Below are 69,700 nucleotides of genomic sequence, written 5' to 3' on the forward strand. Positions count from 1 at the left end.
GCACCGATATTTGTTTTGTCACATATGAAAATAAAATTTCAATCTCAAATTAGACTAAGTGTTGTTTAAAAGGTAGCACAATGAGCTAGAAGTTGTCTATGCTAGATTTAGAAGATTTCTAAATATTGTGACGGATTCTGCAAAATAAGGTAGAGTATGTCATTTTTTTGACAATGACAAAGGATGTTAAAGTCAAGAGGTTCTTTGAGAACTTGGTGTAGTTCCGACAGAGTCAGAACTTTGAAGCTATATTGTGTGTGACAATATTAGTGACATATTTCAGACCACGGAATTAAGGTTCCACCAAAAGACCAAACATATTTAATGCCGATTCATTTGGAAATGAGTGATGCGTTGAGACGCAAATGAATTACAAAATACATACGTTTCTGAGCGTGTCAGATCCGTTGACTAAAACCTCTCCCGTGAGCAATACATGATAAAGCACTGGAAGGCCAAGGTGTTATATCTTTACAAATGTAAACTAGATTATTGACTCTAGTGCAAGTGGGAGACTGTTGGAGATATGCCCAAGAGACAATAATAAAATGGTTATTAGAATATATCTTTGTGTTTATGATAATGTTTACATACCATGCTATAATTGTATTAACCGAAACATTGATACATGTGTGTTATGTAAACAACAAGGAGTCCCTAGTATGCCTCTTAACTAGCTTGTTGATTAATAGATGATTAGTTTCATAAATCATGAACATTGGATGTTATTAATAACAAGGTTATATCATTGTATGAATGATGTAATGGACACACCCAATTAAGCGTAGCATAAGATCATGTCATTAAGTTATTTGCTATAAGCTTTCGATACATAGTTACCTAGTCCTTATGACCATGAGATCATGTAAATCACTTATACCGGAAAGGTGCTTTGATTACATCAAACGCCACTGCGTAAATGGGTGGTTATAAAGGTGGGATTAAGTATCCGGAAAGTATGAGTTGAGGCATATGGATCAACAGTGGGATTTGTCCATCCCGATGACGGATAGATATACTCTGGGCCCTCTCGGTGGAATGTCGTCTAATGTCTTGCAAGCATATGAATAAGTTCATAAGAGACCACATACCACGGTACGAGTAAAGAGTACTTGTCAGGAGATGAGGTTGAACAAGGTATAGAGTGATACCGATGATCAAACCTCGGACAAGTAAAATATCGCGTGACAAAGGGAATTGGTATCGTATGTGAATGGTTCATTCGATCACTAAAGTCATCGTTGAATATGTGGGAGCCATTATGGATCCCCAGATCCCGCTATTGGTTATTGGTCGGAGAGAAGTCTCAACCATGTCTACATAGTTCACGAACCGTAGGGTGACACACTTAAGGTTTGATGTCGTTTAAGTAGATATGGAATATGGAATGGAGTTCGAAGTTTTGTTCGGAGTCTCGGATGGGATCCAGGACATCACGAGGAGTTCCGGAATGGTCCGGAGAATAAGATTCATATATAGGAAGTCATTTTCTAGGTTTGAAAATGATCCGGTATTTTCTCTGGAAGGTTCTAGAAGAGTCCGGAAGAAATAAGGATGGAAGGTGGAGTCCCAGAGGGACTCCACCCACCTTGGCCGGCCAGCCTAAGGGAGGAGGAGTCCCAAGTGGACTCCCTGACATAGGCATCCCAAATGGGCCTGCCGAAGATAGTACCCGGGGTTTACTGAAGGCCCACTACCCGAAGAATAAGAAGATTCAGAAGCCCAAGATATTATTAAGGAAAGCTAGAGTTGTAATAGAAAGTCTTATTTGTAATTTTACGGGATGAGTTAGAAACCTTCCCGGACTTTGTAACTTGTACAGCACGAATCCCTCGGCTCCGCCTCCTATATAAGGGGGAGTCGAGGGACGTGGAAATCATCGAATTATTGTTTACAAACCCTAGTTTTCATAATCGTCGAGTACTTTTCGGCTGAAACCTTCGAGATCTACTTGCCCTCTACTTCCAACTAAACCCTAGCCTACAATCCATAGGCATTGACAAGTTGATACCTTGTCAATTGGCGCCGTCTGTGGGAACTAGAGGCGTAAGGATCTAATCTCGATGGCACGTTCAAGATCTTCGACATCATCAACCGCAAGCAACGCAATGGATCGAGGTAAACAGATCGCTGCTGGTCCTGTCGATTTTGTTCCTCACCCACCCACCCGTTTGGATGCATATGCGTATCTGGCGGAGCCCATGGAGATGACGTTCGGAAAGTTTCGCTTTCGCATCGAGAAGGAAGGATCGTATCGTGTTGAAATTCCGATTTCGTCGGGATCGTCGGCGGTCGATTCCGATTTTTCAAGCTATACATCATCAACCGAATCAGGAGAAGAAGAAACTTCGTCGTCATGCTACATCAGCACCAGGGCAAGAGAGAAATTCGCCAAGATCTTCAGCGACATGTCGTTTGAGTCATCTGCGGGCTCATATATAAGCGATGGCTCAAGCAGTGTCGACAGTTACGACTTCATCGACAAATCTACTACAGTGGGCAAGGTCTTCACCAATCTCAACGATGGTGTCACCAAACCCAACATAGATCTGAACACGAAATATCATCAGATTTATGTCATTGGAGAGCCAAGCAATGACCAAGAGGAAACATCTGAGGCTTTCGACGATCTGGGAAATCCATACGTCGATCCCTCCGATCTGCGACGAGGCTTGGGCAATAAATACGTCGGGCCACAGCCACGACACAGAGTTCGACTCCCGCAAGCAGCATGGGATAGAGCCGCGAGAGCTATGGACGGCTCAGAACCAATGGCCACCACAGCCACGCCAGAGGAATTACAAGCATATCAATATAGGCTCGCACGAGCTGCAAGAGAATTGGAAAAACAGACAGCTGAGTTAAACAGAAGAAAGGAGGCAGCTTCTGCATCCAGCAGGAGAAGGGCAGAGCTGAGTCGACAATCTAGAACTTCGGGTGATAGCCACAGGGAGGCTCGGAACAGAGCAAGATCAAGGTTACAACACATACCCGAAGCAGAAAGAGAGCACCTGGTCCAAAACCTCGACGTGTCCTTTATGTCGATAGATACAAGAGGAAACATCATCCCTAAGACACCAGAGGCTGGGTATATGGCGACACATGCTTTTATCCTCGCATCTAAACCACCTCCAGGGGATCCAAGGGAAACACTTTACAACATGGCGATAGCAGGAGTTGGAGCCATGGGGACGGTATTTGTATCAACACCTCCCGAAGGAACAGCAAGGCAAAATAGTCCACGACCTGCGGCAGCAACAGCAGCAGCTCCTGAAGGACCAAGTGGAGCAAGAGATATGGCAGCACAAGCAAGGGTCGACAGAGCGCGACAAAGCAGAAGAGAACATCGGCAGTCCCCAGAGTTAAACGACGAGGATATGTGCGGTTTGTCGTGCTTCACGAGGAGAGTGCGAAAAACTCGAGTACCTTCGGGATTCAAGTTGCCTGATAATTTCAAAAAATTCGACGGCCTTCAAGATCCAGAAGATTGGCTAGTTGATTATCTCGAGACGGTGAAACTCACAGGAGGAACCAGAGCAACAGCTATGCAAAGCATCCAGGTGCATTTGAGTGGAGCCGCACGGTCTTGGATAAAGAAACTCCCTCCAGGATCGATCGACAGTTGGGAAAGCTTCGAGGACGTGTTCGTCAAGAACTTCAGGTCCACGTGCAAAAAACCTGCGTCGTTAGAGGAGTTGAGAGCATGTCGACAAAAGCCAGACGAGCCAATGAGAAAATATATCCAAAGGTGGAACATCATCAAAAACTCGGCAGAAAATATATCTGACGAGAGAGCGATAGATGCGTTTGTCGCAGGAATCAGGCGTGGAGATTTTGTCGAGGACTTGGGAAGGACCAACCCAAAGACAGTATCCGCGTTAATGGAAATAGCAAATAGATGGGCAGATGAAGAAGATGCTGTCCACAACAAACGGCACAGGTCGCCAGAGGAGGACCGTGGTCGAAATTATCAACCGAGGCGACGATTTCCTCGGCAGTACCCGAACTATGATGCTCCAGGACAAATTTCGGCAGGTTTTCGGGCAAACACAGGAGGAAACAACAGAGATGATTATCAGAGAAGCAATGAGCAGCGAGGCGATAATAGAGACGATTCTCGAAACAACAGGCAAAATAGCGGGCCTAGGTTCCCGAGGCCTTTTGTGTCTCCTGAAGAGATGATGAATGGGCCGTGTCAGATGCACTATTTTTCGACAGCAACGGAAAAAGACAGTCAGGACATCTGCAGAAAGATTGTCGCAATTTCCAGGCAATGTTAAGGTGGGCAGAGCACGCTAACGCTCGGGCAGCACAGAGAAATCCTCGAGAACCCAGGAGCGAGATTCACTTGCCACCTCCTCCCGCGATTACAGAAGACAATCGACATCAGCTCAGAATAGCGGCAGCACCTCCACCACCACCTTACGTTGATCCTAACTCCAACGGAGCGGTGTCGATGATTCAGAAGGGAAGGCCATCCAATAGAGCTCAGAAAGTAATCTCACGACATGTGTTCATGGCAGAAAAAATGCCTCCACCAACATTCGAGTATCTTAATTGGTCAGGGCAAGATATTGGCTTCACCATAGCAGATCATCCGCAGCAAGTTCCTCGACCAGGGCAGTCAGCACTTATCTTACCAGCAGTTATTGCGGGATTTGATGTCTCTCGAGTGTTCATAGATGGCGGCAGCAGCTTAAACCTTATGTATGCAGATACATTGAGGAAGATGAACATATCCCTAGCAAACTTGAAGCCAACAGACACGAGGTTCCATGGTATCACACCGGAGAAACCAAGTTATCCATTGGGGAAGATCAATCTCGACGTTCAGTTTGGAACCCGAGAGAATTATAGAATCGAGAAGCTGGAATTTGAAGTTGTGGATTTTCCGTCGCAGTACCACGCTCTGTTGGGACGACCAGCATATGCTAGATTTATGGCGGTACCACACTATACATACCTGTTGTGGAGGATGCCTGGACCGAAGGGACCAATCACATCCAAAGGAAGCTTCGCCTTAGCCGATAAGTGCGATAAGGATTTTCATCGGATATCAGAAACTTTCGGGATGCAAGCTGAGTATTTGGCGTCAAGGAGTATGACTGACTACGACGTGCTGCCAGACGTTGGAAGGCCAAATAAAGAATCAACTTTCAATACCGAGAAAAATTCTAAGGAGGTACAGATTCACCCGACATACCCGAAAAAGACGACGTCCATCGCAAACGACATGGACCTCGCATAGGAAAGCGCGCTCGTCGAGTTCCTCCGTGAGAACTGGAAAATCTTCGCATGGTGTCCAGCTGACATGCCAGGAGTACCTGTGGAACTTGCCGAGCACCACCTAAACTTGGATCCACTAGCGAGACCAATCAAACAACCCTTGCGGCGTTTTTCGGAACCAAACCGCAAGGCCATGCTATCAGAAATCGATCGACTACGAGAAGCTGGTTTTATCAAGGAGTTGCACACAGAAGCCACATGGGTAGCAAATCCTGTGTTGGTGCCGAAGAAAAACACTAAGGTCCTTCGCATGTGCATCGACTTTACGTGTCTCAATAAACATTGTCCAAAGGATCACTTTCCCCTCCCGAGGATCGATCAAATTATCGACTCCACGGCTGGATGTGAACGTCTTTCCTTCCTGGACGCATATTCTGGTTATAACCAGATTAGATTGAAAGAAGAAGATGAAGTAAAGACAGCGTTCATCACACCTTATGGCGTGTTTTGCTACAGAACAATGCCCTTTGGTCTGAAAAACGCGGGAGCAACATATCAGAGGATGATGCGTATGTTTGGCGACACAGATTGGGAAAAACGTGCAAGTATACATCGACGATGTCGTCATAACGTCAAAAAAGGGGGCAACGCTGATCGAGGATCTCAAGGAAACCTTTGACAACCTCGACAAATTCTGCCTCAAGCTAAACCCGACGAAGTGTTCTTTTGCTGCCCAACAGGAGAACTTCTCGGGGTTTCTAGTTTCAGCAAGAGGGATTGAAGCAAATCCCGACAAAATACAAGCTATCGTAATAATGAGGAAGCCAACAAAGTTGAAAGAAATACAGCAGCTAATCTGGGCGAGTCGTAGCTTTGAGCAGATTCTGTCGCTGTGCCGGGAGAAAAAGCGTTACCATTTTACGCTCTGAGAAAGCAAGGAGAGAAATTCCAGTGGAACGAAGAGGCCGACAGAGCTTTCGAGGATTTGAAGCGCACAATCTCGACACCACCAATCTTGGTGGCACCGAAGGAAAAGGAACCTCTCCTGCTGTATATTGCAGCCACGCCCCAAGTGGTTAGCACGGTGCTAGTTGTTGAAAGAGAAGAAGAAGGAAAACTCCATGGAGTGCAAAGGCCAGTATATTTCATCAGTGAAGTTTTATCGCCTTCCAAACAACGGTACCCGCAGCACGTAAACTAGCATATGGAGTAATTGCAACGGCAAGGAAGTTGCGCCACTATTTTTCGGCACACCCGATAATAGTAGTCAACGAAGCACCTCTTTCAAATATACTGAACAATCCAGAAGCTACAGGGCGTGTCTCCCTTTGGGGAATAGAACTTTCCCCTCGGGACATCACGTATGAAAAAAGAAAGGCAATCAAGTCGCAAGTTCTGCCATATTTCATTGCAGAGTGGATGGAGCTACAAAACACGGGACCCCCAGATTTGTCGAGAACTTGGACCATGAACTTCGATGGGTCCAAGAGAGTAGAAGGAGCTGGCGCAGGAGTAGTACTTATATCACCTGAAGGCGACAAGTTGAAATACGTCCTTCGGATGACGTTCCCTAACGCATCCAACAATGAAGCAGAATATGAAGCCCTCATACACGGGATGAAGATGGCGAAAGCTTGCGGTGCAACTCGACTAAAAATCTTTGGCGACTCATAATTGGTGGCTCAACAAGTTATGAACCAATGTGACGCAGTCAATGATAGCATGATGGCATACAAGGAGGTGTACAATGAGCTTGAGAAGCTGTTTGATGGGTGTGAGGTAAATCACATCAGTAGATTGAGCAATGATGAAGCCGACGTTCTCGCAAACATCGGATCGCAGTGCCTCCCAATCCCGCCAGGAGTATTTTGGGAAGAAATGGTGGAGAGATCCACGAAGCCGAAAAAGGTGCAGAAAAAAGCAAAGGAAGGAAAAACTTCGGCGCCCCTCAAAGAAACCACGGAGGATGAAGAGGACCAAGAACTTGTGATGATGGTAGAAGTTCCTTGGATGCAAGCGTATATATCATATATCCTCAGGAAAGAAATACCCGACGATCCAGTTGAGGCCAGGCGAATTATTCGACGATCCAAAGCTTTCACAGTGATCAAGGGGGAGTTATACAAGCGAAGTATTTCAGGCGTTCTGCAAAGGTGTGTCACACCCGAGGAAGGAAGAATAATTCTGAAGGATGTACACGAAGGAATATGTGGCCACCACGCAAGTAGTCGAGCTATTACAACCAAAGTTTTTCGGGCAGGATTCTATTGGTTGACAGCAATCGAGGATGCCAAGGAAATAGTAAGAACTTGCGACGCGTGTCAAAGATTTTCCGCAAAACCTCACTCTCCAGCGGCGGAATTAACACCAATACCATTGTCGTGGCCCTTTGCCCAATGGGGACTTGATATGGTGGGCAAGTTGCACAAAGCTTCGCCAGGAGGATATGAGTACTTGCTGGTCGCTGTCGACAAATTCACCAAGTGGGTAGAAGCGAAGCCAATAAATTCACCAGATGCAGCGTCGGCAATAAAGTTTGTGAAAGGCCTCGTTTTTCGGTTTGGGGTGCCTCATAGCATTGTTACAGACAATGGTTCAAACTTCACATCCAAGGAATTCAAGGAATACTGCGCAGAAGTAGGCATTAAATTGCACTTTGCGTCAGTTGGGCACCCGTAAACTAACGGACAAGTCGAGAAAGCCAATGGTATCATCTGCAACGGCCTCAAAAAGCGCCTGCTAGGACCGCTTGAAAAAGCTCAACATACTTGGCCAGAGGAATTGCCAAGTGTTTTGTGGAGCATCCGAACAACACCAAATACGGTGACACAAGAAACTCCGTTTTTTCTCGTCCACGGAGCCGAAGCAGTACTACCAATTGAAATAGAGCATGATTCTCCAAGAGTAACAGAGTATGACGAAGAAACATCACAAAAATCTCGGGAGGATGATATGGACGCACTCGATGAAGCTCGCGATGAAGTACTTTCACGAGTCACCAAATACCAGCAAGACCTCAAAAACTACCACAGTCGACGGTTAAGACCAAGATCTTTTCAAGCTGGGGATTTGGTCTTGCGGTTAAATCAAAAAAGTACTGAGAAGCTCGAATCACCATGGTTGGGGCCTTACGTTGTCACGGAAGTCATCGACGGAGGCGCATACAGGATCAAGGACAAGAAGACAGGGGCTTCCGAGAAAAACCCCTGGAACGTAGCGCGCAGCTCAAAGTGTTCTACGCCTAGAGTTGAAATATAGTCCTTCTCTGTAAAAATACAATGTACTGAAACGCCCGCGAGTTTTCAGACACACTCTTTTCCTTTTCGGGGCACCGAGTGGGGCCGGAAAGGTTTTTAATGAGGCGGGCTCGCGGTGCTGCAATATAATAAAGATAGTGGAGATATACTTCTTATTCTTCGACACGCTCGGGGGCTCAACGCCTTCAAGTCTCAAAATACGTACAATATAGACAAACTAGACTTACCGAAATATTTCGCCTTGGTACACTAATACCTCGCCAAATATAAAAATCGGAAGCTAACAATTATAAATATAGTGTACACGTCAAAAATCTTATTGCTTTGGTCTAAGAACCTCGCAACAAAAATATAGAACTTCGACACTAAGATACTCGGGGGCTTGCAACCTATTTGATGAAAAAATAAAGATATCTTCTTACGGCAAGAGGAAAAATCTTCGAGATGGAAAACAAGTACAAACTCTAGCCGAAGGCTCTGGGGCTCCAACAATATAGAGCACTTTACAATATACAACAAATTTCTTCGGAAATAAAAAAGAAATCAAAAAAGATACAGACACAATGTTTTGCAACATGGTACAAATCAGTCAAAGCCTAAAATACTATCTATGGACAAGCCTCTAGTTGTTTTATGTTCAGCATAGGACCCCTTGACGAAGAATTCTGAGTCCATCCGAAGAAGCTCATCTATCATCGACTCGGCCACAGGAGTTACCATCTCATTGATTGTGTCAATATCATTTTTTCGCCGCGATTTCTTGGCCAGGCAATCAGCAACAATCTTCGTCAGGTCTAATTTTGGATGGCAAATATTTATCATAATCATGGCGAACCTTGCTCCAGCAGTCAATTGAGCTCGCACAAAATTATGAATGCGGGGAGCATCTCTGAATATCTCCAGCAATTCAGGAAGAGTTTTGGGAACTTCATTTCGAGGAAACAAAGTCTTGTAAACAAGGGTTAATGTTATCGTGCAAAAATTGAGAAATTCGCGCACTTGGCAAGCACGATCTTGGAACTCGACAATTTGTCGGGTTCGTTCAGGGGTGGCCCAGAATAAACAGCCATGGTTAAGGGAAAGATTGACAAGAAGATTTGTTCTCTCGTTTACTCTTCGATCTTCGGCGGCAGCATCAAGAACCGAGCCTATTAAGCGACAAGGCAAGAAATTTGAAGGGGGGCACAGCAAAATAAAGAGGAGGCATTGTGAGGTTGGAAAAACATACCTAACATATCTGTGCTAGCTTCCAACATTAGCTCGAGCATGCTATTTTCTCGGGTAGTAGCTTCCTTTGCTTCCAATACAGCAGTATCCTTGGCAGCCATAGCCTCTTTGGCTTGTTGGAGAGCAAGTTTTTCTTGTTCGGATGCTTTCCGAGATTGTTCCATCATTGCCAGAGTTTGTTTCTTCATGGATTGAAGTTGTTGTCGAAGTTCTTGCAAATCTTCCGACAATTGTTTGCTCGAAGAACCTTCAAGGGGGTCGTCATCAACTAGCATTTTCTTCGAGAAGGAAGAAGCAGGTGAAGCATCGGCAGAGCAAGGATTGGTCGAATAGTTATCAAATATTAACTGGAAAAGAAAGCGCCAGGATCAATGATAGTGCCAGAAGGAATTTCATTAATTTCTAGAAAAATTTACATAGACATTACAAAAGAAGTTTCTCCAAAAGGACTACCAGGATAATTGTCGCCACAGCTAAATTGACGACAAGGGCAAAAGAGACAGAGAAAGCAAAAAACAAAGAGGCATGCAACTAGACCTCCGGCCTCGATGAGCTAGGAGTTGAAGATGGCTTGATCCCGAGATAGGCCAGAATTTTCTTCGTATTGGGCTTGGCTGCCTTGATCAAAGACCGCAATTTTGTTTGCTCTATCTGCTCGGTGTCGCCAACCTTCATCCAGTCAATAGTTTGTTGGCTGTCAGCGACCAAGGCAACAAAGGTTTCTCGACGGCAATCTTCATGTTCTCCTGGCGCATTTTCAGCCCAAGGTCCTCTCGATGGATTGAAGCTCGGGCAAGGGCAAGGAAAGTCTTGGGCTCCTCTTTCTTCGGGAAGAAGTAGGGGAATAGCTTCGACAATCCTGCGTCAGCATTCACCACGCCTTCACGAATTTCGGATCCATGAAACTCCAAATAAGAAAGTGCGTCAAGGAGAGGATCATTTTCGGGATTCTCCAGATCAAACTCTTGGTTTGTTTGGCCTGCCACAGGAAATAAACGTTGGTCAAAAGCAAGAAAAAGCAAGTCCTATAAAAAATAGAAGGGATCGATAAAATTACCTTGGAAGCGCCGATTTTGCGAATTCAGGCGCTTGAGGATCCCCTTTTCACGAGTAGCCTGTGCGGCTTTATGCTCGTTTAAAGCAGTTTCAGTATCCTCAAGTCTCTTCTGCAGTTCCTCGACACTAGCAGCTTTTGCCTTGGCTTCATTAGCCTCTGCTTTGGCTTCGCTAGCAACAAGTTCGGCTTTCTTGCGGGCTGCTTCACTTTGCTCCAGTTTTTTAGCAAGAGTGTCGGCAAGCTTGTTGGCCTCTGCAAGTTTCTCTGTCGAAATAGAAAAGAAAGGTCAAAATTGCGACAAAAAACAGGAGCAAGAAGTCAGAAACAACGACAGCAAAAAAGTTATGACCTTCAGTTCTGCTGGCATACTCACGGTACCCAATGAATTGGGATCCGATGCGAATAAGCTCTTTGATCATGGGCTGTCAAAGAAGAACAAAGAAAGAGAAACATCGGTATGGAAAAAGAATGAAGGCGTAAAAAAGCAAATAGAGGAAATATAGATACCGGGCAAGAAAATTAAAAAACTTACATCATCCAAGAGCGGAGTAGAAGAGCTACCCAATTGAGGGGCAGGCTCAATGATCGTTTCAATCCTTGTCCTTTTTGGTGAAGGAGCAAGGGGGCTTGAAGGCGGAGTAGTGGTGACGACGTTTTGTTGAGGAGGCGAGGATTCTTCTCCTTCAACTGGCGTATCCGAGTCAAGTAAAGTATGTGACGTGCTCGTCCGAGGAGCCACGTCAAAAGTTGGTACTTCTTCCTCATCATCGCTGTGATTAAAAATCGACAAAGATAAAAAGCAAGATAAGACAAAAATTTCGAGTACAGAAATAAGGAGAAATAAAAATGACTTACGAGCTGACGAGGGATTCAAGATAAGGATCATAAGTTGCCTTCTGACGTGAAGGATCAACTTCTTCGGCTTTGGAAGTGCCGGAATCTTCGACGTCATTCCTCTTCCTTTTTCCTTTTGGAGAAACAGCGGGAGGAGGAGATAGTGCCGACGCAGTGCCTTCGGAAGATCCCGCAGATTTTCGAGAATCCACGGGTTCATTCACAAAAGACAGAGCTTCTTGATTGTCATCAGTGACAATGGCCCTTTCTTCGACTTCTCCACCTTCAGGAAGAGGAGGAAGCGAGACAAGGTCTGGATGATTCTGTGCAAAATAAAACAGGGAGATGTCGTAAAAGAAGTTACAAAAAAGATAGCAAAGCAACAACAAGACAATAGACAAAGATTACCTTGGGAAGTGGATTGGCGGCGCTGAATGGTGTCACACGGCAAGAAGAAGGGACAACATCTTTTTTGCTGAGAGATGAAATTTTTCGGACAAGTTTTTCTAAATCCTTGACCTCCAAATTCACCGACAGCCGATCTACGTCCTTGTCGCCGGCATATTTCCAGAGAGGATATTTGCGAGCCTGAAGTGGCTGCACTCTAGTCCTAAGAAAGTATGCAGTGATTTGGACACCCGATAACTCTTTGCCGCGAGTATTTTGCAACTCGTGGATACGAGCCATCAAGGTTTCTGTCGACGCCCTTTCTTCTTCGGTGGCCTCCGCGTCCCAGGAGCGGCGGCGAAAGATTTTCTCGGCGCCATCAAAAGGAGGGATGTTGTCCTCCGCACATCCATGGTTCTCCTCCTGAATGTACAACCACTTCTTGCGCCATCCTTGAACCGAGTCGGGAAGCTTGACGTCGAAGTAGTCGACAGTGGGCCGAACAGAAATTACAACGCCGCCTATATTATAGGCGACATTGGGCGAGCCATTACGGCGTTGTAAGAAAATGCGCTTCCATAGCGCCCAGTTAGGCTGGACGCCAAGGAAGGCCTCGCACAAAGTGATGAAAATGGAGATATGGAGGATTGAATTTGGCATGAGGTGGTGGAGTTGCAGACCGTAGATAAAAAGAAGTCCACGGAGAAAAGGATGAATGGGGGCGGAAAGACCGCGGATGAGGTGGTCGACAAAACTTACCCGGTACCCCATTGGAGGGGTTGGGTAGCTTTCCTCACTGGGGAAGCACAGTGCCTTGGGTTTCTTGCTGATCCCCAGCTTCTTGAGCATGTTGATGTCTTGAGTGGAAATCTTCGATCTTTCCCACTCCGCCGCCCCAAGATCCACGGCGGCCATGGAGGACTCCGGCGTACTGTGCCTTGTCAATCGACGAGGTGGCATCAACAATGGCGCAGGGTTTGTAGCTTGGAGGCGAGGAGCTTAGGTGGCTGTGGATCGCAGGAGGAAATTTGCAGATGGGAGCAGGAGGACGGCGCGAGCGGAGGTGCTCGAGGAGGAAGAAGAAGACCTTATATAGAGGTGCGCTGAAGCGGCGGACCGTTGAATAAGGAAAATGTGTGACAGATGATAGCCACGTAACAACAAGGGTAAAAAAGTAATTCAACATTGGGGAAGTTACGGTGCGTGCGCCAGAAAAGCGGAGGACGTGTGTCCCCCACTTGCACGACGTGTCAAGATAGTGGATCAATTGGGCCCGCATGGCAGCGAGAAAATACTTGTCGCAAATTTCTGACTAGCAATCGTGGCTATCGTCAGCAACAACGTCACCTTGGCAGAAGAAAAAATTCGACTCAACAGCTTCATAAAAGGCGACACGGAAAAATAATGTTGAGCCTTTGATCGAATACAAGTTTTTGATCAAATGCTCGGGGGCTACTTTGGAAAAAAGGAAAAGATCCAGAAGGACAAGATAGAAATGGCGTGAGCCTATGACCAAATACAAATATTTGTTCATAGCCTCGGGGGCTACTCCCATCGGGAGCGCTGTTCGCGCACCCGAGAAATTATAAAACTTCGAGAGATAAAAGAAAATATAGCGGCATAAGGCGTGGAGCCTACACCCAAGTACAAGTCCTTGGCTGTAGCCTCGGGGGCTACTCCCATCGGGAACGCTGCTCGCGTGCCCGATGAAATTATAAAAAAGAAAGAAAGAAAGAGAAAAAGAAAGATAGAAGAGCAAAAGAGTATATTTCAAGTTATAATCAACTCTACATATACTCCCATCGGGAGGGCAATATAAGTCATCTTTGACTCGATAAAATGTGCCATTCCAACAGCCGAAAAAGGACTCGACAATATATTCTCAGAACGCCAAAGTTGCGATCAATTTCTGAATGCCGCAAATTTGCGAAGGTAAGACCCCAGATCCGTTCTGCTGGGCGTGGCATCGCCGAAGACTGCGCTCTGCTACTTTTATCCGTATCAACAGATACGAAGAAAAATCCTAACGGACGCGTTAGGTACTCGATAAATTTTACTGGGACTCGACAGAATGGTAAGACCTTAAGCGGCACCTGTCGAAGTTTACACCGGTATCCCGAGGTCATGTCCAGGGACGTGATCTTGAAGTAGATTTTTGCGGATTGCCACTAGAGCAGTTAACTAGTACCTGATCCGTCAGATGAACTAGCCCCAACTACCATTATCCCTGTACAATATAGATGTTTATGAGAAGAAATATAGAAAAGTCGAAGCTGTCGAATAAAAATAAACGGTCGAGATTTTCCTTGACCCTACGATTCAAGCAAAATCTCGGGGGCTACTGACATAGGCATCCCAAATGGGCCTGCCGAAGATAGTACCCGGGGTTTACTGAAGGCCCACTACCCGAAGAATAAGAAGATTCGGAAGCCCAAGATATTATTAAGGAAAGCTAGAGTTGTAATAGAAAGTCTTATTTGTAATTTTACGGGATGAGTTAGAAACCTTCCCGGACTTTGTAACTTGTACAGCACGAATCCCTCGGCTCCGCCTCCTATATAAGGGGGAGTCGAGGGACGTGGAAATCATCGAATTATTGTTTACAAACCCTAGTTTTCATAATCGTCGAGTACTTTTCGGCTGAAACCTTCGAGATCTACTTGCCCTCTACTTCCAACTAAACCCTAGCCTACAATCCATAGGCATTGACAAGTTGATACCTTGTCACTCCCCACCATGGTGGCCGGCCACCCCACCAAGGAAAGGGGGGAGTCCCACTCCCCCTAGGTTTGGTCACATGGAAGGTTTTTGTTGGGGTCTTATTCAGACACTTTGACCTAAACCTTGGGGCTTCCACCTATATAAAGAGGGGAGGAGAGGGGCTGGCCGGCCACCACAACACCACCATGGCCGCACCCCTCAAGGCTGCCCTAGCCGGCGCCCCCTCTCCCAAACCCTAGCGGTTCCCTCCTACTTCTCTCTCCCACATAGCTTAGGCGAAGCTCTGTCGGAGATCTCCACCACCACCGCCACCACGCCGTCGTGCTGCCGGGATTCCGAGGAGGATCTACTACTTCCGCTGCCCGCTGGAACGGGGAGAAGGACGTCGTCTTCATCAACACCGAACGTGTGACCGAGTACGGAGGTGCTGCCCGATCGTGGCACCGTGATCAAGATCTTCTACGCGCTTTTGCAAGCGGCAAGTGATCGTCTACCACAGCAATAAGAGCCTACTCTTATAGGCTTTGGAAATCTTTAAGGGTTAGTCTCGTTCATCCCCTCGTTGCTCCCATCTTCTAGATCGCATCTTGGCTTGGATTGCGTTCTCGCGGTAGGAATTTTTTTGTTTTCTATGCAACGAATCCCTACAAGTACATCACCAAGCTAGCCTCCATAGCTGCACATCTCGAATGTCCCACCATAGGAACCCTACCACCAAGATCCACTAAGGAATAGCTAGTATTGGTGAAATCTCTCTTGGTAGAACTATAGATCGGGGTCTCCTCCACCACTCCTCAAAGTTTGGGCAAGATTGGTTGGATGGTTGGGGAGATCCTCAAGGTTTTGGCTCAGCAACAATGGAGGAGAGAGAGAGGAGAGATAAAAACGAGTTGGGGAAGAAGGGGCCCTTAAATAGGCTCCTCCAAATCTAACCGTTATGTCCAGTTTTCGCCTAAGCGGTACTACCGCTTCTGGGAAGCGGTACTACCGCTTTGAGTTCGAATTCCCCAAATCTGGTCCACGTGGACGCAGAGCGGTACTACCGCTCGCAGTACCACTCGAGGTACCGCAACAGGGTCCAAACCTTACTAGACTCGAAGCGGTACCGGAGCGGTACCAGAGCGGTACTGCCGTAACTAGTTACGGTACCTGAGCGGTACCGTGGGCGGTACTACCGCTCGTGAGCGGTACTACCGCTCCAGGTACTGCAGAGGTACCACAACTAGTATTCTGGGTCAAAGTCAGCATAGAACTCAGAGCGGTACCATGGGCGGTACCTATAGGGGTAGCGGTACTACCGCTACAGGTACCGGTAGTACCGGCCTGGCTAAAACTGGTTTTCTCCCCTTTTTCTTTCCAGCCATGTCACCTCGCGATACACACACAAAACCAGAAAACCTATAAACTACGCTTCAGTCTTCCGATCTTGACGTGTCCAGCGAGGTCACGATGCACTTGCAAATCTAACAATGATACTCAAGGCACACGATGAGATTACTCAAGTGTTGTCATCAAACACACAAAACTCGGGATTTAGATTTTGCTCTTACATCTGGGCCTCTCGGTTGAATGTCATCCAATTAGCTTGCAAGCATGTGACTAGGTCACAAGGGATGTCATATCACGGTACGAGTAAAGAGTGCTTATCGGTAACGAGGTTTAACTAGGTATGGAGATACCAATGATCGAACCTCGGATAAGTAAAGTATCGCGCAACAAAGGGAATTGGTATCATATGTTAATGGTTCTTTCGATCACGAAGTCATCATTCAATATGTGGGAGCCATTATGAATCTCTAGGTCCCGCTATTGGTTATTGGTCAGAGAGGTGTCTCGATCATGTCTGCATAGTTCGCGAACCGTAGGGTGACACACTTAAGGTTAGATGTTGTTTAAGTAGATATGGAATATGAGACGGAGACCGAATGTTGTTCGGAGTCTCGGATGGGATCCAAGAAATCAAGAGGAGGTCCGGAATAGTTTGGAGAATAATATTCATATATGGAAGTCATTTCCAGGGTTACCGGAAAAAGTTTAGAATTTTTCGGTATTGTACCGGAGGTTCTAGAAGGTTCAGGAGGGTACCATAGTGGGGCCCACATATACCGGACGACCAACATGGACCGGAGGGGGTCGCATAGGCCCACATGGGCCAGGCACACCAACCCCCAAGGCCCATGCGGCAGGATCAAGTGGATAAGATCATATCCCTTGAAAATAAGGACTTAACTTGGGGGGAAAGTTTCCCCCTTTTTTTTGGATGACCCTAGGGATTGGAGGAGGGGCCAAGGCAGCCCCCCACGCCTATATAAGAGGGAGGAGTGGGTTGGGGTGCAGCACAACATCCCCCAAACCCTAGCCGCCCCTCTCTCCCTCCTTCTTCCTGCGCAGGCTTGGCGAAGCCCTGCAGGAATTTCTCCTCCACCACCACCACGCCGTCGTGCTGCTGGGATTCCGAGGGGATCTATTACATCCGCTGGCCCGCTGGAACGAGGAGAGGGTGATAGGGCAAAGGTGGCCGATCTTTCGATGAGAGTATGATAACATCGATTTGTTGGTGGAGCTCGTGCTTGATGATCCGACTACACATGCAAAGCTCGTGTGCCAATGCAAACGCTAGGACAATCTCGGGGAGTTACTGATCTTGTGGATGCACGATCAGCCTGACCAGCGAGGGTCTTAATTCCTACATGAAATCGAGAACAAGTAAGAACTAATTATGCAATCAGAATATTGCGAATATAGATGAAAGCTTTATTGAAAAGGTGGGATTCCGAATAGTCGGTCTTGTTCTGGGCGTTGGCCTCAAAAGAAGTACACGAGAGTTGCAGCAATGGCTAACTTTTAGTCTAATAAAAATCCGAGTCTAAACATGACGGCTATGGGGGTATTTAAAGGAGTAAAAAGTGGGGTTTCGGCCAGCCATACGTATGGTGGTCAAACCAAACCCGAGAAGGCCTTTCCCCCTTCAATACAGACTCTAAAAAGTGGCTAACTTAATTCCTGGAAAATGACATGGGCCTGGCCCAAAACTAAAGCTGACGCAGCACCATATTATGCTATGGACGAAAGTATGAAGTAGAAAACTCTATATTTCGTCCATGTCTTCATCTCTTCTTATGGTGGCTTCAAAGTTCTGAAATCTCCACTTGCGGCGTCCTTTTCAATCCTCCAATGCCTGTTGCCATCTCCTCCATGTGTCATCATGCTCCAATGCTTGTCCTCCTCATCCATGCTAGGTCCATCATTCCTAAGAGTAACAAACATATCTGATTTAGGCAGCATCATATTCTCATGTATGTGAGGAATAGTTCCAAAAAATGAAAGTACCTGGTAGTTAAGTTGTTTGGCACGAGCTCGAGTGATTGGTCCTTGTATTTGTATGGCTATAGGTACAACAGTTGTATCAATAGATGGGATGTCCTCATCAGAGGGCGTCATCATCGACAACGTACGTGTGACCGAGTACAGAAGTGTTGCCCGATCGCAGCACTAGAAAGGACTGCAACGCGAACCGGAGTTTGTCAAGTGTACATCTACATCAACCACGAGATCTGATCTCGTTAATACTTTGATTCTACGAGGGTTAGTTTCTCATATATCTCGTTGCATAGATTTCATAGATTGGATCTTGGCTTTTCCATAGATTGGATCTTGATTTTATTCGTTCTTGCGATAGATTTTTTTTTGTTTTCTATGCTATGAACCCTACACTTTCCGAGGGCAAGCTTGTCCTTGGCCCAAGCGGTTCCAACTTCGATGATGGTGATTTCCGCCACGTCTTGGGCGACCCCAGCATTTACGCCTTCGCCCACTAGCAACTCTACAATATGGAGGCGAGAGAGAAACGCGTAGCACAAAGCATGGCGCGTGAGCACGAGAGATTTAAGGCGAAGGCAACCTATCTGGCTGCTGAGTGCCAAGGCTCGATGAGACTCGCGCAACTCATAATTCCGCAGAGGCCTCCTGCGGGACCACCAAGAGAGGGTTCCAGCTTTGTCTTCTGACCGTTCTGCGTGGAACCCGTGGGGGCGCAGGCAGTTCCACCGACGCCACTACCGGTTACACACAACAAATCACATGCATATGCCCCGATCATGCCCAGGAGGTGGCTAACCTTGAAGATAAGTGCAGGAAGCTGATAGATGGCAATCTTAGGCTTGAGGGACATGCTGAGGGAGAAAGACGACACGCTCCTCATTTACTCCAACAATCTATCCAAACTACACACTTCCCTCCAGAGCACATCTCAGCGCGAGGCCAAGTTGCAGGGGGATCTAGAGATCCTCCAGACTCAGCTGACCGACGCCAAGACACGGCTCTAGACCGAACTGGAAGACCACTACTCCATGGAGAAGCAGAGGGACCGATTGGCCAAAGAGCGCAACCACAACATCCAAGAGGCCTCCCACGTCCGTGAGCTGGCTCAGCAGAGAGAGTGCCCGATCGTCAAAGACCTCGCAGCGGAGACGAGGCCGTCCAAGAGGCTTCCCACGTCCGATTTGCATGTAATGATGATAGCCACTTTGAAGTTGAAAGTGTCATAGGAAGCACTAATATTTTGTAGGAGGAAGATGATAAAAGCATAAGCTTGGGGATACCCATGCACCACCAAGAAAAGGGGATAGATAATGAAGAGAAGGAGCAAGAAAATGAAGAATGGGGACCTCCCAACTATGATAGTAATTATCAAACTCAAAACTTGTTATTATGATGAATCTGATGATGATATGCCTATTATTGATTTTATGGTTCCAAATGATGACTTTGATAATGAATATGTTTTGGATATAAAATATGATAATCTTTAGATGATGGTCCTATTTCGTCTGATATCCTCCATGTTTAGAAATTGTCACTAGCTTATGGGAGGATAAAAATTATGAACTTGTTGGTTGTGATGACACTCTCACTCATGAGACTCATATATTATTCTTGAATTCTTCCATTTACACCGTAGAGGAGAAATGCTTTATGTAAGAAATAAATGCATGAGTTGAAATTATCGAAATCCTACTTGTAACCATGATGTTAATGATGATCTTGATCCTTGCAACTACTTTGAGAGCGAAGCATGTTAATGGTTGTTGTGATAATGTTAACGATCCTTTTAGTCTCTATGCAAAACCTGCAAAGTTGCCCCAATCTAGTAGTTATATATTGTCAACTTTGTTTTCAATACTTGCAAATATTATGAAATAGGAAGTGATAAGTTCCGTCCTTATGTTTCTAATAATTCAAAATTTCAAACAAAGATCCTAGAAACCATGTTTGTATAACAAAAATAGGTGATCTACCATGAAAACAAGCTAAACCAGGTTTATACGGCTTGAAACGATGATATACACATGTTTTGTAGCTCAGTAGCTACCCCGATGTATAGAGGGTCCTTTTGCCAAAAATAAAAATGTTTCTGTTAAATCCATCATGTTTGTGTGAATTCGTTTTGTTTTGAGACATTTGAACATTTCTTAAAGGGAAAATACATGAAAGTTTGAATAAACAATAAGGTTAAACTTTGGTTAGGGCAATTATTTTATGATCTACATGACTATTTTATACAAATTGTGTGAACATTATTTTGGTATTATAGCGGAACAAATTTCATAAACAACATGAACAAAATTTCTCTACTATATTAAATGGCTACATGTAGTGAGATGGTTGGTACGTACGTCCAATACCACCACACATCCCGCAGCCCTCGCTAAAAAAAACGACCAAACCATCCCGCAGCCCTCGCTAAAAAAAAACGAGCAAACCATGACTGAAACGAAGGGGCACGTCTTCACCAGTTCACCTCCTCCTCCCGCACAGTCAAAGGAAAAGAAAATCCCCCCAGATTGGTTCCTTGCCTCGCCGTCGACGCGCCGCCCAGCTCCCGTCCCCCATCCCGCTCATGTCCCGCTCTCTCAACCATCACGCGCGCTGCGCCGCCGATGCCGTCTTCCCCGTTTCCCCTTCTCTCCTGGCCCATCCCTATACGCGCCGCCTCCCATATGCCATGGTCAGCTGGAACCGCCGGTCAGCTCGATGGCAACTGCCGACGCAGATCGTGGCGCTCGTGCTGGTTACCTCCTCCACCAATACAAACGTGCAAGCCCTCCAATTTATACTACTGCCGCACTTCCATTACCTCAACTTTTCTCATCTTTCTCCTGCCTCAAGTCCGGCACCAGGAGCCATCGGACCGGACGATTGCATACTACCTCCTTGCCGCGCCCGGGCTTCACGGCGGCAGCGTGTACGTGTTCCTGCAGCACACACGACGCCTACAAGTCCAATTTCTGCACGCTGTAGGCCGCAAGAGTGTTCTGCCTGTAGCCCATCGAGTCTTTAATTTTGCTGCTATTTATCAGTCTTCGTCTAATCATTCACATTTTTCTTTTCCCTACAGAAATCGGAGCTATCGGGCCTGGAAAGCAAGAAACGAGCACCAACACCACTTGCCTCCAAAAGGTTCAAACTTTTGGCTTTGTGTGCTGATAGGATCGACGGGGTTGTTCATGTTGTCATCTATTTACTTGCACATTCTCCATCTGTTGATTGTATTGTCTCACTGCAATTCATTGATTTTATAGTAGCTTATTATGTGGTCTCACTGTCTCTGTATTTGCATACTGGTTCGCATATGTATTCCTTTGCATGGTGTGTCGATAGTTCTCAGTACCAAGTTCAACGTCATGTGAAAATTCTTCATGTCTATTTTGCCAAGGAGTCTCTTTTCTGTACTCTTCCTACGCTGATTATGCTCAAGCAGGTGCCTTCATATCTTAGTAATTCCCTGTAACATATAGAGATTCCATGATCTTTTTTTCTATCGTATTCTGCATCCAGGCTGAGCAAACTTTGAGTGATGTGTCAAGATGCACAAAACAAGCTTTCTGATCTAGCTACGTGTAATAAGCAACTTGATTATAGGCGTTGCTAAGCTATCTGAATCTGAAAAATCATATTGATGCCCCATACTGTCATGTCCTAAGCTACTCCGTCACCATTTATATTCAAAGTTTTCGGCTTCACGTATTCTGAGCTTCCCCATTTTTCATTCTCGTGAAGCGAATTAGGTTCAGGTCGACACGAATTCAGTAATGCAATAACTTCATATGGTCCACAAGTTGGATCTTTATCATGGTAGCGACCAACTCAATCCTTCTTACGTAAATGGATCCATGTATCGCTTATCTTCATAAATGGATCTACTCACTGTATGTTGTTTATTATATGTGTGATTGTGTGCTGTGGATCACTGAACGAACTTGTTGCTTATATTCAGAAACATACTGACATAATGTTTGCTTGCACTGAATGTTATTGGGAATGACTTAATGTTTGCTTGCTATATGAAACAATATGGGGGAATGACCCCTAAGTTCATATGTAGAGATTATGATGTAACTCATGATTTTCCCCTGTAATATGTGCAGGTTTATATCTCAAGTCAATCCAGCATTTCATATCGAGTCTACGAGGTGCTCTGTTCAAAACCAACACTACAGGTAGTTTTTTGTTCAAATGTTTCTTGGTTTTTATTTTCTGTTTGAGTGCTTTTTCACTATTTTTCTCTGTTGCTAGATTGTAATCCGAAGTTGTTGTTTATTATTACACACTTTGAGCCAATACAGGTTACACTCCAAATTCCTGATGATTTGTAATTGCTTCCTCTGAAAACTGCTACTGTTTATCCGTAAATTATGTGGTTGCTTAACAGTTTCAATCAATCAATTTGTATTGGTAACTCAGCCAACATGGTTCAGTTTAAGTAAACAGTAACTTTAGTGCTATGAAAAACATCATGTTTGCGCTATTTTTTATTGACGTGCTGCCAGTAGGAGATAAAAGAAAGCAGCTCTCGTGTCAGTTAAGACTTAAGAATAGTTTCTGAAAGTACTCTCTATAGAGTAGGTTCTCTTGAGAACCATCTTTCCTTCACATACCTTTTTTAAATTTTTCTTTTTTTCTTTTCAACTCGGTTTGAGTGCCTTTTCACTAATTATTATTTCTCTGTTGGTAGGTTACCATCTGAAGCTGCCTTTGATCACCCAATCTGAGCCAATATACAGGTTACTCTCAAAAAACAGACCACATTTTTCTATCATTACGACTGTTCACTTCCGATGTGTATTCTTCCAACAAAAGTCTTTGATATTTGACATTTTCGTTCTACCAAATAGACATGTTGCAGACAAGCTTATGAATTAGTGTTTTCCATTTTTCCTTTAAGACTCCGAACTGAAACTTCTTGATAATATATACATGTCCTTTACGATACCATTTTCTTCAACCATTATTTAAAAAACACCTATTGTTTCGCCACCACGAACGAGAGGAGAAGAAAACCACTCCTAAAAGATATCCACATCCCTAACATGCCCCTTTCCTGTAGTACCGAAATGATCCTGAATGAGCAACTAATAGCGCACTTCTGTAGTACCTCACTAATAAATTGTAAGAATACAGTATGGCAAACATGTGCTAACCTCTACTTAGTTTAGCATCAGATCCCGTGATAACATGCTATATGTAGTGTTTCTACTATGACCATATCTTATAATTATGCAGACTATTTCTGTTTGTTGTTACTGTAGTACACAAATATATGGTTCAAAGGTAGTGTTTGAGTTTCCAATTCTTACAAGTTACATACTTCTTTTGTACCATATCAAGTTTTCAACACCATTGATGAGCTTCAGAATCCATATTTCTTTGGACATGAGTACAGTTAATACTAACAATATCATATACCTTCACCCATCTGAATAGTTGCTTTGAGAACCATTAAATCTGTTGTTTCTACTTCTCTTTGGTATTTGTAATAATTCCAGCTTTGTTTTGCGCATAGCACTTTCGATATGTTTGCTCCAGTTACAATGTTGTCAAATGTTCAAAGCGCATACCAATAGCTATAATTTTTTTTGTTTCTGCAACCTCAACTAAAATTGTGTTTTGTCCAAACTGGGTCGCATTACTTGGAAAATGGCTCTAGATTAGGCACATGTTTCCATACTGATATTTTTGTTCAGTTGGAGATGAATGTAGAGTAATGGACAACAACAGTAGAAGGAAAAGCTCATAATTCTCAGCTCACTAGATCTCTTGTACCAAGAGCTCTTATCCTCTCATAGACATGTAACTTGGGTTTTCATGGATTCCACTATTTTTGTATATTCTGCAGTTAGTTGTGTCGTCATAGTCATTCGCCTCCTTGCAGTCCTCATTACTCTAGGCCAGTTTCTCCCACAGATAATTAAATTCGCTTTCATGCTAACAGCCGAAGATTTCCATTTCTAAAATCCTCTCTTCTAATGATCCTGACATTCTGTGGTAGTCACTGAACACTACTGTCTATCTTCTAAGATTTCTCAAGAAGATTTAGTTATTGTTGGAGATTTCTCCATTGTTTTGGGCGTTCATTTCTTATTGAAAATAAGCATATTGTCCGGAAGAGATTGTTAGTTGACCCATCACACAATTTTGTAGCTTGCTAGATTTCTAGCCGAAGCAGTAATCATCTTTTTTTCCAGGAGATCTTTGAACCTGGACAGTATTTCTGGATCCTCTCCTGGAAAATATAAAGGGCCAAGCTTATTGCCAAGCTTATTATTTATAAAGACCTGCAGGTCAGCACATGTTGCTTATCTTTCCCCTATAGTTTTATTGTTATTATTTTCTGGTCATTTCATACACTCTCTGCCTACAATTATTTTTGTACATAATTTGCCTCCCACAATTTTTTGAACTACTGCTTAGGTGAATGTCTGTGGTTGTGGTGCACACTCTTTCTACGGTGCTAATGTTCAATTTTCATGCATTTTTTGGGACGATAAGATTTTCCATGGAAGTGTGCAACCATTAAGCCTTTAGTATCTTTTCTTATGTAGATGGCACCCATAAAACTTATAAACAAGAGGACTTATGCGGGCTTCACAGAAAACCCGCGGAAACCTAGGTTAGTTTAACTTATCTTCTCATTCAAATAATGAAGTACTAGCCATCTTACACTGTTTATTATAGATTTAAGGATTTCGATAATATTGAGTATGCTGATACCTACTCAAAGTGGAGCATTCACGTGAGGGTAGACGTGAAGTTTCTTCCTAACAAATACAATGACAACATATGCTTTGTTCTTATGGATAAAACTGTAAGTTTCAAAGACTCTTGATAAAATTCCTAAAATGTAATCATGTGTTTATCATAACCTTACTTTTTATGCTCAATCACATTCAAGGGGGCAAAAATAGAAGCAAGCGAGTTTGGGGAAATGCTGAAGTAGCGCGATTCAACCGCATCCTGCAACCTGGTTGCAAATATACAATTCATAGGGTTATAATTAGTCCTAATGCGGAATAGGTCGAGTTTAGAGCAATTGGACACCTGTTTGAATGCCATTTTAACCGAGAGACAGTGGTTGAGCCCTGTCTGCCTATTGAGTTCCCAATACTCCCAAAGCATCTGATGCCATTTTCGGATGTAGCCGAGCGTCCAAATAAAACCTTCGTAGGTATATGTACCGTATATCATTCAACTATACAACTGTGACCAATAGATATTTAGGATTCCAAATCGACTGATGACATTTTGTACAGATATAGTTGGCATAGTCGTTCATTGTTGTGAACGTGAACGTTTTGGGAGGCACGGCAAGTATAGGGAAGCTATCTTCATGGATGCGTGGTATGTGTACTTATTAGTACATAAACAACGTAGTTATCTTCTGGCTTATTAGTAAAAAGATGATTTCTTCAAATAATATTTCAAAAACTTCAAACTGTAGGGGAAATCTTATTGTCATAAGCATTTGGGGTTTACAACTGAACCAGAACTCATACCTATGGTCAACGACTGAAGGCAGCAAGCCCATTGTCATCGCAACCATGTTGCAGAAAGATATTAAATTTGGTAATTGATTTATCTGCATCACCACATACTTATACTTTAACTTATTTTATTGAAACACCGCGATAATTGTATTTGTTCTACTTAACAATAGGTGATCTGAATACATCGGACCATACAAACCTTGCTTTCAACCCAGCTCATCGTGCATCACTTTCTCTCCAGGGTGAGTTATTTTAACACAACACTAAGTTACAAAGATATCAACACACCTATTGATTCCTATAATATATGAACATTAAGCTCAAATGTAAACATGCAGATATCCGCCAAAAAATAATTACTGGAGCGATTGACATGACCTTTGTGCAAAGGTTTGTTGAGAGGAGGTGGGCCTCTGTTGCGATGGTGCTGGCTAAAAGAGATGCACGCTACAGGAAGTAGTTGTGGTTGGATTATCTGTTCGCTGCTGTAATTTAGGCAAGCTACATGCTATATGTTTTTCTGTGTGTACTGTATTTTGGTGAGGAAACAAAATCGTCAAAAAATTGAAGATGACTTTTTAAATGTTTAATATAAATCTGTTTCTGGGTGCTTCTTATGCATATGTACATATACTGCGTTTTATTCCAGGTTTTGGTTATCGATACGTTATACGACGTATATCTGTATAAGCAGGATAGGGGGCAAAGTAGTAGCCAATCCACATACCATTTTCAACTGCATTTTTTATCCAATTTTCTCGTAACTTGTCCTTTTCAAAATCTCACACTCTTATCGCTTTCAAAATATAGATGGGAGACTGTGGAGAGTTCACTATGATGGCAACCCCCGAGGAAGGTGATGACGACCTTTTTGGTGACCAGCTGGTGACCCTGACGACTTCACTTGGACTTCCACCACCTGAGTTCAGGGGAAAGCAACTACCACCCACGGCACCTGGAGATCATCGTTGGATCATAGAGGGAAATGTGAGGGGCCGACTTGTCAGGACAGAGACACAAGATATAGTCTTCTACAAGATGAGCCCCAATTGGGAGATTGGCGTAGAGATGGCCATGCAAGAGGCACTGGCCCGCACTGTGCAGACTTACCAACATGAGATGTCTCAGGGTTCTTCTTTTTATGCCTTTGGGAGGCGCTTTGAGGATGGGACAACCAACAGGACTGCTGGAGATCGTGTAGGTATGGATTACAGGGTTATCCAGATGGAGGACTTGGAGTGCCACATCGTCAACTTAGAGGAAAGCCTTACTGCTGAAATGAGAAAGAATGAGAATTTGAGGGTTACCATAGAGAAGCTGAAGCGGGGAAATACAGAGTTGACCATGGAGCTCTGTGATATGGATGACAAGCTGATTGCGAGAGATACTGAGATCACTGAACTGAAGAATGCAATGACGCCTAAGGAGACCCCAGCAGTCCCACATGACCAGGATACGCAGAATGAAGAAGAAGATCCAGAGGAGCGCATTGCTTTTATGCCAAATGGAGAGGAGTTAGAGATCGTCTCTGAGGAGGAGGATACTCCCACGGGGAACACTCCACCCCATCAACGTAGGACCATAAGCACCAGGACCTACCATGCTCTCCTCAACAAGTGATTAGATTGATCGACCACCATTTGCGTCTTAGTGAATTTGTTACACAAGTTGAACCTTACTTCTTAGGACCATTTTGTAATGTTAAAATGTAAGAGTTCCAAACAGATTTAATATATGTGCATTTGAAGTGATGCCAATTAATGTAATTATTTATTCTAGCTACTGTTGTTTTTCAAGCATAACGTTTTTTGAGAGATTACACAAGGAGAGCCTCCTACTGTTTACTTTTATTTTAAAAAGGAGTGTTTACATTATTTAAATTTATTTAATTACAACTTTCCCACACCCAGCATGATTGCAGCATTGACATATGTCGGTCTACCACCCTGGATAGCCTCCGTTCGAGTGCACAAACTAGGGGATCAGCTCTTGTACAGTGCGCGTGTAGTTCCCATCGGCAACCCGAGATAACTAAATGCCAGGGTTGCGACTTGGCAACCGATCGCCACACCGAGCTCATGAGCAACTTCTAACAAGCGAAAACTTCAGGCACAAAATTTGTTTAGTGTTATTTTTCTTTTATCATAAATGTGTATATTGGTGTAGCTTGAGGTGTAAGTTTTTTTCCATTGGTAGCTTTTATTGTAATAGGACTTGTTCTTGTCCAGACAATAGCATATCCTCAGCACATATGTTTCACTTTTGCAGATCAAAAGCGAAAACCCGATGAATTCTGTTGAAGATCCACATAAATCAACAGATGAAGGCCTCGATGCCAGGATGTTGGGACGGACTGAAGGTTCATCGAGTTCTGCACAACCGATGGAGGTGCACCTCATTTAATTGTTTTCTTTTGGGTTCCTATGCATGTTGCACATTCCCATGTACTAATTATATTTCAATTATATTATGTCTCACTGTTTTAGATCATGGGAACCCACATGGATTCCGTCGATGCTTCGAAACGACCTGCTGACTCTACACAACCAAATGAGGTTCATACAAACAGATGTATTCTCTATGCATGTTGCATATGCTCATATTTAAATTTTATCTCGATATTGTTCCACTTCTGTAGATCGCCAACAGGAAACATATGGATTCTGTCGATGTTATGAGACTACCCATGGACATATGCCCTGAGGCGATGTTGGAACACACTGAAAATTTGTCGGATGTTACACCACTAAAGGACGAAAAGAGGCGGAAGACCAATTTACAACATAACAAACCCAAGAAAGCAAACAAAATGGTTATCCCACAAGGTTCGTACTTCATTTGCGGTTATTATTCTCTTCGTTGTGCTGCATTATTTTCTGACCTAACTATTTTGTGGCACACTGCCATATTATATGCAAGATTATGTCTGCACTTCCGAAGATATAGATGTTGTCAAGTTAATCATGTCTGCACCAAAAAATACCAAGTTTGTGGACATCGGTGATGCCTTGTTATCAAACAATGACTTAAGATGCCTTACGCAAGATGGCATGTTCTTGCACGATGGTGTAAGTCAAACTGCATGAAGACTGTCCTACTTAAATAAATACTAATAAATACTATGTATATAATTCTAAATATATTCTATGCACAAAATTATAGGTCATAAATGCCTACATATATTGTATAAGTGACCGTGGTCATCTCCGGGATAGAGCCGGTGGAAGGGTGCACCTAGAAAGCACGTTCGTATCCAGCCGGCTAAAGAGACATGGAGAATGTGAGATAGACCCATCAGATCATCGCCGCATTGTGGAACGGATGGATAAGTATTTGAAGAATGACATGGTAAAACTTAGGTTACTGTATGCAGACCTTATTTAGTTTTCTAATTACCTAAATGTTGCTCTGACTAAATCTTACATGATTTTCACTTCAGGTCTTCCTTCCGATCAACGTTACTGCCTCTCATTGGTATGTAATAGTTGTCAACGCGAAAAAACGTGTGATTCAAGTGCTAGACTCACTTGGTGCTGTTGTAAAACGGAATGCCGTCACTCTTACAGTAAGTACTTAATACTCATGTCTTCCTCTTGACATTGCATTATGTCTTTCTCAGTCTTTACTATATTACAGTTGAGAGGACTTGAGAAGCATCTGAAGATCGCATCCCAAAAAAAGGACTTTAACATAGGTGAAAAGTGGAATGATCTCAATGTTACAAAATGGCCAGTTATAGAACAGTTTCCAGAGCCTATGCAGACTGATGGGTATGCCGAAAAACCATTAAAACTTTATTTGTCCGTAAGTCGATGCATACAAATGTTTCTAAGTATATTTGAACAATTACATAAGTCGATGCATACAGATTGCTAGGATGAACCTCTAAATATATCTTGCTTAAAACTGTAATGTATTTTATATCCAACAAACCGCTTGAACATTTACATAAGTCGATGCATACATATAGTTAGGATGAACCTTATTACATGTCCACATAGTTCCTTTATGTTGAGGGGCCTAAATTAAATATTAACACAACATTCGGTAATCCCTTGTAGTGCATCATGTGGGTTGTTCATGATAAATTTTATGGAATATTGGACGGGCGATATGCTGACTGACCATGTCATACAGGTTCTTTTCTCTATCACGATCACATCCTTCGTAGCTTGCATCTTAAATTATTACCTTACCAAATTTGGCTTATTATGTAGGAAGATATGAATGAATTCCGACCAAAATTAGCCGCCATATTGTATGATTCAGAACTGAATAAGATAAAAGGTAGCCCGATATACGCACAATCTGACAAAGAAGAAAATGGATCTGATTCTGATATTGTGGTGCTGCCGAATCCAAAGCGACCATACTCATCCGATGTAGCCGAAGATGACAGAGTCAAAGAAAAGCGTCATATTCTGGTCCACATGATGCCCACGGATCCACACATGTTAGTTCACGAGCTTTGCAAATACATCATGTCGATTCAAGACGCCAAACTTTTGGAGTAAGCATGTCGATTCAACATGTTATGAATATGACTTGTGATAATATGCATTATTGTGATTTCATGATTCTTAACATTTGACACACAGGCAGGAATGGGTTCGGAGTTCCAAACCTTATCCTATAGGCTTGAATCTTAAGAAAATCCAGGAAATACTCAGAGTGGACAGGCCCATGGACAATGATTGTTTCAACTTGGGAGTACGCATAGTGGCATGCGATGAGATCCTGCAGATGGTAGAAACTGATGTGCACTACATGGATCTACGTTTTTGTGTAAGTTACTATAATCTCATATTTTCTTTGTTATCACTATGTTTCTAAGTACATTAGAAAATGCTCAGACGGCGATGGTCGATTCCACCCGAGGTCACAAGTGGCGAGTAAAGCCAAATATTCAATCGCTGGCAACATTGTTTGATAGTTGGCCCGGGACACCCTACAAAATCTCTTCATGCAAATTGGTAAAGATAATTCACTTGTCCAATGTTGTTATCTCTTATGTGTTTCTAATGGTTGTCTCTTTGCAGGTTTTGCTTCCTTATGCATCCAGGGGACACTTTAACTTGTTCTCCATTGATAAGCAAGAATCTTCTGTATCTATTTTGGATCCTCTTTCGGTGTTTCCATCTCTAGAGAGTAAAATGGTTCGATCTCACAACTTGCAATTGAAGTTACAAAGAATTGCAATCTACCTAAGCGACGCACTCGCATTAGCACAACCTGGTTGAGATGCCGATATATTTTCCTGGCCACGTACATCACCAGTTGGTATTCCAGAAAATCCAGACAGGTGAATAACTCTAAAATATAAACTCAAATGTATTACTCTGTTTCTTTACTATTCAAATAATGATGATGCATTTGTCCACAGTAATGCGTCGGGTTATTTCGTGTTTTACATTATGCTCTCATGGAATGGTAAAGAATTGGTTCATCCAATATGCACGGTGGGTATTTATTATACTTTGCACATTTTTATTGTTTACACGTGAAATGTTAATAACAAGTATTGTTAAGCAGGATGGTTACGAGTTGCGGAAGAACTTTTTGATACATGTTCTCAGGTGTCATGAAAATGAAGCAGAAGAAAATATCCCTGCCATTGTACACCAATATTTGAGAAGCATCAAGGAGTAGATATTAGTTGATCAAAAAAATTAGTCGAGTGCTTATTATCTTATTCAAATGCTGTCAGTTACGTTTGTTCTTCAAATATACTTCAAACAAGGTTCTTAGAATATCTCGTGGATGTAGTTTTATACACAATTTTTATGTATGTATTATATTGAGTTATTGTAAAAAAGCCGTGGCAACGCACTGGCATTCCGGGATGATTATGCTTCTTCAAGCTTTGAATCTCATTAATTTTTTCATTTAGTTAGATCAATTTGGCCTCGTGTGCCGCTCATATTAGAACGCCCACTTGCTGTGCTGCCAGACATGGTATTCTCCATTGATGATGAAAGTTAGGAGAAAATAGCTGTAACCAGAATATGATGATATTTCTATACAAGTCACGTACCATTTTCCACAATTTAGGGTATTTTATTTTTAAGCACTATCTAAATATCTGTTTGATAAGACATGCACCATTGACGAGTATTTGTATTCTTACTGCTGAAAATTATATAAACTCAGTAATGTGATGAACCTGAACTTCGTGCATGTTACAAGACATGTGTCATGACTGTCAATGGGGCCGTAGCAACGCACGGGCATTCAACTAGTAGTAACTAATATATTTTTATCCTCCAATACATAATAAATTTCTCTTGTGCTATAAAATATATAAAAAAAATTATGCAATTTTTGGCTTAACGTGGTTTAAAAATTGAAACAATATACATTGTCTATTAAAATTTTGAACAGAAAATGTCCCGGGTTCTATGGGAATAAAATGTAATGTAAACCAAAAGTTAATATACTAAACGGGTCTCGGCAGCAGCAGGCCAACCAACCTGAGTGTGTGCGAGGCCCCCGTATTCCCGCTGTAACCGGGCGCAGGCTAGAAGATACTTCTTTTAATGGGCCTAGCAGACACATGGGCGCTCGCGCAAGATCACCTCTTACCAAACGTTGTCGCAAAAAAATTAAAAATACCTCTTACCAGCGAGCAAATTTTTCCAAAGTGTAAAACAGCAACGAGCTATCAGCCTATCATCAGGGTGTACATATTTCGAAGCCATGGCGAGCCGCTTTATCCATATTATCATCAGTGACAAACATTGAACTTCCTTGGGTGGATGTGTACTGTTCCAAGCTCTCCATTTTCCTCGGACGCTTTTGGGTTATTTGATGAGGTTGATCAGAGGTGTTGGCAAGCAAAATAATGGTCAAGGATGAGCAAGAGGCTTAAAGAGGTGGATGAACTTCACTCCTGGAATCTGGCCAGTATTCAGGGCCTCCCAGCTATCCTGCAGCCCAGATTCTCTGTCAGTGTTCTCTTCGACTGTAGTATTTCTTCAGTTAAGCCTGCTACAATTTTGCTTTAGTTTGTACATAATTTTTCCCCACCTTGTACTTTACCTGGCTCTGTAAATTTCTCTTAATGAATGCAAAGCATCGCTGCTACACCTTTGAACAAGAAAAGAATCAGTACCCATTCCAGAAGGAAGATGCTGTCTGATCCATGTGCAAAGGCTGGAAGGTTTTCGACATCCAACATATATGTTGAAAGTAAACTTAAAGGCAATGTATCTTACCTCTAAAACTAATTTAATACAGTATCGCAAAGAGTATTTTCAACATTCAAGAACAGAATCTGACAGAATGGAGTAAGAGGACAGTGCAGTAATGAAAATATATTCAGGGTGATTATTGGTTATCCTAGTGGAATGTACTACAAACTTAGGATTTGTTGCTTCAGTCCAAGTATATACTGGCGAGGTGAAAGGTTTCTTGTATCTGTAACATGTTTAGAAATAACTACACAAAAAATCTTTTTTTAATTTACACAAAAAAATCTTTTGTTGTCTTAACACAACATGATCAAATCAACATCAGTCTTATATCTATTTTGGATTTCATATTTGAATGAAAGGAATGCGTCCATGACGAGTAGGCAAAAAGAACTTGATTATGGTGACAAATCCATGCACATAGATCCAATAATAATCAGTTTTGCTTGGGTGCCTTGAAGTATGAATAGGATGCAAAAAAGAAGGTCTGGATCACAGTGAGCACGAGCAGCAATGCCACGACGGCGAGCGACGTGGCCATCCATGGGTTGCTGCCGTAGTTACGAACAAGGACCACTCGCCACCAGGGCCACCTGGACCGCCGGTACTTGTTTACCTTCCCAATAACACCAGCGAAGTAGTAGTTGTTGGCCGCCAGGTGAGCTTCCGCGCAGAGGCAGGCAGAGAACCCCACCAGGCCCGCCTCAGAGGTGCCACTCATTTGGTTCACCAGTACGCCACCAAGTTCTAGCAGTCTCATGTCCTCCGGCGAGGCAACAAGGCAGTCCATTTAGACAGCATATGCAGTAACACAGCTGCGTTGGGACCTCCAGGACGCCCCGTGGAACCTCACATCAAGAAAGCTCTTCGTGTCAGCAGCATTCCTTGCCCGGAACTCAATGCCAGGTTCCCCTAGATCCCTGGCCCATGGTATCTACTGCAGGAGGTGGTGCACATTGTGGCAGGCAACGGAGGAGTGCAGCCTCTGAGGACCGAGGGAACAGAAGAAGCACAGAGCACCAGTCACACGGACACCGCTGCTATCCGCTGGGTTCCATCTGGAGCTGCTCGAACAGCTTCTCCAAGAATGAATAAAGGAATTTTGTTCTCGAGCAGCAGCAGGTCGCAAGTGACAAACCCCCACACCCAGCACCTCCCGAACATCTGGGTCTAGTCATCATTCTCCTCCCTACCGCAATTACCACTGCTAGCTAGAGGTAGAACCAGCAGCTTCTGTTCTGTTGATGCACACATACTTCAGCAGGCAATGGAGGACGAAGCATCCGTCTAACAGCATGTTGCGCAGCAGCTCTTACTTGGCACTGCCATTGTTGCACCACTGCTCAAGTGGGTGGTAGGATATCCCAAGACCCAGAGTCTGTTCAGACTCATGGAGGAGGTGGTGCCTGCCGATGAGCCTAGGCAAGCAACATCATTTGTAGGCCTGGAGCCTCGAGGGTGTCCACTCCCAGGGTTATGGCGAGCGAACAAGCCGAGTTCGACAGCGACCGCGTGGTAGGCCTGCCCACAGCAGCCTTTCACCATGAATGACCATGGCATTCATGGTCTTCTCCATGTGCTTTACCAAGTCTGGTACATCGGTCACCACGCTGTTTGTGGTCTTCTCGATGTGCTTCATAAAGTCCTCCGGTGCATCAGGGATATGATAATCCAGAATGTGAGTATTGTTCTAGATACAAAAATAAATAAATAAATAAACCCTCAAGTATACTCTTCCACACTGTTTGTACCTCACATACAAACTTTTGCGGACAATTAGTGAAGATCCATTACCGTCTCATTGCTGGTTCATTACAAAGTCAAGGGTGAATCTCCAAACCCTAACCCCTCAGTCTCAAATCAGTCACCATTGCCACTAGAGCAGCAACAACAGAGGCACTAGAAATAGCAGAGACAAAGAAAAATAAGAAGCAATCTATTTGCAGTTCTTCTCAGTCAACAAACAATAAAAGAGCCAGTAGTCACGCGACTACGTGAGCACTACTTCCATTCTTAGTTCGTAATACTGGAAGCTTCTGTTTCAAAATATCTATTCATCTAGAGTATCGAGAGTGCAGTCATTACCTGTTTCACATTATCATTACTCAACTCTTTTAGGAGGTTAAATGGTTGCATTATGGCAACCAATAGAGTAAGCATCAACAGTTCTCATTACATTTCTCAGATTTAGTATTTCCTTGACATGTGCGCATGGTAGGCCCCAAACAATCATCAAGTAAAAGAGGGAGTAGAATGAGTACAGATTTCACTAAGCTACAAATCAAGCACACAAACTATCACTAAAATATGTAGTATTTTAAACCAATTTGACAGAACTACTGATTCAGAATTCAATTACTTTGCCAGTATACCACAACAGTACACATGAGTGATTTTGCCGGTATGCCAACTTGGGTTTTGTGACAGCGTGTCACAAAGAGTTGGTTAGTGGATTGTGATACAGTTCAGTCAGTCCATAAATCTACAATTTTATGAACATGGTCTTAAAACATACAGTTCCGTGACACAATTGGTTAATCTATGGTTCTCTATAATTGTTAAACATGTAGATTTCATATGAATGTAACTTTACAACATTTACTCAAATGAAAGAGACAGTGAGAGACCTTGGAGTCAAGGATGATCCTGGAGTAGAGAAGTGCCCAGCCAAAGCATCTTGCTCCCGATGGTCATCAATAGGAATACATCAAATTTCATCATTAATGTAGAAGCGCACTTGAGTACCTTGCAAGAACAAGTTAGATATTGATGCATGAATATTTCCTTTATACTCCACATGTAGGAAATAAACTATTCAAAACATGTATGTAAATCAATTAGAATCCCTTTCTTCATTATAAGAGACTGAAGAAGGAAAAGTGTAATAAGATATGATGCGAGAGGCAGGAAACAGCTTTACAGCTTACACATCTCATGGACTTCCCTGCGCAACATTTCGCTTTGAACAGCCTGTTAGAAAATGTTGTGTAGCACAAAAAGAGAAGGGGAGCTTCTTAATTCTTGAAATTAATCCTTCGAACACCATAGAATATATATATAAGCAAACAAGCTTCAGTGGACAGGAGCTACATATCACTGGATAAATTCTCCGCTTGCTGATAGAGAGGAATATTTGTGTGATAAATTATTAGCTTGTGTTCATAAAAAGGGAGGATCCTGGAAAAATATGACAAGCTTAAGTGGACAGGAGCTACATATCACTGGATAAATTATCCGCTTGCTGATAGAGAAGGAATATTTGTGTGATAAATTATTAGCTTGTGTTCATAAAAAGGGAGCATCCTGGAAAAATATGATAGGTGCGGAATGTGCTCGTCGACACTAAATGTGGACAATCTTATGCCAATAGACAGGAACATTATATTCTATTTGGAACAAAACACTAAGAAAAACATACCTAATGAAGTTACAAATGATGTTCTTGGTCAAATAGCAGGTTTAATTTCTTATATATACTTTATTTATTTTTGTCCTTTCGACGTTCGTGATATCATTTCAATCCGTACTGAGAAGAAGAAATGACTACCGTGAGGTCAAGAAAATTACGAACACCACTGCATTCTTTTCCAGAAAGGTCAAAATAGAAGATATCAACAAGAAACTGTGTAACATGTTTCAGATTATCACTAATTCAATATAATCGAATAACCACAAGAGTTAACAAGCATACAACATTTTAAATCTAGATGATCTGCAAATCCATTACAATCAGTATATCCCCTGCTATAGACAGTATGCACGCTGCAGTTGGCAACAGACAACCATTAGAAAAACGAAAGATATATACTGTACTATCAACCCCCATCACAAAATCAGCACATCTCCTTGATTAACGCATCATGTAGATTGAGACCAATAACAGATCCATACATGTTGATCTTCCTGAATCAAACCTATACCACAACAGGTGAAGTGATCTTCCTGCATCTTCACTCCTCTCTGCGATCTACTTGTGGAAAAGCACAAGCTAGCAGTTCATGCATAACTGACATGGACTTCCTATCATTTGACAATCACAGAATGCGCTAGGCTTGGTTCAAACGAGGTGCGTTTTTGTCAAGATTACACTGCACAGTAGTAAACAGCATCAGGTTCATAAATCATAAGAATAATATATACTCACAGCAATTCGAATTCATAATAATGTAGTCGGTTGAAAGGAACAGCCATGAGCACTGAAGCGAAATAATTTGACACAAACGGAGTAAAGGTTCAGCACGACCAGGGCAACAGGCAAGCTGAAGCTAGAAACCTAGAGCAAAACTCATCCCGAAACCAAATTATAACAGAAGAGATTCAACTGAAGAAACCGGACGAGCAGATATCCAATGTAAAAAAAAGAGAGAAGGAAATCAAATTGCGATGGGAAACGAAGAGGCAAACTGGAAAATTTTGGGAATTGTTCGGGTGAACCCGCGCGGCCATCATCGCGCGCGCTCCGACCGAGGGCAGTCGTCATCGCTTGCCGCCGGTGGCGGTCGCGGACGACAGAGCCGCCTCTTCATTCCCCAAAACCGCGCCACCTTCCCGCGAACCCTCCTTGGAGGGCGGCGGTGGCGGCGCGGCTGGGGAGAGGCGATTCCGGCCGCCCCCCGGGCAGCTCGCTCGGATAAGATCAAGTAGTGTTAGTGAGGGCCGAAACCCTACTCCTCGTCTGATTCCACCACAAAGTTTTATAATTCAACTAGTTATGACACTGGGCCTCGTGAGGCCCAACTCACTGGGCCGAAAGAAGGCCCAGTTACTTAGCTCGGCCCATGAACCCGTCCCGGACACGAGCTGCATAAACCCTAGCGCCTCATGCTATAAAAGCGCCCTCTCGCCGCGATCACCTGCCTACGCCGCCACTCTTCCTCCCGGATCAAGCCGCCGCCGCCGCCGCGCTCCCCACCAAGCACCACCGCAACCATGTCCGCCGTCCTCACCCGCCCGACCCCGGGCACGGTCCAGTGCTTCGGGCGCAAGAAGACGGCGGTGGCCGTCGCCTACACCAAGCCCGGGCGCGGGCTCATCAAGGTGAACGGCGCCCCCATCGAGCTGATCCGCCCGGAGATGCTCCGCCTCAAGGCCTTCGAGCCCATCATGCTCGCCGGCCGCTCCCGCTTCAAGGACATCGACATGCGGATCCGCGTCCGCGGCGGCGGTAAGACCTCCCAGATCTACGCCATCCGCCAGGCCATCGCCAAGGCGCTCGTCGCCTACTACCAGAAGTACGTCGACGAGGCCGCCAAGAAGGAGGTCAAGGACATCTTCGGCCGCTACGACCGCACCCTCCTCGTCGCTGACCCACGTCGCTGCGAGCCCAAGAAGTTCGGAGGACGCGGCGCCCGCGCAAGGTTCCAGAAGTCCTACCGTTGATTCGCCGCCTGCAGGCCATCGCCGCCAAGGCGCTCGTGGCCTACTACCGGAAGCTCGTGGATGGGGTGGTTTTCTCTGCTTTACCTACCAAGTTTTAGACTATCTATCCTTAGCTACCTACCTTGTCAAGACATTGTGATATGGATGTGATGTGGGATGTTTAAGACTATTTAGTTGCTGCAATATCGTTTTTGCTTGTTACCTATCTTGAGGAATTTTGATATGGTCTGTTCGCCTTATATTTATGTTATGTCTGATGCTAAATGTTTCATCTCATGTTTTGTTTATGTTAGTGTAATGATTAGTCATATAATAAGTAATATTTTCTATCTTGGAAATGATCATTTTGTTTGTGATCTATTCATTTTCAATTTGATCTTCTATATGACTAGGCATCTATTGTTTACTCGTATATGAGTTTGTGCACATCAGGAGTGGACGGTTGCTAAGTTTGAGACGATGCTACTTATCAGTTGGGAATTGGGTAGTGTATCAGAAGTTTATTAGTACAATCTTATGCATAGGTTGAGTCTGTTACCTGCTGAGTCTTTAGTTGGGCTAATATGTTCTAGGTACCTAGTGCTGACTGATGTTAGCTATCTTGGGCCTTTGCACATCGGTAGTTGTTGGTCTCTAGTTTGAGAGATGATGCTCCTTGTCAACTGGGAAATGGTAGTGCATGACAAGTTTAGCAGTACAATTCTGTACATACATTGAGTTTTTTAACTGAGTATTTAGTTGGACTGATCTGTTCTAGGTATCTAGTGCTGACTGTTGTCTAGCACTCTGGACTTGTGCACATCGGTAGTTGTTGGTTGCTAAGTTGCAGATGATGCTCTTTATCAACTGGGAGTTGGGTAGGGTATGACAAGTTTATCAGTACAATCCTCCTATGCATAGGTTTAGTATTTAATCTGCCTAGCCTTTAGTTTGAGTAATGTGTACTAGGTATCTTGTGCTGACTGGTGTCTTTGCTACCTGGGCTTCTCAACATTGGTTGTCCATAGTTGCTATGTTTAAGCTGATGCTCCATATTAACTGGGAATTCAGGTGTATCAGCAGGATCATTACTATGACCTCCATTTCAAGGAATAGGGCGCACGCGCATTCCAAGACGAATTTTAACCATAAAAATTGAGCAATAAAATCTTAATTATATTATATGTAATTAACATCGTTGGATTCGTATTGAAAAACACTTTCTAATGATGCTAATTTTATACAAACAATTTTTATATATTTAAAGTAATTCTTAGTCAAACAAAAAACTCGTAAAACGAGGACGCCTTATTCCTTGAAACGGAAGTAGTATTTGAGTTCTCCTGCCTGCCCTTTCTTTTGTGAAAACCTGTAGGCCAATCGTAGCATGTTGTTTAGTCAGGTTGTTGCTTATAGAAAGTGAAATGTTTCTTCTAGCTTAAGAGGTAGGTCATGACTTCTGAATTCAGCTTGTTGGCCTCTAGAAGGCTTGGTCATTCTATCTTCGAATATGTTGCCTGTCCACAGAGGCCATTACTGTTGGCTTTCCTAGAAGAAGGTGATGTCAAGTTTTTTCCATTGGATGCTTAAAAAGTGCATGCACTTTAAAACTACCTTTTATTGTTTGAAATCGTTAGAGCAGCACAAATACCGTGTGCTTCCTTAGATGAAGGTGATGCTAAGTTTTTTCCATTGGCTGTTTATAAAGTGCATAGACAGAAAAGAAACTTGCTTTTATAGTTTGAAATCGTTAAGAGCAGCACAAAATGTAAGTACTGTCGTCTCCTACTACCTTCTTACAACTTGTTAGCTGATTAGTTGCGTTCCTTGTTGTATCAGTGCTCTGTTTGAACATGCATCTACTTCGTTGGATCTGTGTTCTTGAGCTGTCTTGTCATCTACCTGCTTAATGGTAGCTTTGTTTGATCATTCTTGATTAAATGTTCTACTGTGATAAGTATGGTTTCACTTTGTAGCCATGATTCTGCTGCTCTTGAAACACTGTTGCATTTCACCTGGTTGATCCCTCCGTTTGTACCAATAGGTTCCTTCCAACTCCCTAACGACTGGAGCTTCCATTCTGATTCATGACCCAGTTAAGAATTTCAGATTGTTGATGTAGATCTGACAGTCCCCCTAAAATTTGCAAAAATCCACAACAAAGAATTAATGACACTTTTACCATCTACTCACGATTCAGCGCATCTCCACTCTACTGTTCGGTCATGACTGAATCCGAACCCGAATTATTGGGTACCCGAATTTGTTGGGTAGTAAAAGTATTTCGGTCTTCATTTTTTTCTGACCAAATTTGAAATAGACGAAAATACAAAAACTGAATTTTCGTTCATGACCGAATTCCCACCCCTACTTGTAGGGATGAGGTTAGGATTAAGATGGTATCTAAGCTAGTAAACTCTGATACCCAAGAAAATATCTCAGTAGTTTCTATCGTTTGGGCTAGGTGGGTCTGGCAAAACTACACTGGCTAAATACATCTGCCAGGATAACAAGATAGAGAAGCATTTCGAATCTACTTGGTGGGTTCATGTGTCTCAAGAATTTAATGTGGAGAAGCTCATCGGAAAGCTATTCAAATCTGTCTCTGAGAAGTCGGAGTTTCATACATTGCAGCACATGACCAGAATAATTTCAGAAAAGCTGAGCAGAAGGAAGTTTCTGCTTGTCTTGGATGATGTTTGGAGTGATGATCAACATGATTGGGAACAATTCGAGCAACATTTCAGCAGTGGAGCACCTGGAAGCAAAATTTTGCTCACTACTCGTGATGGAAAAGTTGCTGAAGTGGTAAAATCTGCAGACGTGTTCAGTTTGGCGTTCTTATCGGATGGTGATGGCTGGAAGCTGTGTCAACAGAGTTCTGGATGGGCTGAGGAAGGTTTGAACTCCGATTTCATTGAAGTTGGAAAAGAGATTGTGAAGAAATGTGCCGGGTGCCGCTAGCAATTAAATCTCTGGGCGGTGTCCTCCGTGGCAAGAGACAGATTAGGGCATGTACAATGGTGATATCTTAGCAATGCCACGTAGGATAAATACTGATGTGGAGAAAAGAGAAAGTCAAAAAAAGACTTTGCCTTCCCTTATTTGTCTCACCACATATTTAGGATATCTAGTTACTAAAGATAAGACAAAAAAATAACCCATTGTACATCATGTTTTACTGTCATATCTAGACTAGTAGAATGTCCGTGCTTCGCCACGGACCTTTAACGTAGTGTCAAATGCATAAGCGTGTAAATAATGCATGCAAATATTAAAGTATATAAAATAAATATATAATACATAAAATATTTAAAGATCCACTTCGCACAATTCATTTTGTAGAAGAGAAATAATTGAATACACTATTTATTAAAGCCATGGTCCGTTGACGCGTCTAAGGTATTCTCGCACGATCTCAGGAATGTTGTCTTCAACTTCATTAGCCTGATACTTGAGTATGTGTATCAGAAACCTTTTTCTTAGCTCGTAACCATCCTGCACAATTAGTCTATCATGTTAACATGAAGTTTTCTTCCCACCAAAAATATAAGATTGTGAACATAGAGTACTCACGCTGCAAACTGGATGAACAAATCTTTTACCATCCCATGAAAGCATAAAACTAAATACTAAGTATCCAGACAATTTTCTGCAAATAAATGGAACATATCATTATCTTGGTCATTATAATGGCGATAAAAAAAGCTGCTTGTAAAGATAACCTGAGAAAGATCACCTGTCGGGGCTTGTTGGTATTGGGATATTGTGAGGATATTTACGTGGCTAGAAATAAATATCGGAATTCCAGCCAGGTTGCGCTATCTCAAGAGCGTCATTCAGATAGAATGAGCACCTTTGTAATTTTAGTTGGTACCTCTCTTCTGATAGAGGTTCGGAACATGGGTCTAAAATACATACACGACACTCATGTTTGTCGATGGTGAACAAGATGAAGTTGCCAAGAAATGCGTGTGGCAAAAAAATCTGCAAGTGGTGAGCATTAAAACACATAAATCATGTTAATAATGGAAAAGAGACCTAACTTACCATGTTGCATGATGATATATTATGGTCTATCCTAGGCCAGCTATGAAAAAATGTTGCCAACTCCTTAATATCTGGCTTAACACGCCAAAGTGGATGTTTTCTACCATCGAGTATCACCGACTGAGATGAAAAAAAAGGTTTAGAACCATAACAGTGACAACAAATATGCGATTATAATAACTTACACAAAATCTTAAGTCCATGTTATGCACGGGAGGCTCTATCAAAAATTGTATCTCATCACATGCCACTATGCGCACAGCCATGTTGAAACAATCCTTGTCAATTGGCTGGTCCATCCTGAGTATGTCCCGAATTTGCTTTAGAGTTAATCCTAGTGGATAAGGCGCCTATTCCAGCAATGGGCGGTCGACATGTACATAAAGATCGAGGGTTGCAGATTAAATTGGTTCAGAGAGCACCAGCCGGAGATACGTACCGACTTATATAAAGGCATTGTTGATAGCATCACGGCTGGGGAGACACGAGCAAGTGCGGTTGGCATTAGGACTGTTCTCCCGGGTACGTTCCAGGGGTGCTACAGAGACATGAAGAAAAGGCACATGAACGCCATGGCATTGGTGACGACGTACGGCAAGCCTGACGTCTTCCTAACGATGACCTGCAATCCTAACTGGCCAGAGATACAGGATGAGTTGTTTCCTGGCCAAACCGCGCAGGTCCGACCTGATCTTGTGGCCCGAGTGTTCAGGGCCAAGCTAGAGACCATGAAAGATATGCTGACTAAGGAGCATATCATAGGCGTTGTGAAGGCGTACGTCTACGTGGTAGAGTTCCAAAAGAGGGGACTGCCACATGCCCATTTCCCGTTGATCATGGATTCAAGATATAAGCTTGTTGTGCCAGAACAGTATGATCGTGTCATATCCGCCGAGCTTCCTGACAAGCATAAGTACCCTGAACTTTACGCCATGGTCGTGAAGCATATGATGCATGGCCCATGCGGTGTGCTGAAGCCCAAGAACGTGTGCATGCAAGAAGGGAAGTGCAAGTGCAGGTACCCTCGGGAGTTCAACAAGACCACCGTACAGGGAAAGGACTCCTACCCTCTGTACAGGAGACGAAAAGATGGAAGTTCAGCGAAGGTCCGCGGTCAGATGCTAGACAACAGATGGGTAGTGCCCTACAACCCTTACCTGCTGCGCATGTTCAACTGCCACATCAACGTGGAGGTGTGCTCTAGCATAAAGGCTGTCAAGTACCTGTACAAATACATATACAAGGGCCACGATCATACTTCGTTTAACATTGACATACCTGACACTCAAGGTAACATTGACGAGATCAAGAGATTCATTGACGCGAGGTGGGTTACTCCTCCGGAAGTAATGTGGGGGATATTCGGGTTCATTCTCTGCGAGAACTACCCGTCGGTCCTACAGCTACCGCTACATCTGGAGGGCATGCACAGAGTCACATTCAAAGAAGGAGATGACCTGAAGAATGTTCTTGCCAGTGATGGCGCGGACAAGTCTATGCTGACGGAGTATTTCAAGACTAACCGGGACCGCGACGATGCAAGACATATTCTGTACAATGACTTTCCAGGAACGTTCAGATGGCTATCAACAAAGGTATGGCAGAAGAGGAAAAACCGGGTTTTCCAAGTAGGACGAATCGTGTCAGCCAATCCTGCCGAGGGGGATCGGTACTTTCTAAGGGTGCTTCTAAACCACGTAACAGGCTCCCAGTCCTTCCAAGACCTAAAAACAGTTGACGGTGTGCTATGTGATAACTTCCGGCAGGCCGCCGAGAGGAGGGGTCTCATCGAGGCCGACAACACCCTTGACCAGTGTCTTACTGAGTCAGCCCAATGGGCCATGCCAGTCTCGCTCAGGAGGCTATTCGCGACAATCTTGGTATTCTGTGAGGCCAGCGACATACGCGGTCTATGGGATAGGCACCTTGAGGATATGTCTGATGACTTCAGGTGACGTCACACGTGCCCTACCGTGGTGGAGCAGGAGGTGTTGCTTGACATCAGGGGCATGCTGCAGTCCATGGGCAAAGACATAAAGTCGTTCCCTCTTCCGGACATTGATGATAATTATGACAACACGGAAGGGGAGGCGAGGGAGGTCATTGAGGAAATGGCTATCGTCGTTGATGAACACGACAAATCTCTTGCGTCCTCACTGAACACCGAGCAGCTGAGGGCATATGACGAAATATTGGCCGCAGTCGACCGACACCAAGGGGGTGTTTTTTTTGTCGATGGTCCTGGAGGCACTGGGAAGACCTTCCTGTATAGGGCATTGCTTGCTAAAGTTCGAGGTGAGAAAAATATCGCAGTGGCCACATCGACGTCAGGTGTTGCTGCTTCCATCATGCCTGGAGGTAGGACCGCCCACTCGAGATTCAAGATCCCACTCAACATTGATGCAGAAGGGTCATCGTGCAACTTCACCAAACAATGTGGGACAACCAAGCTCCTAAGGATGGCTTCGCTCATCCTATGGGATGAGGCCACAATGACAAAGCGGCAAGCGGTTGAGGCGCTGGACAAGTGCATGCGCGACATCATGGGCCGACGGGACCGGCCTTTCGGGGGCAAGACCGTCGTGTTTGGTGGAGATTTCAGGCAGGTGCTTCCTGTTGTCAGGAAAGGGAGCCGAGGTCAGATAGTCGAGGTGACCCTACGGAGTTCGTACCTCTGGAAGGAAATGCGCCCGCTAAGGCTTGTCACCAACATGAGGGCGCATAACGACCAGTGGTTTGCAGATTACCTATTGAGGGTAGGAAATGGCACCGAGGAGACAGACGAGGAAGGCAACATCCGACTCGCAGAAGATATATGTGTGCCTTCGACAGACAACGAGGTCGACGACTTAGAGAAGCTAATCAACCATGTGTTTCCTGCCCTGAACCACAACATGACGGATCCTGGTTACAATGACATCTCGAACAATCCTCTCCACCAAAAACGATAACGTGGATATAATAAACCGACGTATGATAGATCGTTTCCAAGGAGAGTAGAAGATCTACCATAGCTTTGATAGTGCAGAAGACGATCCGCATGGATACTACTCTCAAGAGTTCTTGAACGACCTGACTCCTAATGGTCTTCCTCCTCACACACTTAAGCTGAAGATAAAATGCCCTATTATACTGCTAAGGAACATTGACCCAGCTAGCGGGTCGTGCAACGGCACAAGGCTCGTGGTCCGTGGGTTCCAACGGAACGCCATCGACGCAGAGATCGTGGTGGGACAACACGCCGGGGAGAGGATGTTTCTTTCTCGGATACCTCTGTGCCCCTCCGACGACGACATTTTCCCGTTCAAATTTAAGAGGAAGCAGTTCCCGGTAAGGCTCAGCTTTGCCATGACGATTAACAAGGCGCAAGGGCAGACCATCCCGATTGTCGGCGTCTACCTACCGGAGCCAGTATTCTCTCATGGTCAGCTGTACGTGGCGTTGTCCAGAGCCACCGCAAAAAACAACATTAAGATCCTCGCCATCAAGGACAATGGAAAGGACAAGAACGAGAAATCAAAAAAGCGAAAAAGATCCGAGTCCTTAGTAACAACCACAATGAATATAGTTTACAAAGAAGTACTAAGCGGTTGATGTCGCTGGTTGCAAACAGATTTGTTTCCTCCGCCCTGCCTACCTGGGTATGGAGGTGGTTCATAGATCTTACGACTTCTTTGCTATCATTTTATATGATACATGTGCACTACTACTGGCAATTAATTTATTATTTTTTAGCTGCTGCTCTTTTTCGGCAAACAGACTTGATACATGTGCATCTGAAATGATCGCGTCCGGGCAGAATCTGGGACAATAGTAACGTTGCTTACTTGTGAAATGGATGAACACAAATACATGATTATTATCAACCTTTGAAGAACCAAACACCCAAAGGTGTACGGTACCTATTTATTTAAACAAATTATGCTTGACTTTCCAAAATATGGGAATGGACTTATTAAAATAAACAAAATGACTTCAGAGCTAGAACAAACCTATGATAAGCGATGTATTAATAAAACACAGCTAACATACTGGAACACGCACAGGTCGCTAACCAGTGTTCGTAAAAGCGCATGCAATTATTTGCACATGCAGTCCAGGTCGCTGCCCAATTTTTGGTGCCACGGGGAGTTGGTTAGTCCAGGTCGTCACCACGCACATAGATAGATAGGATTTTTTTTGAGGGATAGATAGGATTTGTTAGTTAGGTAGCAACAGTACCTAAAAAACCTCCTAGATAGTTTTGTTCGATAGGATTTGTTAGTTAGGTAGCAACAGCACCTAAAAAACCTCCTAGATCTAATGGGGTGGAGTTGTTTGTTGCGTTGAGATAAATCATCTTGGATAGTAGATGTGGGGGGTATTATTGTCCATCCTAAAAATGTGACACCAGGCATTCACCAGTTTGCCACGCACATAGATAGATAGGATTTTTTTTTGAGGGATAGATAGGATTTGTTAGTTAGGTAGCAACAGTACCTAAAAAACCTCCTAGATAGTTTTGTTCGATAGGATTTGTTAGTTAGGTAGCAACAGCACCTAAAAAACCTCCTAGATCTAATGGGGTGGAGTTGTTTGTTGCGTTGAGATAAATCATCTTGGATAGTAGACGTGGGGGGTATTATTGTCCATCCTAAAATGTGACACCAGGCATTCACCAGTTTGCTCTTAATAGTAGAGATTACATGACACAGTTAAGATAAAATGATCTTATCAACCATTGCACATGCCCTAAGGGAATGGCGGGCTTTTAGAGATAGTAATTTACTGAATGACTTGAATATAAAAGACAGTTTTGGGGTCCCTTAGGTTGAGCTATTTTCATCTGTCAGATAATCTTAAGCAGCGCTTTTTTGCTTTGCTCTATATTTCCAAAAGGCTACTGTATCAACAAAGACCACTTGATTTCCCTGTGGGTAGCTCATGGATTTATCAGTCCGATGAATGGGGGTCAACTACCAGAAGATGTCGGAAGTGACTACTTTGATTCTCTTGTGAAAGTTTCTTTTTTTCAAGATGTATATGAAGACAGGTATGATGGAAAAGTAACATGCAAGATGCATGATCTGGTTCATGATCTCACACAACAAATTGTACAGAATGAACTAGTTCTTATACCGGATAAGAATACTACTGATTATATAATCAGAGATGCAGATATTTATCTGCACTGACAAGATTGACCGGAAGTTATTTAGAAAGGTCCAACTTTGCAATGCTCTGGTTCATGATCTCACACAACAAATTGTACAGAATGAACTAGTTCTTATACCGGATAAGAACACTACTGATTATATAATCAGAGATGCAGATATTTATCTGCGCTGACAAGATTGGCAGGAAGTTATTTAGAAAGGTCCAACTTGCAGCCCCTTCATGTTATATATTGCTCTAACTTTGCAATGCTCTAACTTGCAGTCCCTTATTGTGAAATCGATAACATAAACGATTCTCATAAGCGAGGACTCAGAAACCTGTCATGGTAGTTTGTGATGCCCAACACCTCGGGCAATATTTAACTACAAGGTTCATTAACTTGGAAAACGTAGCCGCCGCGCCTCCCATCCCCTCCACCTACCTCCTCCCTCCTCCGCCGCCGCCAAGGGGCGTGCCCGGGCAAAGTCTCGCCAGCGTCGGCGGGGCCCCTCCTCGCCCCCTGTCACCTTCGAACCGCTTTGGCAGCTGGCGTTGGCGGCGACTGACCGGCAAGGAAGGCTTGGGCGTGGTGCTGCCGGGTACCACGGCGCCACATCGGTGGTGTGGCGGACGGCATCGACTCTTCTTCAGGCGGATCTGCAGCGTTGGGGTGGGGTATGGCCGGTGAGAACTGGGCTCCGATTCGGTTGGAACCGACGATGGTGGCGTCCTCGGGCGTCATCACCTTGTTGAAGGCATCGTTGCTACAGATCCGACTCAACCTCTTTGTTCCGGGGAAACCCCAGATCTGGACACGGATCAAATGATGGCGGCACCTCTAGTGTCGTTTTCCCTCTTGAGAGCATCGTTCTGGAACAAGTGATACCTGGAGGAAGTCATCTGGAGGAGCGGTGTTCCATCTACTGCGTCGATGTTGGTGGGTCTCGGCAGCATGGTGCAGCGGAGCCTCGGAGACAGACGCAACGTGATGGATGTGCGCAGGATGGTGGTGTCGTCTGGCATCGTGGTGACGTTGATGGCATGCCTGTCAAGGTCAATGCGGTGATCTTTCTTGGAGATGGGTTCGCGGAAGAAGGCGGTGGCGGTTCTTTGATGTATGCAATGGTGTGCGCTGAGGGTCTGCTAGACTGTTTGTGCTTCTCACCCGCCAATGGACGGCTTGGGCAGACACTCAGTTTTTAGATGTGCGTTGGTATGAGATCAGGGTAATGGCTCTGCTCTTGGACACCCCCTTCATCTTTCTTTAGGTTTAGCGAGTTGTCGCGACGAAAGTGGCTTCAAATTGATCCTTGTATTCTTCTTGTAAGGTTTCGTGAATAATCTAATAAAGAAAGATTGTGTGCATCTTTTGGATGCAGAGGCCGGGACGCTGCTCCCTTTTCGAAAAAAATTTAACTTGAAAAACGTATATATACCATTTGGTAGTAGTGGTTCCAACACGGTCATATAAGTACTATTGGTTGGCACTCAACTAAGCTCAAATCTTCATTTCCTCTCTTAAGATATGCTAAATAACGAGAGGAGACCTTTTCGGGGAAAACCAAATCTCATATTCGAAAGTCATACCCTAGGCCATGGGGGGTGGGTTCCTTAAATAGGCATCAGACATAATGGTACAACAATCCCAATGTCTCGAGGTGCACATAAACTAAAGCTTCACTCAAGTCGGTAGCTCAGAAATGGAACATGGAGAACTCAATGAATGTTGATATACTCCAAAGTGCAATTCCAGAACCAGATCCCGGTGATTCCGACTTGAGATTCGGTGCAGAAATATCAATTATGCGGCCACTGCGTAGAGTGCATAGGAAAAAAATGTTTTACTAAGTACAACACGGGCAAGACACTCTCAAAGAAATAGAAAAGTTCGATGAGCAAAACAGGTACCGCCAAAGTGAAACCTGGTGACACCAAATAGAAAACTAGGACTTAGCGATATCGATAACATAAGTGATTCTGATAAGCACGGACTCAAAAACCGGCCGCGACGGTTTGATGCACAACACCTATGTCAACATTTAAGGACAAGGTTCATTAAGTCGGCAAACATAGACCAATAAGTAGTAGCGGTTCTAGCACCAGCCATACCTCTTTGAGCTATATGAGGCGGACCATAATTTCTCGAATGTTGATCCAACACCACCGATACAAGTGATCAGTTAACTTCTATATGGATTTAGTTTCTTGTATTGACATGATATCATAGTCCGCTAGATATAATCTTGAGCCCGTTTAGACGAAACATCTTGTATATTGACATGATATCATAGTCATGTATTGTTAGGATTTTTTACTTTCTAATAATGTCTTCAAAACCGCTATTAAGTTAAATTGTACACTATTGCTAGCAAGGTTAATGTGTTGATCCCTCTAAAAGATGGGTTCGCGGAAGACATGGTAGCGACCTCTATGACGTGTGCGTTGGTGCATGCTAAGGGTTTGTTAGACCGGTTGTGCTCCTTACTCATCAATGGACGGCTTAGTGAGGCATTCGGTTTTCTTAGATGATGTGCTTTGATATGATGTCAGTGCACATGACCCTATTCTTCATCACCCCCTTCATGAGTTGGTGTTGCGGTATTGTTGGAATTGTGGTTTCGAGATAATCTTTGTATTCCTCTTGTAAATCTCTGACTGCGAAAACTTGAAGGAAATACTTGGGGCACGTATAAGACTCTGCCAGTAATGCCCGGACCCACACGTCAGCCTGGAGGGCAGGCGTGGCAGCAACTCACACGACCTGGCCCCCTCCTCTTCCACGAATAGCCAGCCATACCCATACGGATCACGGCCAGAAGAAATCGGTATCGGCGAGCCAGACCAACGCAAACCCAAATCCCCAATTCGACCTGCCCACTTCTCCCAAAGGTAAGATCCACTCACGATCTCTCTGAGCTAGGTAGCCCAGATCGGGTTTCGCCAGCAGATTTCCTCATTCTTTTCTTTTTCTGATTTTTCTTCGTGGGATCGATCTGATTCAAATTCAACCAGATGGCGGCGATCTGGGTGGCGCTGGCGGTGATGCTGGTCGCCACTGCTCAGGTGGCGGCGGCTGCCCCGGTGACGGCGCCGGCTTTCCTCTGGGCGCCCAAGAACTACGGGTAAGTAGCTGAACCGCCTCTCTGCTGAGTTCGTAACCTGCGAATCTGGGATCCCCTGTGTTAGATGCGATACTTGTTTGATAAAGCTGGAGGAATTTTAGCCTGAGATTCTGCTTTGCCTTTTGAAACTGCTGCAAGTTGGTAGATTAATCCACGATTCAACTGACGCATGTATTACTGCTCTTTTCCCCCAGAAATTAGTGTACACCTTGTTCGTTTCTTCTCACATGAAATCGATATAGGCCTATAAGGTGGTTTAGTGCATGAGATAGTCAGCTCGAGTATGTTACTCTAGGATCATACCTTGCGTGTTGTGGAAGAACACGCATCATTGTAAGGCAATGATCGCGACACGTCAAGTCGATATCTACATTGTCACAATGGATCTATACCTGCTGCATTGTTCTCCAATCATATTTTGGGTTGTGTCCATACATTTTACTCTAGAAAAAACAATCTCTATATCTCGACTTAGTGCAAAAATTCATTCTCTCATGCTTGTGAAAAGATTCAGATTGCGGAGTGAGTAGGGTGGGTGGAAGAAATTTTATCCTACTCCGCTAATGGAAAGCTGGAAGATTGATGGTATTTGGTGATGCAACCTCCTTACGTAGAACACGTTACGTTTTGTTCATGTAGACTACTAAGAATACCGTTCTAATGAGTATAAACACCGGAAGAAGAGCAATAGAACACAGTCTGTTGTCGGGATCAGGACTCTTATGCGGTGTAGAACTATTATTCAACTTGTATGCATGGCTATCCCTCACGTTCTGTTGAAGTTGGGAGAGTACTAGCATCAGTTGGGTTGAGGGGAAGATTTTACTTTTGATGTTGACATGTTGTGTAGTGTACATCGTGCAACACTAAGGCTTCTGTACAATATCGTCATCTGCCTGATAACTGAACAACAAACTTGTAGTTCCTTTTTTCTCTGTTTCTTGTGGAACATCTCTGGCGTCTAATTGCGAGGAACTTGAAGCCCAGAGCCTCATTAGATAGAAAATGGCATTTTCCATACGCATCGTTATCCTGAGAATAGTACTCCCTCCGTCCCATAAAACATGTCGAAGGTTTGTCAAAATTCGGATGTATCTAAATACTATTTAGTGTCTAGATACATTCAAATTTAGATGAGTCTCAGACAACTTTAATGGGATGGACGGAGTGCATCGTTGGTGTAATGCATCCAAGGCACTATCCGCCACCTCGATTACATGCTACTCTTTGTTGTGCTTAGCGCAGATGATGCATATGCATCTCATACAACTCCATTGAACTAGATCGCATGTTGCTCCTTGTTGTCCTTAATGCACTTGATGCGCTTGTACATTTTCGGTGTTCCCTAACCAGTCTCTGGGACTTTTGGTTACTTGTTGGCTAGTTTCAAATTTTATGTTGTTCATTTAGTGGCTGATTATGCATTCAGTTACTTGATAACGAAATGCAGTTTGTGTGTTCATATTTTTATACATGTTGACCTTCCAGTTATAGAAGTTTACAAAACATTACCTTCATTTTCAATCTTAGTTCTGATGATAGCTGAACCACAAGCTAGAGCAATGGTCTTTTCCTCTTATGCATCCTAGCCTGAGAATAATACATCATTGTTGTAATGCATCCAACACACTACCTGCTACCTATATCACATGTTGCTTTTTGTTGTTCTTAGTTTTGATGCATATTTATATCTCATGCAACTCCACTGAACTAGGTCACATTTTGCTCCTTGTTCTCAGTGCATCATCATGCATGTTGTACATTTCCGGTGTTCTCAGTCTTACTCTTATGCATCCTAGCCTGAGAATAACACATCATTGGTGTAATGCATCCAACACACTACCTGCTACCTATATCACATGTTGCTTTTTTGTTGTTCTTAGTTTTGATGCATATTTATATCTCATGCAACTCCACTGAACTAGGTCACATTTTACTCCTTGTTCTCAGTGCATCGTCATGCATGCTGTACATTTCCGGTGTTCTCAGTCTTACTCTGGGATTTTTGGATACTTGTTGACTAGTTTCAAATTTACCCTGCTCATTTAGTGGTTGATTATGCATTCAGTTACTTGATATTGAAATACAATTTTATGGGTCCATTCCTTTTGTACATGTCGACCTTCCAGTCGTAGTAGTTTACCTAACATAAGCTTTATCTCCAGACTCAGTTCTAGTGAGGCTAAAGAAGTTGTCCACTATCAGTCACTCTCTCCAAAGAGCTTAGCTAAATCTGTTCTCGAGGAAGGTGGCTGGTCTAACTTGGTGGTGAGTTCCCCTCTAATATCCCAGTTGGACTTTAATTTGACATCCAACTGTATTGAAATATGAGTCCCTGTTATGAAGAACTTTAAACAATTCTTAATCTTTTGGTTTTGTTGTCAGTGTTCAAAGGATGGTCCTCAAAAGAATGTTGATGTTGCAGTTCTTTTTCTTGGATCAAAGGTACAATTTTGGCTCCCATCCGTTTGGTCTTTTCATCCTTTGGGTATTTACTGGTTGCACTAGATCCACGCTATATGGAAACTATCTCACAGATAATTGTTTATTGAAATATCTTATCGTCATGATAGATCGGATAGTTCTATTTGTCAATTCCAAGGGGCCATTAAAGTTCCAAAACTCCCCATGCTTCAATCTGTGTTGAATTTTCCCCCCTGCCTATAATATTTCTCATTGAATGCGCTATCACCATTTTTGTTGCTTCTATGGACACTAAGCAATGACTAACGTTGTTCCTTCAGCTACAATCATCGGACATCTCTAAAGATAAACAAGCCGATCCAGCTTTAGCGGACACACTGAAGGTAGTCAGTCATTCTTGTTCACTCCTTTCCCTCAGTTATCATATATAGTTTTCTATGTTTAGTTAGTTTGCCATATGTAGGATTAATTTAAAACATAATAATTTTGAGCGCCTCTAATATATATGCCTTTTACCAGCTATCCTTCTCAAGCTCTGAGCTTTCCATGGCATTCCCTTATGTTGCCATCTCAGAAGATGAAGCATTAGAGAACTCATTGCTCTCTGGATTTACTGAGAATTGTGAGGATGAATCCCGAGGAAATCACATCACATACACTGACACATGCGCTGCAAGCAGTGAAAGTATGAAGAAACATTCGAGCATGGATTCCATTCAAGTAAGTTATTTTGTATAGAAAAGTGCTTATTTTGATATTAAACGTATATTCACTGTGTATTGACATCATATGCATTCCAGGACTTGGTCAAGTCAAGGATGGGAAACAACCCAACGGGACAGACTGAGCTAATTGTCTTCTGTAGTGGCGGTTTCAAGGACAATGTCAAATCAGAAGGTTGGTTTAAGTAAACTTGGTTTGGTTCCTTCACCTTCAGTTGAGCAACTTTAACCTGCGTTTTTGCTCCCTACAGGGGAGTTGCTTTCGGAGGTGGTTTCTGTGCTTAACAAGTCTGGGGCTAAATATTCGATCCTGTATGCTTCTCAACCCTATGGTTTGTTGGAGAACACTTCCGAACTGCCATTGGCCAGGTACCTTGCAGAGAAGACCAATGAAACTAAACCCATCCTAGAGAAATGTGATGGAGAGTGCCAACTAAAATCAACTCTCCTGGAAGGAGTTTTTGTGGTAAGTTGTTAGTCTACTTTGTTCTCTGTAACCTTTTCAACTTCTGGCGTGTGTCTTCAGCTTGTTTATTCCTTCAATTGCAACTGCAAACTGTGCTTTTGAGTTCGTCCTCTTCACCTTTAAACTGCCTGCCTGTAGTTGATCGTTTGTATCCTTGCATTATTTCCTCACACCTGTTTGTAGTTGATCACAGTTGTTTGTATCCTTGCATTATTTCCTCACACTTGTGTAATCTGCAGGGATTGGTGCTGCTTATCATCTTGATCTCAGGACTCTGCTGCATGATGGGGATTGATACTCCATCAAGGTTCGAGGCTGCCCAAGATTAAACTTGAGCTGATTTTAAAGCAGATCAGATATGGATGGCCAGTGTTTCCCTGGTTTGCACTGTGGATATAGTTAGCTTCCTATTAAAAGGTGCATTGTGTATTTTTCCGACCCAAAACTTCAGCTTTCAGTGACCGATTTTTTGTTGTAATATCGCATTCCCATATCCACGGAGATCTGAGCCTTTGCAAACTGCTTCACGCGCAAGGCCTGTGTTGTAGTATCAGACCTGCTACCAGTTTTCTCTGTGCATAGCCTTGAATTGAGGTTGCCAAATAAGATGGCTGATGGCGCTGTCCATCTAATAAAATCTTTCTATTTTGTTCATTGCTTAATCAATAAACATACTGTATATTTCTTTGGTGATTGGGACACACAAGGCCACTTTTGGTGCATCGTTCCTTTTCCAGGTTGTGCCGCTGAGGATGTGTAACTGTCAGGTAGACTTACTGCGCAAGTGATTACATGATTGAGATTGGGGTAGTGATTGCGCTGCTTGCTTTGTTTAAAGACACAGTTTCTTGCTCTCCCTTTCGTCAATCTGTCCTTTGTGCTGCTAGGTCTTGCCTTGTCTTGGCTTAGCACTTAAGTCAGGAAAATTGTGGCATATAGGGCTTGTTCGGTTTTGTTCCTTTCCTAAATAATAACATGGAAACGCAGCAGAAATTTCGCAAGCATACGTTGCTTTCCTTCGTGTGTTGCGATGATGCAACATTTTTTTTGTCTTGACCAACAAATCCTCATAGTCAGGTCAGGTACACGCCAGTGTATATCCCATGATAGTATAATATCTATCCACTAGACTGACGTCGGCGACTGAAGTTCCTTCGATAGTCTTGTACGGGTGATGTGCGACCGGTTTGGCCCATACGGCCATATACATAGGCTGCCAAGTCAGTCCGTGCTGGTCTCCTGGGAGCCATGCCACAAGGTCTCTGCCCTGCAAAACATAACTTGGAAGAAAGGTCTTTGACATATGCTGACGGCAATACGCATCTGTCTTTCTGAAATAAAGCGGCTTACGTACCAAGATCTTGGGAGGACGCGCATGGCGAGTCTGTCGTGTGCCATGCTCGGGCATCTACAGCTTATGATGGAGTATAGAATTGGAAGTGATCAGTGTCAGTGATTTCCTACTAATTACAGGGAGTACTCGTCGCCTGGTTCATGCACCAACTAGGAGGTACCTGTAGTATCTATGATAAAATCGATGGGGGTGCCAAGCTTAAAAACGTTCGATGATGAGTGGGACGTTGTGCTCTTGTGTGTCGGTTCTAGTTGGTTTAGAGGTTGTATTCTTTCGATGTTTTTCTCTTGTGGGTGTGATGTTGGTATGGGCTTAGCCCTGTTGTTGTAGGTTTTCGCTCGGTTTTCTCCTAAAAACTGAGCAACTTCTTCTTAATTAATTGATGGGGCAAAGCTTTTGCCTCCGTTTCAAAAAAAAAAAAGTTCGATGTTGAGCTTGCATTTAGTCAGGATTTGTATAAATACTAGTAGTAGCTAAACAATTTTTTGCATTTTTGAAGGGGTGCCATGACACCGCCCAACTAGATATGCCCCTGGTACTTACTACATATTCATAAAAAGTTATAACGTCTTATTATTGGGAACAGACTAATAAATAGTAGCTAACGATTAGGCGGGATCCCTCGCTTCCCATCGTCCGCTTCTTGCACCGTCCAATCGATCCTCCGGTGCGAGGGGGGGGGGGGGGGGGACCCACATGTGAATGCCTCCAGTGCCTTTCGACCCTCTCCTTGCCACCGCACCCCACCATCTCCCTTGCTCCTTCCTCTTCATAATAGGCATCTCCCCTGCTTCTTTCTCCCATGGTCGATCGTGCTGACCCTTCTTCCCTGCCGCATGCTACTGCTCCGCCACCACCGCCTCCTAGGAACCCACTCACCGTTGCTCGCCTCCCCTCCACCGACAACCTCGTACGCTACCGCAGCGCCTCACAGGCTTGAGTTCCTCCGGCCGCTGCTCTAGCATGCCATCCTCATCGACCTTATCCAAGGCCTCCGGTGATCCATGCTACCACCAGTACCACAAGGAACTGAATGCTGCAAGGGTGGACCGTCGCTCCTACAACCGCTAGGCAACGATGCTACATGCCGCTGCTGGCATTGTTCTGACTATTGAACCGTTGCTACTTGTCGCTGGTGGCACTGCTGCGAGGATTGATGGTGCGTGCTACAACGGGAAGGCGGAGTTACTGCAACCTCTGGCCAGCGGTGCTACATGCCGCTGCCGGTGCCCCGCAAGTTTGAGCAGGGAGACGACTCCTCGTCCGTCATCCGGGCCCACTCCTCAACCTCTTCATTGTCCCTGTTGGCAGCCCTAGTGTGGCAGATGGGGGCAGGGGCAGCGGTGAAGCCACACATAAGTTGTGTAGTCAATTGACTAAACTTTTTCCGGCAATACAAGCTAAAAGTATGCAATAAATAATTAAAATCTATACAGATACATGTATTTGATTAGACGACTTCAAACTGACTACATAGGGTTGATGTTGTGGCTCCGCCACTAGGCAGGGGTTGATGGTGCTTATCGTTACGCTGACTTCACACTGTTGAGGAACCCCAAGAGGAAGGTGTGATGAGCACATCAGCAAGTTTTCCCTCAGTACGAACCCAAGGTTTAATCGACCAGTAGGAGAAAGGCGTGACTTCTGAAGGTGTTGCTGACTGACTAGTGGCAGAGCGCACTACCGGCGTCAGCAACAACATGGAACCTGACACAACACAACCAAAGTATTTTGCCCCAAATTACAGTGAGGTTGTTAATCTCACCGGTTTGTTGAACACAAAGGATTAGACGTATCGAATGGAAGAAGATGTTTGCAGAAAGTAAACAGAACATGGTTGCGGTTGAATTTATCAGTAAATAAAAAAGGACCGGGGTCCACAATTCACTAGAGGTGTCTCTCCATAAAGAAATAGCATATTGGGTGAACAAATTACAGCTGGGAAATTGACAGAATATCGAACATACATGACAAGATGATTACTATGAGATTTGATATGGGCATTACAACATAACACATAGACCGTAGTCCAACTGCGTCTATGACTATAATCCACCTTCAGGTTAGCGTCTGCACCCCTTTCAGTATAAAGTTGCAAGCAACAGACTATCGCATTAAGTAATGTGTGTAAAGTAAACAATAGAATTACCCTTGAATAAAACATTATTGTTTTCTCCCTAATAGCAACGACACATCTACAATCTTAGAAGTTATAAAGTCACTCTCCCATAAAACTAGAGGCATGGACCTACTATCGAGCATAAATACCCCCTCTTGGAGTCACAAGTGTCCTCTTGGCCAGAGTTTCTGTAGGGATTCGTAGCATAGAAAACAAAAAAAATTCTACCGCGAGAACGCAATCCAAGCCAAGATGCAATCTAGAAGATGGGAGCAACGAGGGGATGAACGAGACTAACCCTTGAAGATTTCCAAAGCCTACAAGAGGAGGCTCTCGTTGCTGCGGTAGACGATCACTTGCCGCTTTCAAAAGCGCGTAGAAGATCTTGACGGTGCCACAATCGGGCAGCACCTCCGTACTCGGTCACACGTTCGGTGTTGATGACGACGTCCTTCTCCCCGTTCCAGCGGGCAGCGGAAGTAGTAGATCATCCTTGGAATCCCGACAGCACGACGGCGTGGTGGCGGTGTTGATGGAGATCTCCGGCGGAGCTTCGCTAAGCATATGCGGGAGAGGTGGTGGAGGAGAAGTAGCTAGGGTTTGGGGAGAGGGGACTTGGGCGCCGGCCCTCAAAGGGGTGCGGCCAAGGTGGTGGCAAGTGTGGCCGGCCAGCCCCTCCCCTCCTCTCTTTATATAGGTGGAAGCCCCAAGGATTAGGTCAAAAGTCTCCGAATAAGACCCCAACATAAACCTTCCATATGACCAAACCTAGGGGGAGTGGGACTCCCCCCTTTCCTTGGTGGGGTGGCCGGCCACCATGGGGAGGAGTCCACTTGGGACTCCTCCTCCCTTAGGCTGGCTGGCCAAGGTGGGTGGAGTCCCTCTGGGACTCCACCTTCCATGCTGATTTCTTCCGAACTCTTCTAGAACCTTCTAGAACCTTCCAGAGAAAATACCGGATCATTTTCAAACTTAGAAAATGACTTCCTATATATGAATCTTATTCTCCGGACCATTCCGGAACTCCTCGTGATGTCCTGGATCCCATCCGAGACTCCGAAAATAACTTTGAACTCCATTTCATATATCCATATCTACTTAAACGACATCAAACCTTAAGTGTGTCACCCTACGGTTCGCGAACTATGTAGACATGGTTGAGACTTCTCTCCGACCAATAACCAATAGCGGGATCTGGAGATCCATATTGGCTCCCACATATTCAACGATGACTTTAGTGATCGACTGAACCATTTACATACGATACCGATTCCCTTTGTCACGCGATATTTTACTTGTCTGGGGTTTGATCATCGGTATCTCTATACCTCGTTCAACCTCGTCTCATGACAAGTACTCTTTACTCGTACCGTGGTATGTGGTCTCTTATGAACCATTCATATGCTTGCAAGCTATTATACGACATTCCACCGAGAGGGCCCAGAGTATATCTATCCGTCATCGGGATGGACAAATCCCACTGTTGATCCATATGCCTCAACTGATACTTTCCGGATACTTAATCCCACCTTTATAACCACCCATTTACGCAGTGGTGTTTGATGTAATCAAAGTACCTTTCCGGTATAAGTGATTTACATGATCTCATGGTCGAAAGGACTAGGTAACTATGTATCGAAAGCTTATAGCAAATAACTTAATGACGTGATCTTATGCTACGCTTAATTGGGTGTGTCCATTACATCATTCATATAATGACATAACCTTGTTATTAATAACATCCAATATTCATGATCACGAAACCATGATCATCTATTAATCAACAAGCTAGTTATACAAGAGGTTTACTAGGGACTCTTTGTTGTTCACATACCACACATGTATCAATGTTTCGGTTAATACAATTATAACATGGTATGTAAACATTATCATAAACACAAAGATATATTATAATAACCATTTTATTATTGCCTCTTGGACATATCTCCAACAGTCTCCCACTTGCACTAGAGTCAATAATCTAGTTTACATTTGTAAAGATATAACACCTTGGCCTTCCGGTGCTTTATCATGTTTTGCTCACGAGAGAGGTTTTAGTCAACGGATCTGACACGCTCAGAAACGTATGTATTTTTTAATTCATTTGCGTCTCAACGCATCACTCATTTCCAAATGAGTCGGCATTAAATATGTTTGGTCTTATGGTGGAACCTTAATTCCGCGGTCTGAAATATGTTACTAATATTGTCACACACAATATAGCTTCAAAGTTCTGACTCTGTCGGAACTACACCAAGTTCTCAAAGAACCTCTTGACTTAACATCCTCTGTCATTGTCAAAACAATGACATAATCTGCCTTCGTTTGTAGAATCCGTCACAACATCTAGAACTCATCTAAATCTAGCATAGACAACTTCTATCTCATTGTGCTACCTTTTAAACAACACTTAGCCTAATTTGAGATTGAAATTTATTTTTATATGTGATCAAACTAATATCGGTGCAACACTTTACAGCAATTTGTTTGTCATTACCCCATACAAAAACATATATATATCCTTAGTTCTTCTAAAGTACTCAAGGATATTCTTACTGTCGTCCAATGATCATCATATGAATCATTCTGGTACATGCTCATAACTCTTTAGAGCACAGGACATCTGATTGTGTACATATTATTCGTGATCTATAGTCATTCATGTGTTTTTACTCATTGAGTGTCAGATAAACTCAAGTCTTGTTAAAACTTCACATGACAAGAACATTTTCTTAATACTTCTATATTGAACTATTTCAATATCCATTCTATGTACTTTGACTTAAACTTATTATGTGTTTCAATCTATCTTCATAGATCTTGACACAAAATTTGTTTCAGTCCATATCCTTTCATTGAAGTTAATTTCTCAATGAAACTTTTTATAATCAAGTATATAATTTATTTATAACCAACTATATGTCATCTACATAAAGTATTATAAATATGTCTCAGCGCTCCCACTTAATTTCTTGCAAATGCAAGCCTCTTCATCGTCTCTGATGAAATCAAAAACTCTTTGACTATTTTATCTGGTGAAGATTCTAACTCCGCGATACTTACTTCACCCAATTGAAGTTCGTATACCTATCTAGTATTCCACGGACTAGCAAAACTCTTGGTTTGTATCTTGTATACACCTTTAATACACACTTCTGATAAGTAATGTATTTTGCCATCCTACTAGCATATCTCATAAAAGAAATATGTAGTGATTACTAGAATAATCCACATAGACTATAAGCATTGCTACGGAAGATCTAATCTTATCGTAGTCAACTCTTTGAACTTTGTCGTAAACAACATTTCGACAAGTCGAGCTTCTTCAAGGATATTTTATCCAAGTCCATCAATTTTATAGATCCATTTACTTTCAAAAAGTATTCATCTATCTTGGATTTTATGGCGTATAGCCATTTTAACGGAATCAGGGCCCATCATAACTTCTTTGTTTGTAGTTGGTTTATCATTATTCAAAATCAATCCTTTGTCCACAAATCATTTTTTTTATCACAAAGTAAACCATACCTACAAGGTTCAATATGTACTTCGATCTCCATGGCTAAAATACTTTGTAGTCATGGGAGCTATGATCGTCGTGACCGCTTCCGGAACCAATTTCCGATGCTGCGCTACTCTGATCATTATGCTCAGGTTCATAAACCTTATCAAGTTCTATTGTCCTCCCACTCAAATACTTCGCTAGAAAACAATTTCTTGGAAATAAGCAAGTAACATTAACAAACACTTTTGTCGTTTACTTCATAGTGGAAAGAATTCCCAATCAATACTTTGGGATAACCAACAAAGACATTCATCCGATTTTGGTTGTAAACTCTTAGACCAAAATTTAAAGAAAGGACTATTAGGGTTTATACCCATGCCATAACTTGTATGGTGTCATTTCAATGGATCATGATGATGCTCTATTTAGTGTAAAAGCGCTAGTCTCTAAAGCATAATCCACAAAAAAAATATAATGGCATTAATATTTTATCTCATCATTGATCCAACAAGGTTTGGATACATCTCTCGGATACTTCATCATCACTATGATACTCCAAGAAAAGTGAGTTGTAGAACAATTTCATAACTCTCTTAGATGTTCGCTAAAACTAGTAATTCAAATATTTCCACTATGATCCAATCATAGATATTTGACTTTTCTATTACGATGATTTCCACTTCATGCTGAAATTTATTTGAATCTATTCAAATGTTTCAAACTTCTTCCTTATCGAATATATCCACATATATATACTCAATTCATTGTTTGAAGTTTTCATGAAGTAGGAGAATCTCCCACACATGACTATGTACAGTGAACCACATAATCATCATGTATGTTTTCACTAAGTTAGTTGCCCGTTCAACTCTTGGCCTATGAACGGTATTTTAGTCATTCTCTTTTAGAAAAGATTTGCAATCGCCAAATGATTCAAAAATCAAATGACTCCAATAATCCATTTGCATGGAGTTTCTTCATGCGTTCCTTTCCAATATGACCTAAATGGCAGTTCCACAAATAAGTGGAATTCAAATCATTTGCCTTATGGTATTTTAGCGTCAGTATTATGTGTGTGTGTTTCACCATTAAGATTTATAATAACTTATCCATCGTACATGGAGTAATGTCATAATTTGAACAACTCATTGTTTTCATTTGACCAGAGCAAAATAACAATTATTAAGTTCTTTATTATTGATTCTAAGGGCTAGGTAGAATGCCAACGACAAACATGATAACACTTTATTATGTTCCAGACGTGCATTATTCCCATATTCCTTATTAGTCACTTAGGCCATCGTATTCTTGTATTGTGTTGTATTGTATGACATCTCATACCAACCAACCTGGTACAAATACCCAAAAATTTCATTATGTGACCAAACAAGGAATACATCCATAACATGTATATCATTTATATACACCTGAGCTAGACTTTCTAGTCTTTTCTTTCTTTCTGCCAATAATCTTTTGTAGTTTCTCTTTTAGCTTTCCTCATTATTCAGAAAAACACTTCAACATTAATAACTTCTAGGTTTGTTGGTCAAATACCAATAACCTTGAGGTTCTTACTTTGAAGTTGATCATCATATGCCAAGTGTTCCGGATTTCACTATTAGTAACCCTTTAATATGATGAACAATTTCACCCATAATTTTATCCATCATATCATGAGGACTTATCGAGACCATGTCTGTACATGCTAGGCTCGTAAAGTTTAACCTCAGTATTCGCATGTGCAAATCTGGCTTGCACCCTTTGTATGCTCACGTAGAATCTATAACATCCGATCATCATGTGATGCTTCGAAACGACGAGTCTTACCAACGGTGCATGCTAAGGACGATCACTTCATGGATATGCAAATATCGTTAGTGCCCCAATGGTTGGAGGATTGGAACGTCTTGCGTCTTCAACCTTCGTACATTCCCATAAAACTTATGAGTTTATGTAGTCTCACCAAATTATATTCTATCATCTTGCAATAAGGTCTTAGATATCATATATATCTCATACCTTGATTATCTCTGAAAACTAAATTTTCAGCTCCTTACTATTCAAACAGATTTGAACTTCAAGTTTCACGGAGACAAGATAACTTTAGGTACTAATTAAAAACATAGCTCTTTGAATCAACAATGTGAGGTTTTACTAAAAGTTTGCAATAGGACTTAATCATTTCTTGATTCTTTAACAATACGGTACCAGTCCGTAAAGTTTTTTGTCAGATTTTAACAGTATTTCTATCTCAATTACAAGACTAGCGCATGGTAGAAAAACGGATGCCAATACTACAAAATTAATTCAAAATACTACTCAGACTATGTTTATGATAATTAGTTCATGTTTTAATCTAATTACTAATGAACTCCCACTTAATACAATATCCCTCATAGTTGTTAAGTGGTACACGATCCAAATCCACTACACCAAAACCGATCATCACGTGAGATGATGTAGTTTCAATGGTGAACATCAACATGTTGATCATATCATCCATATGACTCGTGTTCAACCTTTCGGTTTCCGTTGTCCCGAGGCCATGTCTGTACATGCTAGGCTCGTCAAGCAAACCCAAGTATTCCGCGTGTGCAACATGGCTTACACCCGTTGTTTGTGAACGTTGAGTCTATCACATCCGATCATCGCGAGATGCTTCGAAACGACGAACCGTTGCAACGGTGCATACAAGGGGAGAACACTTTATTATCTTGATATTAATGTGAGGGATCATCTTATAATGCTACCGTCGCGTTCTAAGCAAAATAAGATGCATAAAGGATTAACATCACATGCAATTCATATGTGATATGATATGGCCCTTTAGTCTTTGCGCCTTCGATCTTCATCTCCAAAGCACTGACATGATCTCCATCATCAACGGGCATGATCTCCATCATCATCGGCGTAGCGTCAATGATGCGGGGTGGCTTTCAGACACCTCCACCTCAAGACCGTCAAGTGCAGCCCCACCTATCGTCGACGCTAGACCATGGCCAAGGAGTCCCCCAAGTGGACCAACAACACAAACCCCCGCCATATATGTCAAGGTGAACTCTTTCCTCTCTATGATCGACCTCAACACCAACTTGAATGGTATGCTACCTCATGCCTATCATCATGGTGTCCATAGGTGCCGACATCGACAAGGACCAAGAGAGAAGGAACTCCCATGGTGCAAGGAAGAGAGAAGAAGAAGAAGAAGGAAAGAAGAGAAGAAGGAAGAGGAAGAAGAGGCGGGAGGAAGAGGCCCAGCCGGCCCAGAAGCCGGCCAAACCGGGCCCCAGGCCGGCCAGGCCGGTCCCAGGGCCGGTCAGACCGGGCCCCAGACCGGATCCACCCCGGCGACAACCGGCGTCGTACCGACGCCAACCAGAGGGAATTTTGCGAACTTCCCGGTCGGGCACCCGGTTGACCGGCCCTGGCGCCAGGCCGTCCGGTCCCAGGACCGGTTGGCGCCCGGTTGACCGGATTTCACGGGACTGACTCGACCGGAAACGGCCCGAGTCGATCAACCGCATACCTTTTCGACCCAAGTCGCCTTGTACCTCTATATAAGCACCTAGGTCATCCCCTTTACTCCTTAGACAAGATTTAGGCTTAGACATGAAGTTGAGCTTTGTCTCCCTAGGGTTTCATCCCCTTTGTATCAAGGCTACCCTTGTTGGATGTATGGATTTGTGAGTGTGAGATTCTAGTGCTACCCACTCTCTCTCCCACTCCTAGATTCATCTCCCTCACCAATCTCTCCTCTCAGAATTCTACCGCGTGTCTCTTCCGGGTTGATTCTATTGGCGTGGTCCATCGAGCCACGGGGTAAGTATCGATTGTATCGGGTTGGTGTGCGTGCGTGAGTTCATCGTGTTCTTCGTGTTCTTCGCGCTCTCCCTCTCTTCCTCCTTTGGATTTCGGGTCAACCGCAAGATCGGGCCACAAACGGGGTCTTAGACCTCATCATATGGTATCAGCAGCCTTTGGTTTCCGCGGATTTGACCCCCCACCCACCCAATTTCATCTCTGAAAAATTTTCCCCAAAAATCCCCAAAAATAGCCCTAAATTGCCTTTTGACGGATCTGCGATTTCGTTGCGTTTTGAGTGGTTTTGGTCCATGGATTCGATGTTATTGTGCTTGATCTACTATTTCCCCAACTTCTAGCCCCCAATTCCATCGTTTTCCTTCATTTTGGGTCGATTTGGACGAGTTTGGCTCAAGAACACGAGCAGCCGGTTGAGCAACCGGTTGACCGGGCGGCAGACTGGCCCGGCCGGCCCAGGACCCGGCCAACCGGGCACCAGACCGGGGCAGCCGGCCCCAGGCCCGGCCAGACCGGCCCCTGCACCGGGCGCCACCTTATCCACCTCCACCGCCGACCACCACCACCGCTCTCCACCGCCGGCAAGCACCGCCACCCTCCCAAACCACCGGTAAACAACACCGCGGCACCACAACCACCACCGCAACCGCAAGGGCATCGACACCACCCACCACCGGTTACCACCGCCACCACCGCCAAGCTACTTTGACCCTTTTCTTCCGCTAACTTGTGTTTGCTTGTTCCGGTTTGAGTGCCTTGTTTGTGAAACTAACCCGCAACTCCGAAGCAAGCGATGACATCCTCGGCACCCCGAACTTGCAACTGTACTCTTGACACCCACCATCATCGCAAGTTGTGTGTTCATCACCGCCTAACATCTTAGGTATAACTTGCATTCCCCTTGTAACCCCTCTTCTTTTGTGATCTATCCTATCAAGCATTGCTTATCAAGTGTTGCGAGACATTGCACGTGGCCCCAATTGTGAGGTGTGTGTAGTGTGGAGTCAAGCTTCTAAGCAAAACTCGTGTGGCAAGATAGCAAGAGCGAGCTAACACTAACATAGTGCGAGAAAAAAAAAGCTGCCAAAACACAAAAATAGCAAAAGAGTGCAAGTGCCCCCATACATACAAATACAAAAGAGTGTCAAGTGCCACCAAATACAAAAGAGAAAAAGCTTTTAAGCAAAAGAGAGAAAAGAGAAGAGAGGCCGCGTGTAAATCTTGTTGTCTCTCCGTTTACAACCAAAGCTTTGCCTCTCCTTGTGTTAGTGTGACACCGAGCACCCTTGCTTTTGGGTTCTTACATTTTTCCGCTCATTCCTTGGTCGCACTAACCCCGTTCATCTCGTGTGTGCGTTCCATATCCTTTCCGTGTTTATAGTGATCATCGCTTTGACATTTGAATTTTTGGATTTCACTCACCCTTGACAATACACTTGATTTCGGATTTCGTCATACTCACCTAACACCATATTTGCTAGCTTTTGCGTGTGCTTTTGTGTGAGTACCCGATACAATTGTTCTAACTCTTGGTTTTGTTGGATCACCCCAATCTTGTCATACCACGGTAAGGTTGCGAGGTAGTGTTCTTCCACTAACATACACCATATAGATCTTGTCGTGCTAACATGTATAGCGACGAAGAAGATACGGAGGAGTACACGGAGCACTTCGAGGAGGATACCTCTTCAAGCACCGCGGATGTGGAGGAACATGTGGAGGTCGACACCGACTCTAGCTCCGCAAGCATCATCAACATGTTCGACTTCGACGAGCTCTACATCGACAATGGCTCGTCAAGCATCGATGACATGGTGGAGCACCACCTTGAGGACGACTTCGACGAGCTCTACATCGACAATGGCTCATCAAGCATGGACAACATGGTGGAGCAACACCACGAGTACGACATCGACGACATGGTGGAGCAACGCCACGTCTTCGACATCTTCGACATGGTGGAGCAACGCCACGCCTACGACATCGACACCATGGCGGAGCCTCACCTCGACTCCACCTTGAGCAACGCCTACTTGGCCAATGGAGCTACATATGAGGATAGAGGACCTCCACAATGGCACCATCATATGGATCATCAAGAGCGTCCTCATCATGATCGTCATCGACACTCGTCTTCGAGCTCCACAAGGCGCCACCATGAGAGTGCTTATGCACAAGATCGTCGACCTCAAGTACATCATATGGAGCATCAAGAGCGTCCACAACATGATCGTCATCGACACTCTTCTCCAAGCTCCACAAGGCGCCGCAAGCAACATGCCAAGTCGCATGAGCCATCATCTAGGCATGGCAAGGACCGTCATCGACTCACACCATCTCATGATAGTCGTCGACCACTACCACCTCATGGTCTACATCGACATACGTCACCACATGAGCTTCGCCGCCACAAGCCACTTCATGATCAACATCTACCAACATCCCCCAAGGATCTTCGACGACCCTCATCAAGACATGGTGATGAAGCACGACGACGAGAGCCTCAACATGAAGGCGACAAACACCATCATAGGGTGTCTACCACTCCAAGGATGGAGAGGGCACATCAAGAAGACCTTCCTCATAAGGCGACGTCTCCCTCTTGCGCCACCACCACAATGGCCCCTACCTCGTCACATGCCTATGGACTCCGATGCTACAAGTGCAAGCAACAAGGCCACCCTCCACGGGAATGTCCCAATCTCCTATGTGAGGTGTGCAAGGCCAAGGGTCACGAGGCATGGCAATGCACAAAGCCAAGCGCCAAGACGCTCTACTTCGACGAGCTACAAGCCCAAGACACCAAGAAGCCTTTGACGCCAACACTTCAAGATGAAGATCGCCAAGGTAAACTCAAGGGTGAAGTTGCGCCACGCCTAGCCCTCAACAACACCATGGCGCCACGGATAGAGGATGACTTGGGAGGCGATGGAGTTGAGATGGTTGAGCATGTGAATTTCCCTTCAACCAAGGAGGCGCATGGAGATGAGGAAGTCGAGCCTACTCCTACATGCTTGATTGATGAGTTGGTGCTAATCCCATGTGAGCATGATGCCATGATCCCACTAGTGGACATGATGCCTTTGGAGTGCATGCATGATCTCGATGATCCATTTGCTACTTCACATGCTACTTTCATTTTCCCATGCGATACTTTGCTTGTTAACATTGTTGATCATGTGGAAGTGAATGCTTGTGATACCATGACCATGCCATGCTATGAGAGCTTCAATTTTTCTACCATTGCTTGCAATATGTCGACCACTTGCTCTTTCCCATGTATTGCTTGCAATAATAATGATAAGGATGACATTAGCTTCTGCATGCTTTGCCCCAAATGTTTACACCATTCCATGATCCTTGCATCCAAGATTGTGAACAATTGCTCTTTCTTATGCTTGGTATGCAAGAATGCTTATTTCATTGTCCACGAGATGGCCCCCATAGCCTTCTCACTTTTTGATGATCATGAGTTACCACATGCCATGAATGCAACTTCTTGCCATATGCACCATTGCCATGCATTTCATACTATCTTGATTGACACTAATGGTGATGTGCACAAGACATGGAACATCATGATGGATGATGTGTTCCTCTACCATGCACACACGCCTTTTGTTTTCTCTTTTGTGTGTATAGGTACCCGAATGACAACTTCCACCGCTACAGAGCATGAGCTCACGAAACGGCAATTGAGAGCTACCCCAACACGGACGAGATACATGATCCAACCCATGGGATTCACGCCAAAGGGTATGTTCCCAAACGCCTTCGCCCTCGTGTGTTTCCGGCATGTCTTGTCGAGTTTCCGGTTTGGTCCAATTCCTCGTCACCTCTTTTGCCTCTTATGCAACATATCTTGACACATCTTGTTGGCACAATGGTTGTTGTATGCCTTGATGTTATCATCATACACTCCGAGAATCTCAAGGACCATGTCATACATGTGAGAGACACCTTATACATCTTGTGCCGCATGCCACACAAAAAGTTGCTTTTCTTTGGATTTCTCATTTCATCTATGGCAATTGAAAGTGATTCTTTGACACTTGAGGATATTCATACTCGGCTCACACCAACCATACTTTCCCAAGCTAGAAGTTTCCATCTCTTTGCCATTGCACATAACAATTTTGCCCAAAATTTTTCCGCCGATACTTGCCTTTTGATTCTTCCATTTGTTTGGGACAATGCTACACATCACATTTTTGACACTTTACAAAGGAAACATTTACATGCACAAATTTTTGCCCTACCAAATTTTGGATACATCGACACTCTTTTGGTTCCCATTTTAGCCAAATGCCTCTTGGAGAAACGACTTGATGCTTCGTATTTGATTGAGAACCTCTTGTTCGCCGATCACCAAATTGGCATCCACAAGCTTTCCATTCGCAAGTTGTTTTTCCCCAAGTTATTCTTCGACCGCGACTTTGTCCATCCATTACTACATGGGAGAACCGTCATGGCCTACATCATCGTTGAGGAGGAACAAGAGTCGAGGACGACTCTTCCCCAAAGGGGGGGAGATGATGCGGGGTGGCTTTCGGACACCTCCACCTCAAGACCGTCAAGTGCAGCCCCGCCTATCGTCGACGCTACACCATGGCCAAGGAGTCCCCCAAGTGGACCAACAACACAAACCCCCGCCATATATGTCAAGGTGAACTCTTTCCTCTCTATGATCGACCTCAACACCAACTTGAATGGTATGCTACCTCATGCCTATCATCATGGTGTCCATAGGTGCCGACATCGACAAGGACCAAGAGAGAAGGAACTCCCATGGTGCAAGGAAGAGAGAAGAAGAAGAAGAAGGAAAGAAGAGAAGAAGGAAGAGGAAGAAGAGGCGGGAGGGAAGAGGCCCAGCCAGCCCAGAAGCCGGCCAAACTGGGCCCCA

General features: G+C 43.8%; 8 protein-coding genes and 2 long non-coding RNA genes across 15 annotated transcripts in view; 7 read left to right on the forward strand and 3 right to left on the reverse strand.

The window, feature by feature from the left end:
* LOC139831604 (uncharacterized) overlaps positions 1 to 11,460 on the reverse strand; it is a 20,783-nt gene extending 9,323 nt beyond the window's left edge. The window contains exons 1-3 of the mRNA XM_071820903.1: positions 11,300 to 11,460; positions 11,117 to 11,189; positions 10,819 to 11,031 (exon numbers count right to left, since the gene is read on the reverse strand). Of these exons, the coding sequence (XP_071677004.1) occupies positions 10,819 to 11,031; positions 11,117 to 11,186 (283 nt within the window). The 5' untranslated portion in view covers positions 11,187 to 11,189; positions 11,300 to 11,460. The remainder of the gene's footprint in view (positions 1 to 10,818; positions 11,032 to 11,116; positions 11,190 to 11,299) is intronic.
* A 9,009-nt stretch (positions 11,461 to 20,469) lies between these two features.
* Positions 20,470 to 31,578, forward strand: LOC127300002 (uncharacterized). 6 transcript variants are annotated; one of them, XM_051330066.1, is made up of 20 exons: positions 20,470 to 20,953; positions 21,107 to 21,168; positions 22,137 to 22,208; positions 22,285 to 22,334; positions 22,724 to 22,772; positions 24,234 to 24,329; positions 27,801 to 27,920; positions 28,019 to 28,087; positions 28,171 to 28,357; positions 28,452 to 28,600; positions 28,695 to 28,880; positions 28,972 to 29,097; positions 29,169 to 29,302; positions 29,594 to 29,669; positions 29,750 to 30,042; positions 30,131 to 30,317; positions 30,386 to 30,505; positions 30,572 to 30,834; positions 30,916 to 30,991; positions 31,065 to 31,578. In XM_051330066.1, exons 7-18 carry the CDS (start codon positions 27,819 to 27,821, stop codon positions 30,770 to 30,772), a joined length of 1,830 nt encoding a protein of 609 aa, XP_051186026.1. In that variant the 5' UTR covers positions 20,470 to 20,953; positions 21,107 to 21,168; positions 22,137 to 22,208; positions 22,285 to 22,334; positions 22,724 to 22,772; positions 24,234 to 24,329; positions 27,801 to 27,818; the 3' UTR covers positions 30,773 to 30,834; positions 30,916 to 30,991; positions 31,065 to 31,578. The 6 variants fall into 6 exon arrangements, with proteins under 6 accessions (XP_051186026.1, XP_051186025.1, XP_051186024.1 ...); XM_051330065.1 differs by lacking the exon at positions 22,285 to 22,334 and having other exon boundaries at positions 20,470 to 21,029; XM_051330064.1 differs by lacking the exon at positions 22,285 to 22,334 and having other exon boundaries at positions 20,470 to 21,005.
* On the forward strand, positions 24,668 to 27,310 carry LOC127300004 (uncharacterized). Its single transcript, XM_051330068.2, has 6 exons — positions 24,668 to 25,213; positions 25,299 to 25,386; positions 25,487 to 25,611; positions 25,703 to 25,774; positions 25,871 to 26,028; positions 26,343 to 27,310. The coding sequence occupies exons 1-5, from the start codon at positions 25,168 to 25,170 to the stop codon at positions 25,990 to 25,992; spliced, it is 453 nt and encodes a 150-aa protein (XP_051186028.1). The 5' UTR covers positions 24,668 to 25,167; the 3' UTR covers positions 25,993 to 26,028; positions 26,343 to 27,310.
* Positions 31,579 to 33,102: 1,524 nt separating the features above from the next.
* Positions 33,103 to 37,376, reverse strand: LOC127300005 (uncharacterized). The gene is made up of 2 exons (XR_007850828.1): positions 34,517 to 37,376; positions 33,103 to 34,412 (listed from the first exon to the last, which is right to left on the reverse strand). It is a non-coding gene; the product is annotated as an uncharacterized lncRNA (long non-coding RNA).
* Positions 37,377 to 37,567: 191 nt separating this feature from the next.
* Positions 37,568 to 38,365, forward strand: LOC127300006 (small ribosomal subunit protein uS9). The gene has a single exon (XM_051330069.1). It carries the CDS (start codon positions 37,652 to 37,654, stop codon positions 38,099 to 38,101), a length of 450 nt encoding a protein of 149 aa, XP_051186029.1. The 5' UTR covers positions 37,568 to 37,651; the 3' UTR covers positions 38,102 to 38,365.
* Positions 38,366 to 39,532: 1,167 nt separating this feature from the next.
* On the forward strand, positions 39,533 to 41,044 carry LOC139831605 (putative disease resistance protein RGA3). The gene is made up of 3 exons (XM_071820904.1): positions 39,533 to 39,648; positions 40,057 to 40,114; positions 40,586 to 41,044. The coding sequence occupies exons 1-3, from the start codon at positions 39,533 to 39,535 to the stop codon at positions 41,042 to 41,044; spliced, it is 633 nt and encodes a 210-aa protein (XP_071677005.1).
* Positions 41,045 to 41,465: 421 nt separating this feature from the next.
* On the reverse strand, positions 41,466 to 42,403 carry LOC127304821 (uncharacterized). Its single transcript, XR_011745996.1, has 3 exons — positions 41,820 to 42,403; positions 41,657 to 41,732; positions 41,466 to 41,578 (listed from the first exon to the last, which is right to left on the reverse strand). It is a non-coding gene; the product is annotated as an uncharacterized lncRNA (long non-coding RNA).
* Positions 42,404 to 42,504: 101 nt separating this feature from the next.
* LOC127303597 (uncharacterized) lies at positions 42,505 to 44,085 on the forward strand. Its single transcript, XM_051334310.2, has one exon. It carries the CDS (start codon positions 42,505 to 42,507, stop codon positions 44,083 to 44,085), a length of 1,581 nt encoding a protein of 526 aa, XP_051190270.2.
* Positions 44,086 to 44,139: 54 nt separating this feature from the next.
* On the forward strand, positions 44,140 to 45,724 carry LOC127303598 (uncharacterized). The gene is made up of 2 exons (XM_071820905.1): positions 44,140 to 45,037; positions 45,159 to 45,724. The coding sequence occupies exons 1-2, from the start codon at positions 44,140 to 44,142 to the stop codon at positions 45,722 to 45,724; spliced, it is 1,464 nt and encodes a 487-aa protein (XP_071677006.1).
* Positions 45,725 to 50,011: 4,287 nt separating this feature from the next.
* On the forward strand, positions 50,012 to 54,647 carry LOC127300007 (uncharacterized). The gene is made up of 9 exons (XM_051330070.2): positions 50,012 to 50,155; positions 50,279 to 50,388; positions 52,554 to 52,656; positions 52,774 to 52,833; positions 53,133 to 53,195; positions 53,332 to 53,532; positions 53,613 to 53,709; positions 53,786 to 54,000; positions 54,240 to 54,647. Exons 2-9 carry the CDS (start codon positions 50,279 to 50,281, stop codon positions 54,327 to 54,329), a joined length of 939 nt encoding a protein of 312 aa, XP_051186030.1. The 5' UTR covers positions 50,012 to 50,155; the 3' UTR covers positions 54,330 to 54,647.
* Positions 54,648 to 69,700: the final 15,053 nt, after the last annotated feature.

The sequence above is a fragment of the Lolium perenne genome, chromosome 5 (genome assembly GCF_019359855.2).
Source record: "Lolium perenne isolate Kyuss_39 chromosome 5, Kyuss_2.0, whole genome shotgun sequence".
NCBI lineage: Eukaryota > Viridiplantae > Streptophyta > Magnoliopsida > Poales > Poaceae > Lolium > Lolium perenne.

Excerpts from the sequence above, each read along its gene's own strand:
- LOC127303597 (XM_051334310.2), top strand. The coding sequence starts at position 42,505 with ATGTACATAAAGATCGAGGGTTGCAGATTAAATTGGTTCAGAGAGCAC.
- LOC127300006 (XM_051330069.1), top strand. The coding sequence starts at position 37,652 with ATGTCCGCCGTCCTCACCCGCCCGACCCCGGGCACGGTCCAGTGCTTC.
- LOC127300002 (XM_051330065.1), top strand. The coding sequence starts at position 27,819 with ATGAATTCTGTTGAAGATCCACATAAATCAACAGATGAAGGCCTCGAT. Across the intron at positions 29,098-29,168 it reads GGAATGCCGTCACTCTTACA|TTGAGAGGACTTGAGAAGCA; the intron begins GTAAGTACTTAA and ends ACTATATTACAG. Across the intron at positions 29,670-29,749 it reads TGACTGACCATGTCATACAG|GAAGATATGAATGAATTCCG; the intron begins GTTCTTTTCTCT and ends CTTATTATGTAG.
- LOC127300007 (XM_051330070.2), top strand. The coding sequence starts at position 50,279 with ATGGCGGCGATCTGGGTGGCGCTGGCGGTGATGCTGGTCGCCACTGCT. Across the intron at positions 53,533-53,612 it reads CGAGCATGGATTCCATTCAA|GACTTGGTCAAGTCAAGGAT; the intron begins GTAAGTTATTTT and ends TATGCATTCCAG. Across the intron at positions 53,710-53,785 it reads GGACAATGTCAAATCAGAAG|GGGAGTTGCTTTCGGAGGTG; the intron begins GTTGGTTTAAGT and ends TGCTCCCTACAG.
- LOC127303598 (XM_071820905.1), top strand. The coding sequence starts at position 44,140 with ATGCTGCAGTCCATGGGCAAAGACATAAAGTCGTTCCCTCTTCCGGAC. Across the intron at positions 45,038-45,158 it reads CCACAACATGACGGATCCTG|AAGACGATCCGCATGGATAC; the intron begins GTTACAATGACA and ends TTGATAGTGCAG.
- LOC127300004 (XM_051330068.2), top strand. The coding sequence starts at position 25,168 with ATGCCATTTTCGGATGTAGCCGAGCGTCCAAATAAAACCTTCGTAG. Across the intron at positions 25,387-25,486 it reads GCTATCTTCATGGATGCGTG|GGGAAATCTTATTGTCATAA; the intron begins GTATGTGTACTT and ends TTCAAACTGTAG. Across the intron at positions 25,612-25,702 it reads GCAGAAAGATATTAAATTTG|GTGATCTGAATACATCGGAC; the intron begins GTAATTGATTTA and ends ACTTAACAATAG.
- LOC139831605 (XM_071820904.1), top strand. The coding sequence starts at position 39,533 with ATGACTTCTGAATTCAGCTTGTTGGCCTCTAGAAGGCTTGGTCATTCT. Across the intron at positions 39,649-40,056 it reads CTAGAAGAAGGTGATGTCAA|CCATGATTCTGCTGCTCTTG; the intron begins GTTTTTTCCATT and ends TTCACTTTGTAG. Across the intron at positions 40,115-40,585 it reads CCTGGTTGATCCCTCCGTTT|GATAACAAGATAGAGAAGCA; the intron begins GTACCAATAGGT and ends TACATCTGCCAG.